This window comes from Rhinopithecus roxellana, chromosome 7, assembly GCF_007565055.1.
Source record: "Rhinopithecus roxellana isolate Shanxi Qingling chromosome 7, ASM756505v1, whole genome shotgun sequence".
In the NCBI taxonomy this organism is placed as follows: domain Eukaryota; kingdom Metazoa; phylum Chordata; class Mammalia; order Primates; family Cercopithecidae; genus Rhinopithecus; species Rhinopithecus roxellana.
This window is the reverse complement of record NC_044555.1, coordinates 60,316,724-60,388,092: the sequence shown is the minus strand read 5'-3', so window position 1 is coordinate 60,388,092 and position 71,369 is coordinate 60,316,724. Positions and strand designations below refer to the sequence as shown.

Genomic DNA, 71,369 nt, shown 5'->3' with positions numbered 1-71,369 from the left:
TACCTTCACATTTAACTTTTTACTTAAATATTTTATTCATTATTAACCCTGTATTGAATAAAAAGAGTAAGGTTTATTTTTTATGTATAAAGCACAAATATACATAGTTATTAAATAGATATCTACAGTATATCTCTGTAAATAAAACTACATGGGGAAGGACAATTAGGATAAAAATGTCTAAAAAGGCTTCTTAGAGTGTGATAATAAAAAAAAAAAAAAATAGGTAGAGAAGCTGCTGAGGGGGCTCTGCCCACCACTAGCCAAAGGGAAGATACATGATACAATCTAGAATAATTTGGAATTTGCTTAATAAAATACTGAAGAAAAAACTGAAAATTGTGGGAGTTCATTCGTCACAGTAATGGCCTCCAGGCTGATAAAGATGGCAAAAACATGAACAAGGGTCTGTCCTCATTTCCCCTGCCACTCCCTCTCCCTGCTCCAAACACTCCCCTACTTGCCTGGGACCAGACCTGCTCTCTCCTTCCCTGCCCCACCTGCCTTCAGTCCTGACACCTGAGGAACGGGGAGTGAGGAGTGAGGAAGAGCCAACCCCTTCTCCTGTCAAATTCTAGGCTTTGTGGGAAGGGAAGAAGAGGTGGGTGCTCTGCAAACCCGGTGTCCTGTGGAGGGAAGGCAAGAGGAAAGAACAGAGTTCTTCATGACTATGATTCACACTTACTCTATCAAACACTTGGAACTCATTAGCATCACAGTCCCTGAGTTCCTCACCACCCCATCATCCCCCATCCCTTCCATTTTCAGATGGACATCACCAGAGAATCTGAGAGGGCCCTAGACACAGTACCCACTGAGAGTCCTTCCTAGGAGGCCAAAGCTGCCTGTGACTTTGTCTACCTGTCCCAGGTAGTACCCAGGCCCTGAGGAGACCATATCCTAGTCTTCAATGGAAGAGCCTCTATTTCTAGTGAAGACTACTTCAGCAAGTCTCAATTCACAGCCACAGGCAAGGAGCTGTCTTGCTGCAGATGGGGCTGTTTCTCTTTTTAAAATTCTGTTCCCTAAGCAATAGATTGCTTATAGATTATTGCTTATAGATTCTACAGGAGGGGAGAGGTGGCCGTTACAGGGGCCTCATTGTCCACAAGATTGTCCCAGTGATTAGGAGCCCAGTAATGTGGGGATTGGAGATGGTGAGGGCTTCGTGGGGAGAAAGGTGGTCCAGGGCAGTACCCCTCAAAAACAGGGAGGTGGATCTCTAATAGCCTGAGGGCCCTGTCCCTTAGTGAACAGCGTAGCTGAGAGGACACCACCTTCAACATGTGGGCACTTTGGCACCTGGCTCATAATGCTCCCCTCTCTCCCACCTTCTGCCACCATCTGGGTGATTTCACTGTCCACATGGATAACCCAACCAGTACCCTAGCCTCCCAGACCACTGACTTCGCATCTGCAGGAAGCATCTCTACCCTTCGACTACCCATTCCTTGAACCTCACCATCACCCAGAGCTCTCTGTGCTGTGACTTCCTAAATACAATCATCCCACTGTCTGACTAGTCCCCCAGATCACACTTCTTATTCTCTCAATACCCCTTTCCAGATATCTGGAATGCTGCCAAACATATAGCAGGCACTCCTAATGAGGACTTCACTGAGACTTCTGCACTGTCAGATGCACATCACTCACAGAGATATCCACAGACTCCTGTACTGTCCCCCAATCTATCACACACTCTCCTCATCTCTCCTCCCCAAGCCTGCCTGGATCCCATGGTCCATTTCTTCCCCCACTCTGTGTACAACTACTACATGTCGGGTACCATGGACACAGTGGTGAAGGAACAGACTCATACAGTCACTGCCCTGGTCCTGTGTTTGTTCTTATTCCAGATCCAAACAACAGAACCCAAACCTTGGAATAAACCAACACTCATCTTCATGGTTCCCATACCAAGATTACTGAGCACCTTGCTACGTTTCCCCAAAAATCATGGGCTCCATCCTCTATCGGGGCCTCCCTACTGCTCAACATCCTCTCACAGTCCCCCTCCCTGAGTCCTATCTGAGTAGTCCCTTCTCCCAGGCCTTCCCACAACCCAACTCCTCTCACCTCCTCCAGGACTGGGCTGCAGAAGTCAATCTTCAACTTCTTCCTCTCCATTGACTCCTCCCTACTCAAGTCTCTCTCCTTCCCCAAGAAAATGTTCCCTTGTTCCTGTATCTCCATTTAGCTCTGTACCTCTCTCTCTCCTCATTCAAATTTCTCAAAAAGAGATTCTATATTTGATGTCCAGTCTCCTCTATTTATGCTTTCTCCTCCAGACTTGCCGACCTCAAGCCTCACCTTCAAAGTGTGTCCTCTGTAACTACAATCTCTTTAACTCCACCCCACTAAAATCCCACCACCCTGAAGGCTAGACGTGAGGCCCAATCTATCCCAGAAAGGTGTGTTAATCTCACTCCTGGGAATCCAACAATATCACCTCAAACTAAACACAGACTGAGGCGGAAACTTTCCCAACTCATTCATTTTTAAATGTGATACCAAAATGTGACAGCCCACCAAAAAAAGCAATAAACTCAGAAATGGCAAATAGATTTAATGCAGAGTGTCAACTTCAATTGATTGATAGTGGCTGCCTAGAGTGCTGTGTTGAGTAGGTTTCTGAGGATGCACCCTGGCTTGAAGAGAAAGACTGGCAGGATTAACAATATCTGAAAACACAAGTAAGAGAAAATAAAAGGGTCAATTGACATCCAGCAAACACGAAGGAATAAAATGCCAAAAGCAGTGTCTTGGCACACTCTCCACATCATTCTCCAGCTTGGGCCTTCCTAGAATCATCCAGCTCATCCCAGCCCCACAAGCCCCAGATGTCCCCACTGAAACCAAGGCAGATACCTGAAATCTCACTTGTAGGAGAAACCACAGGCACCAGAGCTGCCACTGGTGCTGGCACCAGCTCCACCAAGGCCAGCGAAGAGCCCAAATGTGAGAGTGGCGGTCAGGCTGGCACCAGCACTGAAGCCACCACTGGTGCTGGCACTGGCACTGGCACTGTTATTGGTACTGGTACTGGCACCAGTGCTGGCACTGCCACTCTCTTGGGCTTTGGCTTTAGCTTCTGCTCCCGCCTGGATCCGGGCTTTGGCCCAGGGTCCAATATCAGCTTCGTCCCAGTTGCAGGGCCCGGCAGCATTCTCCGAGCCAAGCCCAATGCCCATTCGAGCTCTAATCTCGGCCCTCGCCTTGGCTTCAGCTGCAGCCTCAGCTGCAGCCTTCAAATCCGCTTCCATCGCCTCTCGGTACTGAGCTGCCCATTCCTTGGGATCCTTCTTTTGTACCTGAAACAAAAATAACCATCAGAAGGAGCACAGAGGGATTAAGCCATAGTAATAATACAGTATTACTATGTAAATAACCATCAGAAGGAGCATAAGAGGATTAAGCATCTACTCTTTATGCTAGGCGCTATGCTACATGCTTAGTGTAAAAAGGTAAGAGTAATAATACAGTATTACCAGTAATTATGCACCTAATATTCCATCCCTGCTCTGACATTTACTAGCTCCATGACTTTGGACATGCCACCTACCAACCTCTCTGGGCCTCAGTTTTCTCATCTGTAACAGGGCAATGACATATCAGGTTTTAAAGCTGAAATGATTCAGATAAAGTACCTGTTACAGTGTTTTGACAATTAACAGAAGCACCAAAACATTCAGATTTGAACTTCAGACTGCTCTGCACACAGCCTGCCCCAGCCAGGGGCACCCCATGCTCTTGACTTGCCGAGCTCAGGCAGCTCTCCAATTACCTTGCAGGCAAACTTGAGGACTTTCATCTTGCTGGTCTCATAGTAAGAGCGCAGGCCCCAGAAGAACTCATATTCAGGGGGATTGCTATTGGGGACTCTGGCATAGTCCAGGTACCTTGGAAAGAGAGGTTTAAAGCCTTTATTTCTAAGACCATTCATGGCCTACCCATGCATAGACTGGACAGGCTCCAGATGGCAACATTATCCACTAATTACTGCAGTCTTTCTTCCAATATTGAGCCCTATCCCACTGGTCTTGACCAGAAGCCACACAGAGGTGTGGGGGGACATTTGTTCATAGGGAAGCCACAAGTTTGAGGCCCTCATCACAATGACCCCAGACTCCTGTCGGGTGTGTTGTAAACAGAGGAGCCATTCTTTGGGCCCCCTGCTCTGAGCACACCCCACTGCAAGTGTCTTGGCCTCAGACTGGCCAAGCCCGGAAAGGTCTACCACAGAAAATGACCAGAAAGACTACAGAGGAAGAATAGCCAATAGCAGCATGCTTCACAAATGTTGAATTCCTGACCCTTTGTGTGTGTGTGTATGTTTCTGTGTGCACATGCGTGTGGCTGTGTGAGTGCTCAAATGTCCTCCAAGGACCAAGGATAGGTAAGCCTTGACCAGAAATTCAAGAGGACTGGACTCCAGGCCCATACCAGTTGTGGGCCATGCTCAGATCTCCCCCTCAGAGCCCCAGGTCTCTCAACTGTAAAACGGGGAAGGGATGATAGCTGCAGGGTAATTATGAAAATGAAATGAGACGTACAAGTCAACTCCCCAGCATGGTACCTGGTTGCCTGAGGCTACCATTCTATGTCATTTCTTTATGGAAATTAATTTCTATGAAGCTCTAGTTAGCAGAGTAAAAAGAACTAAGGCTTTGGAGCCAAGTTCTAAACACAACTCTTCTACTTGCTACCTGTGTAACCCTGACCAAATGACTTCGCCTCTCTAAGCCTCAGTTTCTGCATACATACAGTGATGGTAATGATAATCCCTCCCTTGCAGAACTGGTCTCAAGACAAATGTTGAGGTACATGTAACAGATCAGGAAACATATGCTGCTTCTGTTTCCCATCACCACCCAAGGAATAATCTACCACCTGCATACATGCAAATATGCAAATACATACACACATAGACACATGCATGCAGGCACCATGGCTTTATCACTCAGTTCTGAAATAGGCCAAATGCATGGAACACATGAACACCAGAGAGATACTTACTTCTGCTTCACAAACTCATCAGTGATGAGTTTCTTCACGTCCCCAAAGAGTGAATGATGTATCCTGAGAGAAGAAAAAGAAAAATAAATAAACAAATACATTCATTCAAGGTTGTGACACTTCCCAGATGTGGGCAGAGGCATTTCCAAGATAGAAAAGAGGTTTCCAGCACAAGAGGGAAGCTCCATAGAAGCCCAAGGGACACTGATAGAGGGAGCAGAGAGTTCAGGACCATTTGCCCATCATCCACCCAGGTCAGAACCTTGGGCCCTCTACCCAGTCCAGCACCCCACCCGCTCCACCAGACCACCAGACTGATGCAATCCTAGGACCATCCTCTCTTGCCAAAGGACAACACGGACAGCAAGCGCTGAGAGAGCCCAATCATACCCAGGGCGCAGCCCCAACTTGCGCAGCACCTCCCAGATGACAGCTGCGAGGGGAGGCAAGAGGAGACAGGGACAGAAATTGAACACATGGAATCCAGACCATGGCCACCCATTCAGCTGCATGCCCAGCCACTCACCCTCACTGGACCGATTTCCATTCATGAAGATGATGCTAAGAAGCACCATGAGCAGACCCAGCTTGGGTGAGTCCTTAGTCCTAGAGAAATAACAGGAGAGGTTTATGTCCAGCAGCCACCATAGACACACCAGCCAGCTCACTAGGCTAGCCTCTCCCAGATTCCTCAGATACAGAATTCTGCCCAGTCTCTGCTTCCAGCTCTATGCCACCCTGGGCAAGGCACTTAGACTCGCAAGCCTCAGTTAACTATTCAATAAAATAGAAAAATCATATTCTCCCTTCCCTGGGTTTCCAAGAAGACAGAAGAATGGTAGTCAACCTGGTACAACACAAGCACTCAGTCAATGTGAATCCCTTCTTTCTCTCCCAGAACCTTCAGCCCCACTGACACTCCTGTGCTTCATGCATCCTGATATACCCACACCAGGAAGCCCTCCTTGAGAACCACTCTGCCAAGGCCAGGCCAGGCACCCAGTAGGAAGAGGCAAGCAACGACAGGCCTGCTTTCCTGGGAAGCTTCTACAGAAACAGCAAAGCTGACAGCAGGAATGTCCCACCCCAGGCTCCTACACCCTTCAGTCAATCATAATCAGGCATCACTACTGTGAGCAGGGCTCCAACTATGCATGGGAACTGGGATGGGGCTTTTGAGTCCCTGTCTTTCCTGCCTCTCTAAGAGGATGGGGGAAGTAGGACAAAGAAGGGGTAGCAGCACATGGCCAAAGCAGAAGCCCCCCACACCTCAGCCCTTTCCCAGCTTACGTTCCCAGTATGCCCGCATCAGTGGGCTCTAAGGTGCTGAGAAGAATGTACAAGTGATCATTCTTATCAATTTCCTTCAATTGAATCCCAAATACCTGTAGATGAGAAGAACAGCTTATGAGATGACAAAATTCAGCTTCCGGGGCATGCTGCAGCTCCCTATGTACCTAGGAGTTTTGCATGTGTGAGAAATCAGTGAGATAATGCACACAAAGTACATAGCTAAGTGCCTGGCACCCAGTAAACACGCAGCAAATGTACTATTGTCATCATCATCTTTGCGATGAGTGGGAATCTAGGGAGACAGAGAATGGGGAATGAAAGGGAGGGGTGAAATCTGAAATACATGGCATGAGCTGTGGACAGAAGCCAGGACTAAGTTGGGTGTCTTGGGTCCTAACTGTACTTTTACTATTGACTTGCTGTGTGACCCATCGCTCATCTACACCCCTCCCTAGGCCATTGTCTGCCCCTCAGCATAGTGATGGAGCTGGATTAGCAGGTCTCTTTGGTTCCCCTGAGAAGGGACTTGCACATTTTTGTTCAATTCAAGGCTTCCCCACTGTGCCCATCCCCCAGGGCTGCCCCTTCACCTTCTCCAAGGAATAGCCTGCTCGTTCAATGATTTCAGGGTACACATCAGTGTATTCTTTGATGATGTCCTTCAGCATGTCTGCAAGGGGAAAGTGGTGTAAGCACCTGACTGAAGAGATGCCAGGTGGCCCTGATGCCCAAGCTATAGACTCTTTGCCAACCACACCAAGAGTGGCATAACCAGGTTCTGCGCTTATCAACAGAGATGCTAGCACTGCCAAATTAGAACTTTGGGAGGACAGATATATAAGCATAAGAGCAGCGGATATCCCCAGCACCATGGTGCAAGGGCAATGGAGGGCAGAGCTCAGGGTAGAGGGAGGATTGGTAGGACTTTACCTGAGCGCTTGATGGGAATCTTCGTCTGGTCTTTAGCCAAAAGGTACTTCACCAAATCATTTGCCTGGCAGAGTAGAAAACGATGGAAAGACCAAAAAAGTTTGCTGAAAACTTGAGACGATGGCAAAGAAAAGGGCAGCCAAGGCAGTAGAAAAGGCAGAGTAAAAAGGAAAGAATTCTTACCCTCCCTTGCAAAAGGGCCACATCCCGAGGTGGTGGTGCTTCAGGCTCTTGGGATGACTGGAGCTTGGCAGCTCTACGGCGAGCCTTGCCCCTACGGGCTTTAGGTGATCTCAGGGAGAGCAAGGCTCTCCGGGCCCAAGCAGCCAACCGAGTCCTTGATGCCCTGCGGGCCCAAAAAGCTATGGGACCCCTTGAAGCCCTGCGGGCCATTGAGGCCATTAGGGCCTTTGAGACCCTTCGGCCACCTGTGGTTCCAGAAGCCTGACTCTGATCACTGCTGCCATCCTCTTCCCCATCCAGATGCTTCACCTGCATCAACAGAAGCTCAACATCACCAGATGAAACAAGTGGTCCTTTTCCTCTCCCTGTCTCTTCCAGGAAGCACCCGCCAATCCCATCCCTGTAGTAACAGCCTGACTCAATAGATGTTGGCCATGCTGAACCCTGGGTTTGTTTCTCACTGACTTCCAAGCAAGCGTTTCATCTGCCTAGCAGGCCAGGAGCAAACCAAGGGTGGGTGGAGGCTGAGTCTTCTTCTCTTTCTGTGCCCACTACAGGCTCTGCCTGAACCATCCTAGACAAACTGCTTCACCTCTCTGGAACTCAGCTTCCTTCTCTATAAAATTGGGGCTATGAGAATTACTTTCAGGATTTAATGAGATAACCTGCATAAATGTGCTTAGCTCAAGTCCTAACACAGGGCAGCTACTATGTAAATATAAACTGCATTATATTCAGATTGCAGTTATGTGTATTCCTGTCTCATCTCCCCATCAGTCTGCAAGCTCTCTGAAGACAGGAATTACATCACATTACTTTCAGTGGCCCCCACAGCCCTGATGAGCACAGGGATCTTTCTAAATGTTTGTAGAACAAATCAACCAACTGAGAGGAGAGGAGTAGAAAACGAAGGGTGGTGACTGAAGAGGCCTTACCTTTCGGGCTTTCTTGGCTTTGACCTTGGGCCGAGTATCCTGATTCTCCTGAGACTGGGCAGCTGCACTCTCAGGCTCAGGTTCATCTGCTGGGGCCTGAGAGGCAGCAGCCTCAGTCTCCTGGGCCTTGGTATTGACCTTCATATCAGCCACACGGCTGACCTTTTTGGTCTCGGTGGCAGGCATTGTCACAGCCTGCGGGTCAGCATTCTGTTTCTTGGTGTCAGCTGCTAGACTCTTGTTTTCAGCTGCCAGAACCTGGGTATCAGTCAGCTGAGTAGTAGATGAGGCCTGGGTGGCAGGTGCCTCCTGAGCCTCTGGGGTCTTTGAGACTTCTGTGGCCTTTGAGACCCCAGAGGCTTTTGAGACCTTCACATCCTCTGAGACCTCCGGTGCCTTTGAGGCCTTCGGTGTCTCTGGGACCTCCACATTCTGGGTCACTGTCAATAGAGTCTGCATCATCGAGCTACTGTCCTTTTCTGAAGCTTCAGCCTGCAAGAGGAAGCAGGGAAGTTCACAGACCTTCTCCCCACCCCCAACTAAGCAAATGGCTCCAAAATTCCGAGGCCACACTACTCTGACCTGTACTCCTACCTGCGGTGTGCTCTGACCACCTCAGCCCAACAAGGCCTCCCTTTCCTCTGAGCAAGTACTGAGGGCAGAAGAGGGGCCCGCCCACCTTCTCTCCCTCCCTCCACTGGGCAGGGGGACACCCAGGCAGGAAAGTAGGTGGAGAAGGACAAGGATGGGAGGGGAAGAGCCAAGGGACTTGGGGCAGCAACAAGGGTTGGAGAGGAAAAGCAGCTGGAAAAGGACAGAAAGAGGCCTTACCTGGAAGCTAGTTAGACCCGCACCACTCTCGCTTGTGTCAGACATGTCTCAATTTGGCCTGGCAAGAGCTGAGCCTGAAGAGGAGAAGGCCTGGGTCAAGTTGAAGCCCACTGAACGTCCTCTCCCCTGTTGTGCCTGGAGGCTGATCCTTACCTTCCGTAGGTCCCCAATTCCAACCCCCTCCACCACCCACAACGCCTCCGTTCTCAGATAAAGGAATCCAAAGCTTCTAAGTCTCAATTCTCTGCAGCCGCACCCTCCCCTTCTCCAGGAAGATGTGCCAGCGCGGCAGCTCTGAGGACCCCGCCCCTTTTCCCAGTGCACCCCCCACCCAGCCGCAGGTCGATAGAGCGCATGCGCGTCGGCTGCAGGGCCGTTCTCAGCCCCGCCCGCTTTCCTAGCACGAGCCCTTTCTTTGATGTCCACCGTGCACATGCGCATTCAGCAGCTGGCTCGTCTCAGTGCTGGCCCTTCTCAACACGCCCCTTTCTAGCGATACATAGTGCGCATGCGCAATGATCGTGGTCTCAGTCTGGCACTCTGCCCCGACACACGCCCCTCTCCAGGTCCGCAGTACCATTCGGTCCCGCCCCCTGCCCAACAAGCCTTCCTCCAAAATTGTCGCAGTGTCTGGTGGGCCCGGCCCCTCCCCTACTCACGCCCTACCGAGTCCAGTGTCTCTTGGCCTCGCCCTTCTTCCTAACACGCCCCCCTCCAAACAGGCGCATCTTGGTTCCGCCCCTTCCCTATTACACCCCCTCCTCAAATAAATATTGAGCTAGTGATTCCATCTTGGGCCCGGCCAAACCGGGTCCAGTCCCCTCCCTTCCCAGCCGGATGGATCCGGTACGATCCGATCCTTATGACAGGTTTTCTCCAGATCCCAGAGGGTGGGGCCGACCCCTAGCGGGGCTCTCATCCAAAAGCCGGCCCGGCTGCTCACCTCGTCCTCCTACAATTCCTGAGAGCGTCCACTCACTCCAAGCCCCTCTGAAACTCAGAGACTGCCCTCCCCTCTCTAGGCCGGAAGTGGTCCCGCCCCTTTCCGCCTCCCTAGGGGGCCTCCGTCCCAGCCTGTCTGCCCCTCCCCCGCTCCCTGCTCCTCATTCCTTATGCCCCCCTCCGTATTCCCTTAGCCCGGCTCCTTACTCCCTATTCCCACCTCACATTTTCTATTTACTCCAGAATTCCCTCTTCCCATTCCTTACATCCTCCTCCGTGTTACGATTGCACACCCTGCCCCTCAGTATTCCTTAACCCCTCTCTGCATCCCCGATTCTCTTCTCTGGATCTTCACTCCCCCTTAGTGTTCCCCTCCCTCCTTGTATTCCTCGTCCCCCTCCCAACATTCCCGGTTCCCCGTTTTCCTCCCCTCCTCCTCCGCTCGTCTCTGCTCCCAGTCTGTACAGCCTACTACTTTCTCAGTCGTCCTCATTGCCTACACACCACTCCAGGTCACCTCTGCTTCAGCTGCAGTGGTGCAGTAAGAATTGCTCATCTGCCTGGCTATGGGTTCGAGGGGTCTGGAACCACTGTATGACCTCCATAAAACCCCAATCTCAACGCACCTCACCTTGTCCTCCAGCGAGTTCGGGATGCGTCTGCCTTCTCTAAGTCCCTCTCGAAGTCTCAGCCTCCTGGACTAGAGCTGCAGACAGCCCAACCCAGCCCAGCCCCTTTCCGCAGCCCCCTGCCACCCCCCCTCGCCTTCCTCGGGGGTGGGGCAATGGGGCCCTGCTCAGGGCTGTCTGACGCCAAAGCCCATGTTTATGCCACTGTACCAGGCTCAGTCTGAAACTCTTCCAACCCAAACCGCCCCCGAAAGAAAGTCATTCATTGAATTTATTTTTATATCTTCATTTTTTCTTATTACAAAGGTAATATGTTGTTTTGTTGTTGTTGTTGTAAAACTTAAAACAATGCAGTAATATATAACATACCAATGAAAGGCCACTCTTATCTCCCAGAAATAACCACTATTAACATTTTGCTATCCAGATTTTTTTTCTATTCGTATACTAATTATTCAGGTTCTCTCTCCGACAAATGGTACACTATACATACCTTCTGTTCTGCGACCTGTTTTTTCCAGTTATATATAAAAAATCTTTCCGTTGGTGCACATTTTTCTAAACAGTTGCATGATATTTTCTTGTATAGATGTCCCATAATTTATTGAACCAGTCCAGTACACATGTACATTTAGATTGTTTGGGGCACTTTTTTTTTGTTTATGGTATTTTTTGCTAGCTCAAATGCTACAAAAAAAGTCTTCCATTTTGATAACAAAAGATACAAAATTTGTCAACTTACTCCTAAAAAGTACATGGAATAGCGTTCCCACTAGCAATGTCTCTCGTGTACGTGTCACATATTACAAATATTTTTCATGTTATTTATGATAATTTTTGCCAAACAAAAATGTTTAATTATTATGTAGTCAAATATATCCATTTTTCCTTCATCACAACTGGATCCTGCTGCTTGCTTAAAGATGCTTTTCATGTTCCTATAACAATCCCCAGGCCGGGCGCGGTGGCTCAAGCCTGTAATCCCAGCACTTTGGGAGGCCAAGACGGGCGGATCACGAGGTCAGGAGATCGAGACCATCCTGGCTAACACGGTGAAACCCCGTCTCTACTAAAAATACAAAAAACTAGCCGGGCGAGGTGGCGGCGCCTGTAGTCCCAGCTACTGGGGAGGCTGAGGCAGGAGAATGGCGTGAACCCGGGAGGCGGAGCTTGCAGTGAGCTGAGATCTGGCCACTGCACCCCAGCCTGGGTGACAGAGCGAGACTCCGTCTCAAAAAAAATGAAAATAAAAATAAAAATAAAAATAAAAATCCCCATTTTTTTTTGAAGCACTTTTGTGGCTTTATTATTTATATTAGATGTTTGATCATTTCAAAATTTATTTTCTATACGGATTCAGCTTGATTACTCTCCAAAATCATAGTCTCTTACCCCTACATCATGTGCAAACTAATCCATCTTTTCCCTCTCTGCTTTGAAATGGCACCTCTCTCACATAATAAATTCACATAAGCAATTGGATCTATTCAAGAGAACAAAATAAGATGTAAAATAATAGGAAGTAGACAAATCATCATTAATTACTGAATATATAAATGCAGACCTGGAAAACCCAAGAGCATCAACTAAAAAGTTATTAGAAACCATAATAAAATTCAGCACAACGGTTAGTTGCGGAAATAATATTCAATGCCTTTCCACATATAAATGTAATTCAAATGGACACAAGTCTCCTGCTTTATGTGGTCACCTTTTACTGTGTAAATAACATATCATGAATCCCTATGTTCTATGGATAATTCAAGATAGACACACACACAAATTTCTTGCATATTCAAGGCAGGCTTCTGTTTTCCTGTCTTTTCTCTTTCTCTGAATTATTGCTTTCTCCAAGTGTGTGATATCAGTTCACCATGTTCTTGCCTCCTAGATTTTCTCCCTTATCCACACTAGACATAGCGCCTCCTTTTCTTCTATTTCTGGCATCTCAAATTCCCCATCCCTTCCAAATCGTGGCAAGTTGGCAAGTTTCGAATGCCAAGATAAGGACTTTGGTCTTGATCCTGAGAGCACCCAGGAGTTATTAAAGGATTCTAGGCAAGGATACAGCATAGGTTTGTGTTTTAGAAAGAACACCTAGCTGCTATATGGAGTATGGAATAGGTGTTGTCTTGGAAACAGGGAGAGTACTTATGCCTTTTGTAGTCATCTAGGTAAGCAATGATTGTGCTTTGACCTAGAGTGGTGGCAGGTAGTGAGAAGTGATTGAATAAAGGAGATAGTAAAGAAGTAAAAAGTAATTGGACTTGAGTAACTGGATTGTGAAGAGAAGGGCAAGGAGGAGCGGAGTGTCAAAGGGAACTCTTGGCGATCTGATTAGAGAGATTGTGTGAATGGTAACTCCTCTCACTGAGATCAGGAATACTGAAGGAAGAGCGGGTTTGAGGAGCAGGTTAGAGGAGAACTGACCATTGCTTTTAAGGCACCTGTGGCATGTCCATGCGGAAATGTACCACAGGCAGTTGAATATACATGTCTGAAGCTCAGAGAAGTGGTCTAGGCTGAGGCTATAGTTCTAGGAGTCATCAGTACATAAATAGTTCTTTAATTCATGAGAAAGGGCAACAGCACCCCGGTGAATGCACAGTGCTAGAAGAGACATGGGCCCACGGAAGAGCCCTGCAGCCTAAAAGCATCTTTGGTATAGGTGGAGGAAAAGGAACTCATGAAAGAGGTTGATAAGGAGTGACCAAAGAGGCATAGAGGAAAAACAGGAGAGGGCCGGGCGTGGTGGCTCACACCTGTAATCCCAGCACTTCGGGAGGCCGAGGTGGGCAGATCACCTGAGGTCAGGAGTTCAAGACCAGCCTGGTCAACATGGTGAAACCCCATCTCTACTAAAAACACAAAAAATGAGCTGGGTGTCGGGGAGCACACCTGTAGTCTTAACTACTCGGGAAGCTGAGGCAGGAGAATCGCTTGAACCTGGGAGATAGAGGTTGCAGTGAGCCGAGATTGTGCCATTGCACTCCAGCCTGGGTGATAGAGCAAGACACCATAAAAAAAAAAAAAAAAAAAAAAAAAAAAAAAAAAAAAAAAAGGAGAAAGGAGTGTCACAAAAGTAAGGGAAGAGATTGTTTTGAAAGGAGGGGGGGTCAAGGTCAATAGTGATGAATGTTGCCAAGAATCAAGAAAAGTAAGACCTGAAAAAATGTCTGGGGACTTTGACGATCAAGTGGTGGTCTCTGGTGACCTTGGAAGGAATAGTTTCAGTGCACATGTTTGTGGCATAGATTGCTAATTGCTTACTCTGATATCCATGCTCCTCTTCTTCCTTAGTAATAAGCCATCTGATTTTTAGCTAGATACATAGCCTCCCAGAATAAAGGCCATGAGGACTAGGGTCACACTCTAAGGATACTGGATTAGTAAACTAAAAAGAATCTGGATCCATAACAATTTCATGAAGCCAACGTGAACTGCCTACCTCTGGGTTTCTTTTAGGCGAGGCAAATAGATATATGTCTTATTTAAGCCATTGTTATTTCAGAGTCTATTCCATGCAGCAGTCTCCTGATTACAGTGAGTTGAGATATGAATAGCAGGTGAGGTATTCATGACAATGGGTATGGAATGCTTCCCCAAGAAACGCCTGAGTTTGATTTCAAGGCTCTCCCAAAATCCAGCCCTGACTGAGTTTTCAGCCTTTTTCCTGCTGTTTTTCTGAAAGTACTAGATATAGTTGCCTATATTCCACCTAAACAGAACACTTCACTATTACCAGATATGCTCTGCCTTCTCTTGCCTAGGAGCCTTTGTTAAGCAATTTTGTCCCCATGGGGAAGACCCTCTGTTACAACTACACTTCTGGTATATCTACACTAGGTTACAACCTCCAACATTTTAAGTTTCACAATGTTTTCGGTCCCACTTGTGGTCTTTGGGATCCTGGGGTAACTTAAAGGAATACAGAGTCAGAACCTTAGGAGATACTATTGGATTCAGGAAGTCAGGAAAAATCTCATCCAAATCTATCAGAGAGGCATTCCCAAAGATTGTCAAACCCAAACTTCCCCAGACCCCTCTCAATTCCACCACCTTCATAACATAATATCATTAACACCCTTATCTTATGACCTGGGGATCAGAGGGCAGGAGGCAACCTCATCAGGGGAGAAAAGACAAATTAGTTCATAATCTTTACCCTTTGACCAGAGAGATTTCCTCCCACCTTCTCCTTGTGAACTCTTGGAATCTTGATCTTTATCATCCACCCATAAACTCTGAAGAACCTAGGTCACTGGGTCTCAGGCGCATTTCTAGCACCCATAGATCAGTATAGAAATATCTGAGATCATATAGATCCTACATATCAACTAAGAGGAAAGATGAAAGGCTGTTATCAGGCAGCTCTGTTCTGGAGATAAGGAAAGGCAGGCTAAGGATTGCTTAGTGCAGAATGTCGAGACGGAACTGTCTAATCCCACAGGCATCCAAGACTCCAGATCCCTAAGCTCAAATGGAAAGCCCAGAATATACCCACCACCAATCCTATCCTAGCACATTTACCTTCTCCCAAACTATACAGAATCCGTATCTCTGAATTTTGGAAAATTTGGGAGAGGGTAGCAAAGTTTTCCTTTTAAGGCTGCCCATCACTTCTTTAGTCATTTAAACCATGCAGCTCAGCATAGAAATCAACTTTAAATTGGACATCGAACTTTCTTGTTCTTCAGAGTTCCATAGCCATTCCTACCATTGGAAAAGGCCTAATAATTGTTACTTCTCCTAGGCCCTGTGCCCCACCCCTGTTGGACCCTTTCTGTCCTCCAACATGCTGGCAACTTCTCTCCTTTCCATTTCCAGGCTCCTATGTTCTCTCTCTCTCTCTCTTCCCCCCACCTCCCCCACGGTCTCACTCTGTCACCCTGGTTGAAGTGCAGTGGTATGATCCTGGCTCACTGCAACCTCCACCTCCTGGGCTCAAGTGATCCTCCCACCTCAGCCTCCAGAAGTGGCTGGGACTACAGGCACATGTCACCATGCCCTACTAATTTTTGGGTTTTTTGTTTGTTTGTATTTTTGGTAGAGACGGGGTTTCACCATGTTGCCCAGGCTGGTTACAAATTCTTAGGCTTAAGCGATTTGCCCGCCTCAGCCTCCCAAATTGTTGGGATTACAGGCATGAGCCACCGTACCTGGCCTATGCCTTCTTTCTTGAGCTGTTGGTGAAATCTCATTTTTTCCCCTTTTACATGCAGGGCAATTTAGTTAATTTCGTTTCACTCTAAGCCCTAAGGGCTACCTTTCCACAGCAAAAATGACATTTTGTTTAACAAAAGACAAATTTCCCATAGATGAGGAAACCTGCTACCTATTTTTGGACTAACCCTCATTCTCCCCTGTTCTCTGTATATTGAGTCCTTCCTCAGCACAAACTTGTGAGCTATGATTAGGCCATTCAACAGAAAATGAGCACCAACTATGTATTAGACACCACTACAGAGGTGGCCCTTGCTCTTAAGGGGTTTATTTTTATACTGTGTGAACATTAACCTCATTTCACAGATGGCAATATTAAAAGTGAGAGAGGTAACTTGCCCAAGGCAAGGCGACCAATGAGTGGCACAGAGAGGACTTGAACCCAAGTCAGTGGAATATCAAATACCAAAGCCTTAACTACACTATACTTTGTCCAATGATTTAAGTCCCAGAATACCCTTTCACAGACATATGCTAGGCACATTACAGTATGTTTTTCATCTGTGGAGGCACATCTCACTGAATATCCATATGCCCATTTAGATATTGTCATAAAGTGTCATAGGAAATATAATTATTTCATTGTTATGAGATCAACATGCAGTTTTTGACATTTGATTTCTATGAATTCCATGCTTGTACATGACAACAAATGAAATAGTACAGAAGATCATATGACAAAAACTAATAGTCCCCTGCCTCAACCCTCCCCATCTCCATCCCACCCCCTCAAAGCCAACTTTTAACAGTTTTTAGTTTTAGCTCTACTGTTGGTTCCCTTTACAACTCTAGATAATGTGTATGTAATGGTTCTTTAAAAAAAAAAAATTAGACAATATCCCAGAGATGGCAGTAAGGATTTTGTTTATGTACAGTGCCTCACTTTTCCCTCTACTCCCCTGCAATGGTTAACACTGATGTTCCTTTTTTGTTTTTGGTTAATTTTGTAACTTGAAAAAGATATACTCAGACCTCTATTTGTATTCCATCCATTTTTGACAGATAGTTTTGACTCCCCACTTTTTAAGACAAGGATATTATGGCTACAACCCTCCCCCTGCCCATTCAATGTCCCACATTGTCAGTTTTATCTTTCCTTTTACATTGCCCTGGCTATTAACATTTACATTCTGTTCTGCAGCCACAATCAGATCTTCCCTGCTTTGTCTCTCCAGGTTGACTCTATGACCTGAAACCCAATAAACAGCATTCACATTATCATGGCTATGTAAATATTTTTCAAAATCTAGCCAAGCAGTGAGCCTGGAATACACTTCCTTCTCTTCAAGTTCAAGGTCACAATCTTTGGGCCTCTCAGAGGAGAATGTTTCTAGCATCGAGGTCAAATGGAATCTTTCCTATACTCTTATCAGCTGCTCATAATCATATTACATTTTATTTTGCTTTGTATTTGGCCAAGACTTTCTTGAATAATCACACACACACACACACACACACACACACACACACACACACTTTCTAAAAGCCTTTCTCTTTTCCTTGAATTTTTTTGTATTCACTCCTTCAACAAGTATTTTTTGAGTGTCTACCATGTGCCAGGTACTGTTCTGGGAGATTAGGCTAGGGCAGTGAAGAAGACAGATAGCAATCCTTGGCCCCCATGGAGCTGATTCTAGTAAGGGAGAGAGAAAAGATAATAAGATAAATCAGTAAAATGTATTCAAATTAAAATGTGTTGTAAGTGCTATGGAGAAAAATATCAGTTTTAAGTAGGCTGGTCATAACAATGTGTTGTATATTTCAAAATAGCTAGAAAAGATAAGTTGAAATGTTCCCAACACATAGAAATGATAAATACTCAAGGCAACGGACACCCTAAATACCCTGACTTGATTATTACACATTCTATGCATGTAACGAAATATCAATGTATCCCATAAATTTGTACAAATATTATGCATCAATAACAAAAAAATTAAAAATAAGTAAATAGGTTGGTCAGGGAAATACTCACTGAAAAGGTAGCATGTGGGCAAAGACTTGCATAAGGTGAGAGAACTAACCAAGTGGATACTTGGTGAGAAAACATTCCAAGCACAAAGAATAGTCATTGCAAAGGCCATGGAACAGGATCATTCCTGGCATTCTTTTCCCCATGTCTGGCATTTTTGAAGAACATAATGGCCAGAGTTGCTAGAGTGATGGAGGAAGGCAGGAAGGGAAGTAATAGGAAATGGGGTCAAATGGGTAATGAGGGCTTGCCTCACTGACCCCTCTCACATAGGGCCATGTAAGCCACAGGTGGGATCCACAGGAGAGTTTTAAGCAGAAAGGGGACAGGATCTGACTTGGGTTTCAAAAGGATCCCTCTGGTTGTTGTAAAAATATACTGGTGGGAGGCAGAAAAGGGGAAGATGAAGGCTGAAGGAGGAGGACCAGTAAGGAGGCTGCTGCAGTCTTTGCTTGAATTGGATTCACTGTTTCCTGGATTTGCTGTTCTGGGCACCTGTGTGGAGCTCCTTCTTCAGGTGTAGGAAATTATTATAACTTCTAATATATCTATTTTTTGAGACAAGGTCTCACTCTGTCTCCCAAGCTGGAGTATAGTGGCACAACCATGGCTCACTGTAACCTTGAACTCCTGGGCTCAAGCAATCCTCCCACCTCTGCTTTCCAAGCAGCTGGGATTTACAGATGACAGCCATCATGACTGGCTATTTCTTTTCTTTTTTTTTGTAGAGTCAGAGTCTCACTATGTTAGCCAGGCTAATCTCAAACTCCTGGCCTCAAGCAATCCTCCCACCTCAACCTCCCAAAGTGCTGGGATTACAGATGTGAGCCACCACATCTGGCCTAATACATTTTCATTAAAGTTTCCTTCATTGTTTTGTTTTCTCTGTCTAGAAAACAAAATTACTCCTATTATTCAAATGTTTAATTTGCTAGATTAATCCATCTCTCTTAAATTTTCTCTCACATTTTCTGTTGCCTTGGCTTTTTTGCCCTACATTCTGGGAGATTTCCTCATTTCCTGGTCCTGGGAAATTTATTATTTCAGTAACTTACTTTTAATTTCTAAGGAATCTCTGTTTTCTCTGATTGTTCCTGTTTTATGGCATCTAGTTCTTGTTTTATGCATGTTGTATCTTCTTGAATCTTATTGAGAATAGTATCAATTTTTCCCCTGAAGTTCTCTTTTGTTTCCCAGATCCTCAAACTGCTCTAGGGTTAGCTGTTCTATTTGTTTCTTTTAGTATTTTGCTTTCATGCTACAGGCTTCCTTAATTTGCTTGAGGCTCCTTGGCTACTCATTCATATTTAAGAGAATAGGACTGGGCAGTTGATGGGAGTTTTCTCTGTTGCAGAGCTGTTCTCTAGCTAAGAGCTGTTCTCTAGCAGAGCTGTTCTCTAGCTAAGGCTCTCCCTCATGAGGAAATCCTGAGAAGAAACTTGGTGTGGACTTGTGGAAGGTGGCAACTGACAGGTTTGGAGACCCACAGGTGCCAGAATGAGAAGACTTTGTTGTGATGCCAAATGCCCTAGGACAAATCTGAGTGTTCCTGGGGTAGTTTGTAAAATGTCGTCAGAGATTTTGCCCCCGAGAGTAAGTACTGGAGCTGTCCATGCTCCCTGTGTGGATGGGTGGAGGCGGGAGGGCCAGGGTGGCAGGATTCTGACTGAGGCTGATAGTCCTTGTGTAGACCTTCAAGTCCTTTCCTTTTTCTCAGCCCCATTCCTCACCCCTACCCTCCACAGGACCTGCAGATCCTGAGTCCAGAGCACCTCAGTTCCTCCTTTCTCCCTCCACTCAGATCTCCAAGGACAGGGAGGTTTCCACACTTTTGATCTCTGTTATACCTCATCCTGCCCTCCTCCTAGCAGCTATTTAGTGATCACTTACCATGTGCCAAGCACTCTCAAAGTACAAACTCAATCTTCATAAGAACTTTATGAAGTAGATGCTATTACTATTCTTATTTTATAGATGAAGAAACTGAAGCTACAGTGAGGTTAAATAACATGCTCAATATTATACAGTCAGTAAGTGGCAGAACTGAGATTCAAACCCAGGTGGTCTGAGTCCAAAGCCTGTTTTGAAACCACTGTGTTATATTCTTTCTCAGCCCTGCTCCAGCTTGTCTTGGCCTCTGGCTATTCTAGAGATTGTAAGTCTTATTATGTCTGTGGGACCCCTAAATTGTTGTGGGATCCTGAGTAAGTCCCTCCAGGCACTAGGCTAAAGTCAATACCAGGGAAGACCAGTATTGGGGGCTTGCCTTGCCAATCCCTCTCTCATCGCCGCTACCTTTTTAAGATGATCAATGCTAAGTGACCTTTCTCTGGCCCCAGTTACTGGGCTCCTGTGGATGTTTATAGGAAAGAAAAACCCCACCCTGAGCCAACACAGCAAACAGACAGACCCAGCGCTCTGGTATGTTTAGTTTCCATTCATCTTACAGTTGGATGAGGGAAAAAAAGGAAGCATGGAACTGGCCCTTCTCCAGGCAAGATGCCAGCCCCAGCTCCTGGACAATCCTGGCTTGTGTGAGCCTCAATGCCACATTCAGAGCCTTCCCCACCCTTCAGGATGGTCCCTCCCTCTCAAGAGAAGGGATACCTGGAGGAAAGAGCAAGGGTTTGGAGATCGGGCTCAGATCTTCTGGATGTGAACAACAGATCTAGGCCAGAGGTGGCATCATGTCTGGGTGGAGGTACCTCATCTGTGTCAGCTTTTTGCTGATCATTCTTCTTGAACTGACATACCAGGGACACCCCGTCCCCACTTCATCAAGCACAAAGGTCAGTTCTGGGATGAGGGAACAAAGCTTGGGGATTCGTAATAAAATTAGCTTCTTGGGGGAAATTTGGGAAGGTTATTCAGTGTGTTTCTTCAGTCCTATGACTGAGAAGCTAGAGCCAGAGAAAAGAGGTACTATTTGCTAAGCACATGTCAGGTGCTGCACCAGGGATCCCAGAATTATTATTTCATTTAGTCTTCACAGCATCTCTGTGAGCTGGGCTATATTATTATCCCCGTTATAGAGAAGAGAAAACGGGTTCCAAAGTTAAGACACAGGAAGAGGCAGAACCAGAATTTGAACCTAGGTCCGTCTGATCTCAAGTTGTCCCCATTTCCCACTGTCCCATACTGGGAAGGAACTAGCTGTGCATCACGTGTAGGTAGATAGAGGGACCATTACCTCAAGAAAGGAGAGGAAGAAGATAGATATTGTACTTGCTGTGTGCCCTCATCATGGATGCCAGATACTTACCATGTTTGCAGTGCATGATTGTTCTTATAAGTGCGACTCTTTACACCTGAGATCCTAAAGAAGAAAAAAATCGATATTTATCAGTGCCTTGGACAGAGTAGGATTCAGTGAATGGCGGCTGCTCTGCTATATTCTAAAGCCTTGCTACTCAAAGTGAAATCTGTGGACTAGCATCAGCATCATCCTGTGGGAGCTTTTTAGAAAGATAAAAATCTCAGCCCTCACCCCAGTCTTGCTGAATCAGAATCTTCATTTTAACAAGATTTCCAGGAGATTCACGTGCACATCAAAGTTAGAGAAGTGCTTGTCCAGAGAGGTCCCTTGATCTCTAATCTTCTGTGAGTCTTGGGTTTCTGAGACTTGATAAAGCTTGCTGAAGCAATCAGGCAGATCCACCAAATGGATGACAGAGGCTGTTTTCCCTCTCTAGGCCTCAGTTTATCCACCTGTATACTTTGAGGCCTGTGTAGGAATCTTGGGTTCCCAAGTACTAGCCCATCTAGGCTGAGGACATAGTCTACCTAAAACACCTCCTCCTGTCTTCTCTCTCAGTTGTTAATGACAAGCTATTCCATGCACTCCACGGTGGTGTCTCGCTATGCCCACACCTTGGTCACTTCTGTCCTGTTTAATCCACATGCTGAAGCCCATGAAGCCATCTTTGACCTGGATCTGCCTCATCTCGCCTTTATCTCCAATTTCACTATGTAAGTCTGCTTCCAAAGTCACCACTTCATTCATTTGTGCATATATTTGTTCATTCTTGTGCTTATTCTGTCAGCAGAGTATAGTGATTAAAAGAATGCACTCTGAGATCAGACTTCTTGAGTCTGAATCCTCGCTCTGCCAGTTTGGGACCCAGGGCAAATTACTTCATTTCTGGGAGTCTCATTTTACACATCTACAAAATGGGGATAAAATTAGAATCCAGTTTCTTTTTTTCCTTTTTTTTTTTTTTTTGACACGGAGTCTCGCTCTATTGCCCAGGCTGGAGTGCAGTGGTGCAATCTTGGCTCACTGCAACCTCCGCCTCCCAGGTTCAAGTGATTCTCCTGCCTCAGCCTCCCAAGTAGCTGGGACTACAGGCGCATGCCACCATGCTCAGCTAATTTTTTGTACTTTTAGTAGGGACGGGTTTCATCGTGTTAGCCAGGATGGTCTGGATCTCTGACTTCGTGATCCACCCGCCTCGGCCTCCCAAAGTGCTGGGATTACCAACGTGAGCCACTGCACCCAGCCAGCACCCACTTTCAAGGATTAAATGAATTAATATACGTGGAAACGTATGCTAAAATTAGCTTCAGGCACATTTTAAGTAGTTGATAATATTAGCTTTATTGCTTTTTAAACAAACATTTCCTGGTGCTGACTGTGTGACTTACACTGTGCTGAGTCCAACAGAAAGAGGAAGGTGAACTGCATATAGTCCCCAGTCTCAAAGAGTTCACAGTTTAAGGGAGGATATAAAAAAAGGAAACCAGCCCAGCACAGTGACTCACACCTGTAATCCCAGAGCTTCGGGAGGCTGAAGTGGGAGGATTGCTTGAGGCCAGGAGTTCAAGACTACCCTGGGCAATATAGCGAGAACCCATCTCTAGAAAAAAAAAAAAATTAGCAGGGCATGGTGGCGCATGCCTATAGTCTCAGCTACTCAGAAGGCTGAGACAGGAGGATTGCTTGAACATGGGAGGTTGAGGCTGTAGTGCGCTTTCATATCTGCACTCCAGCCTGGGTGACAGAGTGAGACTGTCTCTAAAAAAGAGCGTTGGGTTGGGGAGCAGTGAGTAGATTGCTTTAATAAAGTATGCTGGGGAGAAAGAGAAGTCTGAATGTGGAATGGTTAGAATGGTGAGGTGGACCAGAAGACAATGGTGCGTTTCCTATTCCCAGGCTGGTGGAGAAAACCTCAGAGAGATAACACCTAAACTGAGGCTTGAAATAGGACATCTTCACCAGGCAACCAGGGTGAGGGCAGGACTGGAGGAATCCAGGAAAAAGGAATAAAGGCATAAATGTTCCCTTAATTAGGGAAACTGCAAGTACTTCCATGTCGCTGTACTGTCAGGGACAGACAAGAGATAGAAGAGTGGTTAAAAAAAAAAAAAAAATGAGATCGGCCGGGCGTGGTGGCTCAAGCCTGTAATCCCAGCACTTTGGGAGGCCGAGGCGGGCGGATCACAAGGTCAAGAGTTCGAGACCAGCCTGGCCAATATGGGGAAACTCTGTCTCTACTAAAAATACAAAAATTAGCCGGGAGTGGTGGCGGACGCCTGTAGTCCCAGCTGCTCGGGAGGCTGAGGCAGGAGAATTGCTTGAACCCGGGAGGCGGAGGTTGTAGCCAGCTGAGATTGGGCCACTGCACTCCAGCCTGGGTGACACAGCGAGACTCGTTCTCAAAAAAAAAAAAAAAAAAAAAAAAAAAATGAGACGTAAGAGGCAGAGAAAGACTAGGCTGTGGAGGACTTCCAATGTTAGAACACCTACTTGGGTCTCACTTAATGGTCTCCAAACCATCTTATGTGTTTGCACACCTATCAGGAAAAACTTGATCATATACTCCCAAAACATATATACTTATTCATTTATGCATTATATAAATATACTGCTGAGCAAATATATTAGGTATATTATGAAGCATATAAATATTAATCCCTAAAGGATGAGGAAAAAGCCCTAAAATAGAGTGTGAATATTATTTTCCCACTCCCTCTCGATTTGTCTCCAGCATCCCCTGGGACATGTGCACCCCTCTTTAGAAATAAGTGTGGGCCATAATAAGGAGACATGGCAAGGTTTTAAGCAAGGAGAGGTGATTGTGAAGTGGTAGTGGACTGGAGGGGCCAGCTAGGTGGCCAAGAGTTGAGTAGGTGAACAGGGGCAGAATCCACGTAGGGGATGCTGAAGGTGGGAGCAGGACAGTGGTGGTGGATGTGAGAGACCATCAAGGGAGAAACAACCTGACTGTAGTGGAGAGTAAGTAAATATAGATGGTGTTTACCTTTTTTCAGCTTATTAGACCTGGTAGATGATAGTACCCTATTGAGGTGATAAACAAGGGAGCTGGAGCAGATAAAGAGAAAGCTTAGTGGGGCCTCATTAACAAGTATCACACTTTAGTGTGAATTACAAAAAGGCCCCTGGATTTGGGTAGAGGGACTATCAGATTTACCAGATTAGTGAGCCCAGCACAAGCAGAATATCCGCCCTTGTTCAGCCCCGCTTGTCCCTGTTAGTCGGGAGGAGGTTCTTGTGCCATCAACAATCTGTACAACCTCAAATGCAGCCCTGGGGTGGGCCTAGGCTGTGCCATCAAGAACGTCCCGGCACTTCCCCTGGAGAAGGATTGGGTTAGAGGAGGGAACTGGTATGGAGTCAGAGTCAGGGAGTTTGGGGGAGAAGTGCTGAGGCAGTCAAGGAGGGCTCCCTGAAAGCAGGATTTCCATATGGGTAAGATTTCAAGGGACCAAGATCATTGCATGTTGGGACCCAGGCGAATCAAGGACCGAAAAGAGCAGGCATGGGTCTGGAGTATGGGGGGCTAACCAGAGAAGCTGGCAGTCAAATGATGTAACAGCCAAGTAGTCAGGCAGAATTTCGATTTTTGCTTCAATTGAAAAAAACACCAAAAGAATTTTTTTAAAAAATTAAGCAAAGCAGGCTGGAGGAAATGTTCTTGGGCAGACTCTGTGGAAAGTATGCTGGCTGGAGGCAGCACACACACAGAGGCCCCAGTGTCCTGCTGCCAGACCAGCTCCACCCTACCCCCCTCACACCCCAGGAGACCTTGGGAAGGTGCCAGCTCGGCCCACCCCCCACACTAGCCCAGCCACAGCAATACTCTGTTTCAGCTGCCTAGAAACACTTCTTCCCTGAGTGGTCTCTTCTGCCACCTGCCTATCCTCCCCCAGTGTTTCTGGAAGCTGCTGCCTCGGTCAAGCAACTTTCCTGATACCTGTGCCTCAGTTACTCCACTTATAAAATGGAAACCATTGTACTTGCCTCCTACAGAGTTGCACTAACTTTCTCTAGGACACCCAATTATCACTCCGCAAAGGCCAGCTCTGACCCATCTCTCCCCTTTTCAAGATTTGTCCAAGACTCTCCATTCTCCATGGCAAAAAGTCTTTGCTGCTGTATGAGCTCATTGAGTCTTGTGTTCAAAGCCCCCTATTCTCTAGGCCCACTCAACCACTCCAACTTTCTCTCCATACTTCCCTTTCCTGCCCCTCCACTCCAGTCAAATTTAGCTACTTGCTGTCCCCTGAAACACTTTCTGTGTTTTCTTGCTGTCTGTCCAGGATGTCCACTCCACAAATAATTGTTAAGCACCTCCTCTGCTCCAAGCCATATTCCAGGCACCAGGGGTACAGCAGCAAATAAAGTGGTAAGAAGTCAGTCAGACTGTGGATGTCTTCTAAAGATGGAGCTGAAAATCTCTGATGGATTGGATGTGGATTGTGAAACAAAGAGGAGAATCCAACATGACTCTAAGATTTTTAGCTGAGCAACTATGTCCTGAAACAAAGATACCAGAGGAGGAGCAGATTTTGGAGGGGAGAGTTATCAGGAGCTCAGTTTTGGATATGTTCAGCTTGAGGTGTCTATGGAACATTCTAGTGGAGATGTCAAGTAAGAAATTGCATGTATGGGTCTGGAGTTCAGGGCACAAGTCCACACTGGAGATACAGATTTGGGAGTCATCTGTATATAAATGGTATTTAAGGCCATGGTGCTAAATGACATCTCCTAGAGAGTCAGTGTAGAAAGAATGGAGGACAGAAGGGGAGAGGGAGGGAGGGGAGAGGATAAAAGGTTGCCAGCAGAGCCTTGGAGTGTTCCAAAGATTTAGAGGTTAGGAAGGGAATGAGCCAACAGAGGAAACTGAGAAGGCATGGCCAGTGAGGATTATTTATCCATATCCTCCCTGTCTTTCAGGCCTAGCTTCAAGGCCACCTTCTCTAGGACCCTTTCCTGAAGACTTGGGCAAAAATGTTCTCTCCCTTCTTTGAGCTTCTTTTCACTTTATTATCTTCTTTAGAGAAATGAGGAAAATGGGGGTAAGCAAGTCTGCTTGCAACTCATTAGTCTCTGAGCTCCCTGAGGACAAGTCCTCCTCCCTAGTCAGACCCAGAAGACTTTGCAACAATTTGCACACTTATTTCACAATTTTTACCACTTTTACCACCCATAGTATTTACTTAATATATTTTTATATTAATATGGCCATATTATTTACCCAGTATATTTTTTCAACAGATATACTTTCTGAGATGATCTGAGTTAGCCTTATTCCAAGCAACAATATCTATGAGATCATGGGTTTAATGTGCTAGTTGTATTTTAATAAACATTACTGTAAATACATAACAATTATAATAAAAATATTCGATTATATCATACCTAAAATTATGCTGTATGCCAAAAGGTAGAATTCATTCAACACTTTGGGAAACACAAAACTCTAATACCAGATCCACCATATGCTGTGTGGCCTCTATTTCCCCATCTGACAAATGGAGATAATAACTACTTCACTCTGTATCTCCCTCTCCTTTCCTCTTCTTCTCTTCTTGCCGCTCACACTGGGGCTTTATGGCACTGTGTTGTTCTTTCTCTTTCCCTATCTCTATCCTCCTCCTCTTTCTACCTCGTGTGTCTCTTTATCTGTCTCTGACCAACTCTATTTTCTCTGTCTCTGCTGTCCCTCCTCTTTCCTGCCCCATTAGGACCATCAACAATAAAGTCTACATTGCAGAAGTCAAAGAGAAGCACCAGGCAAAGAAAATCTATGAAGAAGCCCATCAGCAAGGAAAGACAGCTGCTCATGTAGGCATCAGGTAAGGCCCCATCCAGTCCAAAACATTACTTAATCATCTTAGCTGTGTGATCAGGGGAGATGCGCGTTCTCTCTGGTCCTCAGTCTCCATCTCTGCAGAGTGGGGACATGACCTCTACTTCATAGGATCATGTGAAGAATATGTGAGTTAATGAATACCAAAGCCTGTAACCGGGTGGGTGTTCAATAAATGGAAATTTATTTCCCCATTTCCACTTTTCTACTGTCAGGAGATTGTGGCTTATTTAAGAATTGGCGCCTTCCGGGAAGGTTATATGCAAGTGAGATTTTTCTAAATTGAATTTTGTTTCCTGAGTTCCATTCAGCGGGCAGAAATGTATTGTCTTCCTTCAGTGTTTCCTCCCAGCTTCCAAGAGAGTTTCACGGAGCGAAAACTTTAGCTTTGGCTCCAGCAAACTGAGTTACTGCCATATAAACAAGCTCCTTCAAAAGCACAGGGGAGGGGATAGTGGGAGGGTCTATTTGAAGGGGACGAGGCATTGTATGTAAATTGAAAACTCTTTTGCAAAATGAATCATTAGACCCTAGTTGGTCTGTTCTATATTCAGATCTTCATGGACTAAGTTCCCTTGAGGGTGGACCACCTGTGAGATAATTTAGCAAGCAGAATATTTAGGAGGCTGAATGAGGGAGGGAGAGAGAGATTGATAAGTGGATGCATGGATGACGGACCATGGCCAGTGACTCAGTTGAACCAGAAGCCTAGTCAGGTCTGCTGGGACCAGGGTTGGGGGGAGCAAATCTAGGTCATCTAACAGTCCCTGTACTCCTCAGAAGATCCCTTTCTCTTCCCACCCTCTTCCTTTTCCTGCCTAGGGACCGGGAATCAGAGAAGTTCCACATCTCCACCAGCCTGGCAGCAGGCACAGAGGTGACTTTTTCCCTGGCCTATGAGGAACTGCTTCAGCGTCACCAGGGCCACTACCAGCTGGTGGTGAGCCTGAGGCCCGGCCAGTTGGTGAAGAGGCTGAGCGTAGAGGTTACAGTGTCAGAAAGGACAGGCATCTCCTATGTGCACATACCACCCCTGAGGACCAGCCGCCTGCGCACCAATGCCCATGCAAGTATGTGGGCAGCACTATAGGTCACCCATCAGACTGGCCTTCACTGAATGAAAACCTTCCCGATTCCACTGGGTTTCCCTCTACTGCCACTTCTGCTCTGTACTCACTGCCAAGTTCTTTCCTGATTCAGTGAGAAGAGGGCATGTTTGAAGGTGAAAATATTTGGAATTTAACCTTGGCCTGGTCCTTACAAGCTGTATGACCTGGCACATTACAAACTTCCCAGACTCCTGATTTCCCTAAAAAAAAAAAAAAAATCAGTGATAAGGGAGGGTTTGCTGGGGGGGCTAATGAAATTAAATCGTGTGTTAACCATGCTGAAGGCTGTAAAAGCCACACTGGCCAAATCATGCTTTTCCCTGGATCCCCACTGAGAATGGCAGGACATTGAGCGCACAGCAACTACAGGCTCCCTGGAGGACACCATCTCAGGCCCTGGAGGGAAGAGAAGCATCTTGCCTCAGAGGCTTGCTTCAAATATCACCTAGAGGTTTTGGAAGGCCAGACTGGCTACATCAGAATCACAACATGGGCGCCTAGAAATGCAGATTCCTGGAGCCCAACCTTTAGGGTCTGGTTCAGTAGCATGGGGGTGGGGCCCAGGAAGCTGTGTCATCAACCAGTCTCAGGCGACCTTGATGTCCAGTCAGGTTGGAGAATCACGGAGCTTGCCTGCTCACCTCATCTGAGATGAGAGGACAGACGCAGAGAAATCCCTACCTCATGTGGCCGCCCCTCCAAAGCTGCTTAGCACAGGAGGTCCCAACTCATTCAACTGTTGACCCAGAGAGGCACTGGGGTGGACAGTGGATGTAGCAGACACAGACAGACACACAGACTGGATCCAAATCCCAGAGTTGACACTCCCTTGATGTGGGACCATCAAAGCCAGTCACTCCATTGCTCCACTTCACTTTTCCCATCTGTAAAATGGACGAGATGCCATCTACAGCCCAGGACCATTGTGAGACTTTGAGAGAATTCCTCCCTCCCAATTACATGGTGCAGAGAAGATTGCATGATCATTGTACCCGTTAGGACTAGGTGGCACTCACTGAGATGCACGTATGGCTGCAAACGCTTTACATGAATGACCTCATTTATTTTCCACAAGCACTGCCTATGAAGTAGGAGCTGTGGTCATGCCTGTGCTGTAGATGAGGAGCCAGAGGCTTAGAGAGAATGAGTCGCTTGTCCAGGGACACACAGCAGCAGCAGGGAGCTGGGCCCACAGGCCATTTGAGTTCCTGCAGCCTGCATTCTTCAGCCCTAAGCTATAAATGGCAGGTCCCTCCCCCATTCTCCTTAAAGGTTAAAACAGAGGGTAGAACCAATCCTGTGGGGGAGAAAACAGAACAAAGAGCTCTGAGAGGAAGGAAGCCAAGGGAATGTATGTGAGCAGGCGCCTCAGAGAGTATGGGGCTCAGTGTGCCCCTGAGCTTCCTGACAGCTGTAGCAGGAAGGAGGGGGGGCAGAATTCCCAAGTTTCCATTTTCTGGAAAAAAAAAAAGGAGGCACAGAGACATTTCTAAATGGACATTTGTCTTGGATTCCAGAGGACTTGCTCTTGTGGCCAGCTCAGCAAACATCCGGGACTAGAGACTCATCTGTTATTTCATGAGACTCTAAAAGGCTTTTTCACACACATGATGCCCAAAGTCAGAAGGAAGAGAGGGAAGAAGAAATATTAAATCAGATCCAGAGGACAACCTTGCTAGGCTGCTGTTTCCCACAGCAGTAGGGGGATGGGAGGAGACCTAGACCTTGTCTGTGTGTCTGTCTGTCTCCTGGACACACTCTCACTGCACTGCCTCTCTGGGAGGAGATGTGGGCTGCTGGTCTCCGGACATGCCATGCCTCCAAAGACTTGGCCCCAGGTTGCATGGAAAATGAGGCAGGGTGAGGTTGCCAGTGAGGGCCACATTGCCAGGGCCTGGGAGCTGAGGGCCAGGCTGGGTCTGTCCGGCTGGGCTCGATAGAGGAGGCAGAGAGGAGCTGGCTGTGGGACTGGGAGAGGAGCCTGGGGCAGGTGGAAAGATGTTGTAGGCAGGAGGCACCAGAGATTTTGGGAGGAATTAGACTTCTCACCCTCCCCAGATAACGCCCCTTGTGCTGCCCTTTCACTGGTTCTTCTGTCTAGCGAGTCCTTCGTACCATGCTGCCCCAATCCTCTCCACCCATACAGGTGAGGTGGATTCACCTCCATCCACCAGGATCGAGAGGGGAGAGACCTGTGTCCGAATCACCTACTGCCCGACATTGCAAGACCAGTCGGCCATCTCTGGCTCAGGCATCATGGCTGACTTCCTGGTTCAGTACGATGTGGTCATGGAAGACATCATTGGAGATGTGCAGGTGAGGGGGCCTGGGAAAGGGGAGAGAGGATGGGCTCTGGAGTCAGACAGGCCTGAGCAATGCTCGGGCCTCTCCAGCTGTTCACTCCAGTTTCCCTAGGGATAAGCGAGAGCTAGCAAACAAGGATAGGCTGACGTGAAAAGACACATGGCTTCAACCTTGAGAGGCACATCGAATCCCCCAAAGGGTTGGAGACCTGGAACTGTCTCCAGTGAATCTAGTGCCCAAAGGACCCATCCCTGACTAAATCAAGTCATAGCCTACTCGAAAACAGTCCTTCTGCAAAGTAAACCCTTGGCCACTAATTGGGCATCCATGTTCATGGGCTCTCATGCGTTCTGCAGCTCCTATACTCTTCTGTGTTCTCTTGGGCTTCCTTGCTCTCTGTCGCCTTTTAACAATCCTTATTGCTTCAGTGAAGCCATCTGCCTAAACAGGGAGTCCTTCAATTGTGAGCCTCCACATTCATGAAGAAAGAGCAGAGGTCCCACATTCATGAAGAAAGAGCAGAGGTCCCGCTCTTTCAGATGGGAAAGCACAGAGCACTGATCCCAGGGCGCCAGCGTGAGCACAAAGATGGTGGGGCAGCCTGAGACATCTGGTGCCCCGCTGCCTCTCCCACCACAGAACCCTCAACCCCAGCACGCAAACCACCCTCCAGCTGCCCCACACCACACCACACCTTTCTCCAAAACACCCGAGCCTGCCTCTCATCTGTGTGAGCATTTGCTCATGGTGGCCGCTGCCTTGTGAATGACTTCTTCCTCCCTGCTCCACTGCTCAGCATCCTCGTGTTCCTGAAACACTGCCGAAACACCTCCTCCTTGATGACTCCATTCCACCAACAATTCATTTGTCTGCCCTGGACTAAAAGTGTCCTATAGTTAAACCTCTTCTCGTGCAACATTCATTCATTCATATGTTGAATGAATATGTGGACTAGGCCAGTCCTGTACTCATTGACTCTAACAACTCACAAGTGAGTCGGACACAGCCACTCATCTCCCTCTGCCATCACCCCATCCTGAAGCACCCAGATACACAGAGCCTTGACAGTCATCAAATGTTCTAGGTGTGTGTGTAAATGTGTCATGAGTTATGTGGGGGTGCCAGTGGAGGAGGGTTTCAGGACCATCATCCTAAAGGAGTTGGAGTTTAAGTAAGCATGGGAAACATGAATTGGATGTATCTGCAAGTCGGTCAATAAGGTGAAGGGAAAGGCATGCAGAGAGAAGGAACAGCATGTGCAGAGGCAGAGAGGTGTGGCTCAGTGTGTTGTGTAGGGGGAATAAAAGTTATTCTCCTGCCAGGATAGGAGCTGAGGGTACCTTGCCAGCAGGTGGCAGCAGGGGCTTTAACCTGGTGTTTTGTCATGTGGGTGTGTTTAGTTCTTGGAGGTATCCCTCTGCTGGCTCATGCTTTACCATCACCACAGCTGCCTGCAGTTGAAATATAGATGGAAGGCATTAACCAGTACAACCAGGAACTTCCATACACTGTGAGCTCTTAGCCCTCCTGACACCTGCCAGGAACACTCAGTTCATCTCCCACTTCCTATTTGAGTGTGCCCTTTGTTCAAAGCCCAGCACATCATCAGATCATCCACCCCGCTGGGGCTCACTGGGCACCTAACCTGTGTCATACCTTGTGTTGGCCGACATTGGGAACGCAGAAGGGTATCACACACACAGCCTGCTTATCGTTTCTGAGTGAGACACAAAAACCCAATACTGACACTAAGGTAGACTTGCCCTTCCCATGACACACAAGGTAGGATAGAAGCCATAATGAAGAGGAAAGGCAGTTCCAGGATAGAAGCCATAATGAAGAGGAAAGGCAGTTCCAGGTTCCCTGAAGGTGACTAAGGCTGACCTGTGTGTTACGGAATGAATAAAAGTGGGCCATGGGACAGGGCCCGTGGGAGCGAAAGGCATTCCAGCAAATTGGGGGCGGCACAAGAAAAGAAACAGGCTGAAACTCACCAAACCTGTGTAGGGAATTGCAAATAGCTTGGCGATCTGGAGCAGAAATTTGAGATGAAAAACCCAAAGAGCCACATAGAAGGCTGGAGAGTCCTGCAGGGCAACAAAAGGAACATGGGATTTGTCCTGTAGGTGACCAGGGAGCCATGAGAGAAAATAACATTGTGAGATCGTGTTTACAGGGTCTCAGCCACTGCCTCCAAGCAGCATGGATGGGAGAGGTTGCAGTAGAAGAGGGAAACCTGAGAGAAATGAGACCTGAGCTTGGGCTTTGTCAGTTAGGGATGAAGACCAGGGTGGCCTGGAGAAGTATCCAGCAGAGAAAAGCAACAGGAGGTTGATTGGCTGCAGGGAATGGGGGCCACCCGAGGACTGAAGGCAACACTCAGATTTGTCTCCAGAGTGATCATGTGGATGATGGTGCCCCTGACCAGGAAGGCATAAAAGGGCCACGTTGGGGCAGGACAACGAATTCATTGCTTGGGCAGGATGCATCAGAGGTTTCTTGAAACATCCTGGGGCACAGGTCCAACAGTGAGTGTGCACCCACTGGTAAGGGGCAACTGTGGGAGCCCTAGACGGGAGAAGCGATGTGGATTGATTGGTAGGGGTCTTGTGGTGGAAGCCAAGTGACAGAGGGAGGTCACCCAGGGAGCATGTGTGGAGCCAAAAGGGAAAATCTCTGAAGGCACAGCTAAGGTGAAGCGGCCCAATCCAGCAGCTATGGATACCCTCATCAACTGCACACAGCCTGCCCAGAGCCCCAGTACCCAGCAGTTCACTCCATTGAGCTGCACCAGCATAATCATTTTCTTTTCATGCTTCGACCTGACAAATATTGGGAAGCACTGCAAAGGGAGTGGGCAGACAGAGGCGGTAGGAGAATAAGGAGGGTTCACTGTCACAGATCGCAGGGAAAACTACTTTTGAAGATAGCAGAAGTCATCCATGTTCAACTGTGACGTTCATGGGTGGGGAAGGCAGTCCCAAGAGACTCAAAATACAGACATTGGGTTTGTTTTTTAGTAAAGTTGTTACTTTGAATTTTTGAGGGTACACAGTAGATGTATATATTTATGGGGTAAGTGAGATGTTTTGGTACAGGCATGGAATCCATAATAATCGCATCACAGGGTACCCATTCCCTCGAGCATTTGTCCCTGTGTTACAGACAATCCATTCATACTCTTTTACTTATTTTTAAATGTACAATTAAATTATTATTGACTATAGTCACCCTGTCGTGCTATCAAATACTAAGTCTTATCCATTATTTCTTACTTTTCTTTGTACCCATTAACCATCCCTGCCTTCCCACCATCTCCCCACTACCCCATTACCCCCAGTCTCTGGTAACCACTCTTCTACTCTCTGTCTCCATGAGTTCAACTCTTTCATTTTTTAGATCCCACTAATGAGTGACAACATGGGAGATTTGTCTTTCTGTGCCTGACTTATTTCATGTAACATAATGATCTCCATTTCCATTCATGTTGTTGCAAATGACAGAATTTCATTCTTTTTTATAGCTAAATAGTACTCCATTGTGTATATATACCACCTTTTCTTTATCCTCTCATCTGTTGATGGGCACTTAGGTTGCTTCCAAGTCTTGGGTACTGTGAATGGCACTGTAACAAAGAGGGTATAGCTATCTCTTGGATATACTGATTTTCTTTCTTTTGGGTACATACCCAGAAGTGGAATGGCTGGATTGTATGACGAAGCTCTAATGTTTAGTTTATTGAGGAGCCTCCAAACTGTTCTCCATGTGGTTAAACTAATTGACGTTCCCACCAACAATGTATGGGGGTCCCTTTTCTACACATCCTCGCCAGCATTTCTTATGGCCTGTCTCCGGGATAGAAGCCATTTTAGCTGGGGTGAAATGATATCTCATTGTAGTTTTTGATTTTCACTTCTCTAATGATCAGTGATGTTGAGCACCTTTTCATATATCTGTTAGCCATTTGTATGTCTTCTTTTGAGAAATATCTGTTCAAATCTTTTGCGCTTTTTTGATTAGATTTTTAGACTTTTTTCCTATGGAGTTGTTTGAGCTCCTTATGTATTCTGGTTATTAATCCCTCATGAAATTGGTAGTTTGCAAATATTTTGTCCCATTCTGTGGGTTGTCTCTTCACTTTGTTGATCATTTCCCTTGCAATGTGGAAGCTTTTTAACTTGATGTGATCTCATTTGTCCACTTTTACTACGGTTGCTTGTGCTTACTGGGCATTATTCAAGAAATTTTCGCCCAAACCAATGCCCTGGAGCTTTTCCCAAGGTTTTCTTGTAGTATCAATAGTATCATAGTTTGAGGTCTGAGATTTAAGTCTTTAATCAATTTTGATTTGATTTTTGTATATGGTGAGAGAGAGGTCTAGTTTCATTATTCTGCATATGGATATCCAGTTTTCCCAGCACCATTTATTGAAGAGACTGTTCTGTCCCCAATGTATGTTATTGGCTCCTGTGTTGAAAATCAGTTCACTATAGGTTAGTGTATTTGTTTCTGGGGTCTCTATTGTTTTCCCTCGGTCTATGTGTCTGTTTCTATCCCAGTACCAGTCTGTTTTTGTTGCTATAGCTCTCCAGTATAATTTGAGGTCAGATAATGTGATTCCTCCAGTTTTGTTCTTCTGGCTTAGGATAGCTTTGGTTATTCTGGGTGTTTTCTGGTTCCATTTAGATTTTAGGATTGTTTTTTCAATGTCTGTGAAGAATCTCTTTGCGATTTTGATAGGGATTGCTTTGAATCTGTAGATTGCTTTGGGTAGTATGGACATTTTAGCAATATTGATTCTTCCAATCCATGAACATGGAATATCTTTCCATTTTTTAGTGTCCTCTTCGATTTTCTCTAACAGTGTTTTATACTTTTCATTATAGAGATGTTCCACTTCTTTGGTCAAGTTAATTCCTAGTATTTAATTTTGTTTGTGGCTATTGTAAATGGGGTTTCTTTTTAGTTTTCTTTTTCAGATTGTTCACTGTTGGCATATAGAAATGCTACTGATTTTGTTTTGTTGATTTTGTATCCCACAACTTTCCTGCATTTGTTTATCAGTTCTAATATATTTTGTGGGATGTTTAGGGTTTTCCAAGTATAAGATCAGATCATCTGCAAACAAGGATAATTTGACTTCTTCCTTTCCAATTCAGATGCCCTTTATTTCTTTCTCTTGTCTGATTGGTCTAGGTAGGACTTCCAGTACTTTGTTGAATAACAGTGGTGAAAGTGAGCATCCATGTCATGCTCCAGCCCTTAGGGGAAAGGCTTTCAGTTTCTCCCCACTCAGTATAATACTAGCCATGGGTCTGTCATATATGGCTTTTATTATGTTGAGGTATGTTCCTTCTATCCCCAGTGTTTTGAAGGTTTTTGTCATGAAGAAATGTTGAGTTTTATTAAATGCTTTTTCAGCATCAGTTGAAATGATCGCATGGTTTCTGTCCTTCATTCAGTTGATATAATGTATCACATTGATTGCTTTGCATATGTTGACCCATCCTTGCATCCCAGGGATAAATCCCACTTGGTCACTTGGTCATGATGATCTTTTGAATGTGTTATTGAGTTCAGTTTGCTAGTATTTTGTTGAGGGCACTCACATCCATATTCATCAGAGTCATTGGCCTATAGTTTTCAATTTTTGATGTGTCTTTGGTTTTGGTATCTGGGCAATACCGACCATGTAGAATGAGTTTGGAAGTATTCCATCTTCCTCTATTTTTTGTAATAATTTGAGTAGGATTTGTATTGGTTCTTCTTTAACTGTTTGGTAGAATTCAGCGGTGAAGTCATCAGGTCCTGGTCCTTTCTTTACTGGGAGATTTTTTTTTTTTTATCATGGCTCTGATCTTGTTGCATGTTATTGTTCTGTTCATGTTCGAATTTCTTCATGCTTCAGCCATGGTTAGGTTGTATGTGTCTAGGAATTTGTCCATTTCTTCTCGATTTTCTTTTTGTTAATTTAACTTTTAAGTTCAGGGGTAGATATACAGGTTTGTTATATAGGTAAATATGGGTCATGGGGGTTTGTTGTACAGATTATTTTGTCACCCCAGCATTAAGCCTAGTACCCATTAGTTATTTTTATTTTATTTTTATTATTATCATTATTATTATTTTGAGACAGAGTTTCACTCTTGTTGCCCAGGCTGGAGTGCAATGGCACAATCTCGGCTCACCACAACCTCGGTCTCCTGCTTTCAAGCAATCCGCCTGCCTCAGCCTCTTGAGTAGCTGGGATTACAGGCGTGTGCCACCACGCCCAGATAATTTTGTATTTTTAGTGGAGATGGGGTTTCTCCGTGTTGGTCAGGCTGATTTCGAACTCCCGACCTCAGGTGATCTGCCCGCCTCCGGTTTTGAAAGTGCTGGGATTACAGACATGAGCCACTGCGCCCAAACCCATTAGTTATTTTTCCTGATTCTCACTCTCCTACCACACTCCACCCTCTGACAGGCCCCACTATGTGTTGTTCCCCTCTATGCGTCCATGTGTTCTCATTATTTAGTTCCCACTCATAATTGAGGACATGCAGTATTTGGTTTTCTGTTCCTGTGTTAGTTTGCTAAGGATAATGGCCTCCAGCTTCTTCTCTGTTCCTGTTAAAAACATAATCTCATTGTTTTTAATGGTTGCATACTATTTCATGGTGTATATGTACCATATGTTCTTATCCAGTCTATCACTGATGGACATTTAGGTTGATTCCATGTCTTTGCTATTGTATATAGTGCTGCAATGGACATATGTATGCATGTGTCTTTATAATAAAACTTACACTCCTTTGATTATATACCCAGTAATGGGATTGCTGGGTCAAATGCTATTTCCGATTTTAGGTTTTTGAGGAATTGCCACACTGTCTTCCATAGTGGTTGAACTAATTTATGCTCTCACCAACAGAGTTTAAGCATTCCCTTTTCTCTGCAACCTTGCCTGCATCTGTTGCTTTTGGACTTTTTAATAGTAGCCATTCTGACTGGTTGTGAGATGGTATCTCATTGTGGTTTTGATTTGTGTTTCTATAATGATCAACGATGTTGAGCTTTTTTTTCATATGATTGTTAGCCGCATGTATGTCTTCTTTTGAGAAGTGTCTGTTCATGCCTTTACTTACTTTTTAATGTGACTGCTTGTTTTTTTTCTTGTAAATTTGTTTAAGTTCCTTATAGATGCTGCATATTAGACCTTTGTCAGATGCATGGTTTGCAAACATTTTCTTATGTCTGTTCACTCTGTTGATGGTTTTCCTTGCTATGTAGAAGCTGTTTAGTTTAATTGGATCCCACTTGTCCATTTTTGCTTTTGTTGCAACTGCTTTTGGCGTCTTCATCATGAAATCTTTGCCCGTTCCTATGTCCAGAATGGTATTGCCTAGGTTGTCTTCCAGGGTTTTTATAGTTTGGGACTTTACATTTAAGTTTTTAAACATCTTGAGTTAATTTTTGTATATGGTATGAGGAAGGGGTCCAGTTTCACTTTTCTGCAAAAGGTTTGCCTGTTATCCCACCACCATTTACTGAATAGGAAACCCTTTCCTCATTGCTTGTTTTTGTCAGGTTTGTTGAAGATCAGATAGTTGTAGATGTGTGGCCTTATTTCTGGGTTCTCTGGCCTCTTTTAGATTTTCTAACTTATTGGCATATAATTGCTCATAGTAGGTATTAATGATCCTTTGAATTTCTGCAGTATCACTTTGTAATGTCTACTTTTCATCTCTGATTTTATTTATTTGGATCTTCCCTTTTTTTAACTAGTCTGGGTAAAGGTTTGCCAATTTTGTTAAACTTTAAACAAAAGAAATCCTTTTTGTTTCCTTGATCTTTTATATTGTTTTCTTCGTTTCAGTTTCTTTATTTGTATTCTCAACTTTATTATTTGTTTCCTTCTACTAATTTAGGGTTTGGTTTGCTCTTGCTTTTCTGGTTCCTTAAGATGCATTGTTATGTTGCTTACATTTTTCTTCTTATTTGATGCAGGCACTTATAGCTATAAAGTTCCCTCTGAGAACTGCTTTTGCTGTATCCCATAGGTTTTGTTATGTTGTCTTTACATTGTCATCTGTTTCGAGAAATTTTTCAATTTCTTTCTGAATTTCTTCATTGACCCACTGTTCATTTAGGAGCATGTTGTTTAATTTCTGTGTATTTCTATGTCTTCCAAAGTTCCTTTTGTTATTGATTTCTAGTGTTATTCCATTGTGGTCAGAGAAGATGCTTGATGGTATTTGAATTGTTTTAAATTTTCAGTCTTGCTTTGTGACCTGATATATGGTCTATCTTTGAGAATGAACCATGTGCTGAAGAAAAGAATGCATATTCTGCAGCCATTGGATGAAATGTTCTGTAAATATCTATTAGGTTTCTGAACTATAGTGCAGATGAAGTCCAATGTTTCCTTGTTGATTTTCTGTCTGGAAGATGTCCAGTACTGAATGTGGGGTCTTGAGGACTCTAGTGATTGTCATGTTGGAGTCCATCTCTCCCTTTAGCTCTAATAATATTTACTTTATATATCTTGGTTCTCCAGTGTTGGGTACATATATTTTCACAATTGTTATATCCTCTTGCTAAATCGACCCCTTTATCATTATATTGTTACCTTCTTTGTCTCTTCTTGTAGATTTTGTCTCTGTATGGCTCCTTCTTATCTTTTTTGTTTGTTTGTTTCCATTGGCATGGAATACCATCTTCCATCCCTTTATTTGTAGTCTATGTGTGTCTTTATAGATGAAATGTTTTTCTTATAGGCAACAGATCAGTGAGTCTTATTTTTTTAATCCATTCAGCCATTCTACGTCTTTTGATTGGAGAGGTAAGCCCATTTACATTTGATGTTATTATTGACAAGTAAGAATTTACTCTTGCCATTTTGTTATTGGTTTTCCTTTTTTTTTTTTTTTTTTTTGTTTTGTTTTGTGGTCTGTTCGTCCTTCTTTTTTCCCTTCCTGTCTTCCTTTTAGCAAGATTATTTTCTTTGGTAATATGATTTAGTTTCCTACTATTTTATTTTCTATGTATCCTTTGTATGTTTTTTGTTTTGAGGTTACCATGAGGCCTGTAAATACTATCTTATTAACCATTATTTTAAGCTGATAACGACTTAACACTGTTTGCACTAACAAACAAAAAGAAAACTAATAAAAACTCTATGCCTTAACTTCATCCTCTTGCTTTTTATTTCTTTGTTGTTTCTATTTGTAATTTCTTGTACTGTGTCTTGAAAAGTTGTTTACTTAGTACTTTTGATTAGGTTATCATTTAATCTTTCTACTTAGCATGAGAGTGGTTTATATGCCACTGTAACATTGTTATAATATTTTGTGTTTTCTGTGTACTTACTATTACCAGTGAGTTTTGTACCTTCAGGTGATTATTTATTGCTCAGTAATGTCCTTTCCTTTCTGATTCAAGTACTCCCTTTAGCATGTCTTGTAGGACAGGTCTGGCAACGATGAAATCCCTCAGCTCTTTTTTGTCTGGGAAATTCTTTATTTCTCTTTCACGTTTGAGGGATATTTTCTCCAGATGTACTATTCTAGGTAACAGTAGTTTATTCCTTCAGTGTTTTAAATATGTAGTGACACTCTCTCAGCCTTAAAGATTTCCACTGAAAAGTCTGCTGACAGGAATATTGGAGATGTGTTGCCTGTTATTTGTTTCTCTTCTCTTGCTGCTTTTAGGATCCTTTCTTTATCCTTGACCTTTGGGAGTTTGATTATTAAATTCCTCAAAGTAGTCTTTTTTGGGTAAAATCTGCTTGGTGTTCTGTCACCTTCTTGTATCTGGATATTGATATCTTTCTCTTGGTTTGGAAAGTTCTCTGTTATTATCCCTCTGAATAAACTTTCTACCCCTATCTCTTTCTCTATCTCCTCATTAGGGCCACTAACTCTTAGATTTGCCCGTCTGTGGCTATTTTCTAGATCCTGTAGGCATGCTTCATTGCTTCTTATTCTTTTTTCTTTTGTCTCCTCTGACTGTTTATTTTCAAATAGCCTATCTTGTAATTCACTCATTGTTTTTTCTGCTTGAACAATTTTGCTTTTAAAAAACTCAGGTACAGTCCGGGTGCAGTGGCTCACACCTTTAATCCCAGCACTTTGGGATGCTGAGACAGGTGGATCACTTGAGGTCAGGACTTTGAGACCAGCCTGGACAACATAGTGAAACCTTGTCTCTACTAAAAATACAAAAATTAGCTGGGCATGGTGGCACATGCCTGTAATCCCAGCTACTCAGGAGGCTGAGGTGGGAGAATCGCTTGAACCCAGGAGGCAGAGGTTGCAGTGAGCCAACATCATGCCACTGCACTCCAGCCTGGGTGACAGAGGGAGACTCTGTCTCAAAAAAAAAAAAAAGACTCTGGTGCATTTTTCAGTATGTCAATTGCATTTTCCAGAATTTCTGCTTGATTATTTTAAATTATTGCAATCTCATTGCAATCTCTTTGTTACTTTCATCTGATAGAATTCTGAATGCCTTCTCTGTGTTATCTCAAATTTCTTGGAGTTTCCTCAACACAGCTATTTTGAATTCTCTGTCTGAAAGGTCACATATCTCTATTTCTTCAGAATTGGTCCCTGGTGACTTATTTAGTTTATTTGGTAATGTCATATATTTTCCTGGATTGTCTTGATACTTTTAGATGTTCTTCTGTGTCTGGGCATTGAAGAGTTAAGTATTTATTACAGTCTTCACAGTCTGGGCTTGCTCATACCTGTCCTTCTTGGGAAGGCTTTCCAGATATTCGAATGTATGTATATGTTGTGATCTAAGCTGTATCTGCTTTAGGGGCACCCCAAGCCTCGTGATGCTGTGGTTCTTGCAGACTCATGGAAGTATTGCCTTCATGGTCTTGGACAATATCTGGGAGAATTCTTTCCATTACCAGGCAGACTAATTCGCTTTCCTTACTTTCTCCCAAAGTCTTTCTCTCTCTCTCTCTCTCTCTCTCTCTCTCTCTCTCTGTTGTGAGCTACATGAAGCTGGGGGTGGATTGACACAAACACTCCTGTGGCCACCACCTGTGACTGCGTTGGGTCAGACTTGAAGCCAGCGCAGTACTGGGTCTCACCCAGGCCTGCTGTAACACGTCCTGGCTTCTGCCTCTGTTCACTCAAGACCCTGGGGCTGTACAATCAGAAAGTGTCCAGAAAGTGTCAAAAACAACCAGGCCTGTGTCCTTCACTTTGGGATAGTGAGTTCCCTCAGACCCTAGGTGGATCCAGAGGTGCCATCCAGGAGCCAGAGACTAGAGTCAAACACCTTAGAATTCTACCTGGTTTTCTATTGTCCTGCTGGCAAACTGGCAGTCAAACCACAAAATACACTTCTTCTCACTCTTCCTTCCCCTTTTCAAAGGCAGAAGAGCCTCACCTCATGGCCACTGCCACCACAACTCACAAGGAATACTGACAGACAACCACCGATGTTCCCTTAAGGCCCCAAGGTTCTTCAGTCAGCTTGTGGTATATGCTGCCTATCCTTAGCCTCACCTTTCAGGGCAGTAGGCTCTTCTATGGCCTAGGGGAGGACCGGAAGTTGGATTCTAGGCCATCCAAGAGCCAATGCCTAGAATCTAGGACCTTAAGAGCCTGCTTGGTGCTCTACACCCTTGTGGCCAAACTGGTACTTAAGCTTCAAGACAATGTCCAATTTACTTTATCCTCTGCTTTTGTAAAACATAAGCACTCTCTCCTAATAGCCACCACAGCTTGGAATGTGCATCACCTAAAGCCAGCAAGTCTCAGAGTCTCACCCAAGGCCCTCAATGTAGTACCTGGGCATTATTGTTGGTTATTCAGGGCCCAAGGGCTCTTCATTTAGCAGGTGAAGTATGCAGCCAGAACTGGGTCCTTCCCTTCAAGGCAGCAGGTTTCCTTCTAGCCCAGAGTGTGTCTAGAAATGTGTTTTGGGAGTTAGGGCCTGGAAAAGGAGCCTCACGACTCTTACTGGTGCTCTATCCTTCTGCGGCTGAGCTGGTATACAAGATGCAAGACAAAGTCTTTTCCACTCTTCCCTCTCCTGTCTTCAAGTAGAATGAAGGGGTCTCTTTTGGAGCCACAAGCTGTGGAGCCTGGGGTGAGAGGAGGGGTGATGCTAGCACTCACTTAACTGCCCCAGCTGGTGTCTCAGTAGGTTGTGTGCCCCCTAAGTCCACTGTCTCTGGGCCCAGTTCAGCACTAGGCCCCTACTAGGAGTTGCAGTCCTTGTGTCTAGGCTGTCTTTCAAGTTTATTTAGAGCCCTAAAGCACTTTAGTCCATGGTGGCGAGGCTTGCAGGAGCTCAAGTGCCAACTGCTGACATGCTGACATGGGTAATTCATGTGTAGTTAGGGCTGTTTTGAATGCTTCCTCCATATGCAGGCATCAGCCGAGTTTGGTTCAGTTTTTTGTTTGTTTGTTTGTTTGTTTGTTTTAGTACTCTAAGAGGGCAACACTGAGGTCAATGCCTCACAATAGCTGCACTCTCCCTCCCCTAACACAAAGAAATGCTCTTGCACACCTTGCCTCCTCTGCTGGGGGCAGACTTGGAGGGTGGAGTAGGGGTGGTGTCGGCAATTCAAGACTGTTCTTTCAGTGCCTCTTTCATTGATATGAACTTAAAACCAGGTACAGCGCTTTTGGTTCTTTTGAAGGTGCTTATTTGTGTGTAGATGGCTGTTAAATCGGTGTCCTTCCTAGGGGTACGATTGGTGGAGCTTTTTATTCCACCATCTTGCTTCACCCCTCTTCCAGCCACTGAGTTTGGAGGCAAGCTAGTCACGGTTGCCTTTAGTGAGGGAAGTGTCTATGCGGGGTGGGCACGGTAGCCAGTCTGTGGTGGTCCCTGGGAGTGATCTTCATTTGAGCCCATTGAGGGTGCCCACTTTCTCAGCCTGTGATGCTCCAGGGAAAAAAGAGGCTAGAGAGAAGTTTGGGAGTGGACGGGGGACAAGAGCTAGTCTTAGTGCATGGAAAAGACAAAACAATTCTATATTTCAAGGAAGACCCAGTGGGGTACATATTAAAGGGAGTTGGAGAGAGCGGAACTGAGGAGTACTGGAGGGACTGGGCACTTGGAGTGCATGGGGTCCAAGGCAGGACCACCTTTCCTTAGGCTGAAGGAGGAGGTGTATGGGGATGTGGACCCTGTAGAAGGGTGGGGTGGGCAGTCAAAGTGTCCCTGGCTCTGTGCTCTTAATTCTCTCCTTGAGTCAGGTGGGTAGGATGGAATGACTGCTGAGGTGACTGGGAGAGGTTGGTGAGCAAGGTCCTGCCCGTGGGTTATGTGATAGGAAGTGGGGGCCCCGGTGGGCATGGGATCAGGGAAAGGTAGGCATGAATTTCCCAGGAGCTCTCACCAGCCCAGGTGTGGGAGGTGTGCAGAAGCCACTGGGTTCTGCTCTTGGATTGGGCAGTTGCAGTGTGGGTGACACAGGCCTTTTTGAACTGTACCAGAGTGTCAGGATTAGTGGAGACAGAGAATGCAATTGCACATGTAAATTAATTCAAAGGCTGGGATGGAGGGGAAGAACAGGATGTCCTCCCATCTTCTCTTTCCCCCTGAGAGGGAAGAGGCAATGTCCAGCCTTGTGGTCAGAGAGTGCCTGAAGGGCAGAGAGGAGCAAAAGCCTGTGACCCTGGGCAGAGCCTGCTTCAGCTTCAGGGGAGCACAGACCCTCAGCCAGCGCAGACATCACTGAGCTGAGCTGAGCTGAGCTGAGACTGGTCCTGAGGGGCCCTCCTAGCCTCCCTCCCCTTCCCTCAGCTGTCCCAGCCCGGAGGCTCAGCAGAGGGAAGAATGGAGTGGGGGAGGGGAGTCAGCAGCCAATCACATCCAGGACAGCCCAAGGCATCTGTACCTGGTGTAACCAATCCCCTCTGAATAAACAGCTCACTCTGCTTAGGCTCCCTCCTCCTCTCCCTGCTCTGCCCAGCAACAGCAGAAAGGAGGTTTTAGGAGGAGAGGGAGGCCCTGCAACTCCCAGCCCCTGGCAGCAAAGAGCTGGGCCCCAGGCTCACTCTATACAGGGAGGTTAAAACAATACTTGAAGTTCCTGCAGCCCAGGCAAAATATCCCTAGGGACCCTTAAGGCTGTGCAAGCCCAACTCTCTCACAGACAGGAATTCACATATTAGAGAGATCCTGATCCTTGGAGTGCTGGGCTACAAGCCTGTCTCATTCCCTCCACAGCTCTGGGGCAGGCCCCGGGATGAAGGTCTGAATGGCAGAGATGTGGTTCTGGTGAAGGAGATGGACAGTGAGCAAACAGTTACACACATGCCTGTTTAGAAACAGTGAGAAGTCCTGGAGTCCTGGGAAACAAAGCACAGTGTTATGAAGGAAAATAAGAGGGGACCTGATTTAGATTGGCTTTCACAGTCCTTCTTGGTTTTACTTTTTTTTTTTTTTTTTTGGTCCAGATTTACGATGGCTATTTCATTCACTACTTTGCCCCCAGAGGCCTTCCACCTATGGAGAAGAATGTGGTTTTTGTTATTGATGTAAGCGGCTCCATGTTTGGTACCAAGATGGAACAGGTAACAAGGATCCTGGAAGCCTTTCTTAGTCCTAGTATCAGAAGACCCAGAAAGCAGAGAGCGTGGTAACAATGGGACCCTGCGAGGAGAGATTCCACCATCCCATGACCCTTGAGTCTTACAGGCTTGGGCCTACCCTAGGGTCCTGGTATCTTACCTAACAGGAGCCTGTGGACCTACAGCCACAGAGTCCTAAGAACATTGACATATTGGTCAATGTGAAACCATTGAGACCCTCAACCACAAAAGCCCAGGGTCATATAGGACCCTCAAGCTAGAGCACCCTGGGATCCTAGAATCCAGAAGCAAGAAAACCTTAGGTCACAGAGACTGTGAGTCTTCCTGAGGCCACAAGGTTTTGGGTCTTTGATTTTTTTTTTTTTTTTTTTTTTTTTTTTTTTTACTTTAAAGGCCTAATAGTATAGAGTACTGGTATTATAGAGTTAGAAACCATAGAGTCAGAAGCAATATCAATTTTAATCTTGTTGCACTTCTACCACTGTGCCCATGGGTCAGAGTTCTGAGGCCGTAGACCAAGCACGCTTTGACTTTAGCCCTTGAATCCATAAAGTTCTGCAAGCAGCATTTCATACCATAATACCCTGGAGCTTTTTGTTCTGGTGTCTTGCAATTATATAACTTTTGCTCCTTAATCTTTCAATCACATAGCCCTTGGGACCTAAGGCTGAGTTTGTTTTACCAGAGTCGAGCAACCTGGGGAAAAATGGGTAGTACCCCAAGCCAGCTCCCCAGCCCCAGTGTAGGGGGAGGGATCTCCCCAAATCCAGCCCTTTCTAGCCTTTTTGTCTCAATCAGGAGGGGTAAAATCTCAGAAGCACTTGTAAAGTTTCTATATCAGGGACATCAATTCACTAAAAGACTGAGACCTCCTCATAAGAGTATAGAATGCTTCCTCTCACTCCACACATTATCACCACATCAACTGGGCTCCTCGACAATAATGGAAAGTTACAGCTGATAGAACTACAAGCCCAAACCCTATTTAAGAAAATGTTACTAGGGAAAACCAAAGACAACAGAAGCAACAAAAATACGGACACTAGAAGTAATTTTGGCCAGGCACGGTGGCTCCTGCTTGTAATCCTAGCACTTTGGGAAGCGGAGGTAGGCGGATCACTTGAGCCCAGGAGTTTGAGACCAGCCTGGGCAACATGGCAAAACCCTGTCTCTACTAAAAATACAAAAATTAACAAGGTGTGGTGGTGCACACCTGTAGTCCCAGCTACTCAGGAGACTACATTTGGAAAATGGTTTGAGCCCAGTGAGTGGAGCTTGCAGTGAGCCAAGATCGCACCACTGCTCTCAGGCTGGGGCAACAGAGCAAGACCCTGCCAAAAAAAAAAAAAAAAAAGTAGTAATTTTAGCCTCTGACACCTAAAACTGCTCCAAACAGGAAACATTACCTAACTCATAGCCAGATAAACTTAAAATCCCACATTAAATGCCATTTAGTTTATTTCCTTTTACCTGATACATCATGTCTGGCTTTCAACCTAAAATGAGAAGGCATGCTAAAAGGAAAAAAAACACTGTCTGAAGAGAGTAAACAAACATCACAGCCAGACTTCAATATGTTAGAGATGTTGAAATTATCAAACAATTTTATTTTTTATTGAAATATTTTTTTCCAACTTTTATTTTAGGTTCAGTGGATACGTGCAGGTTTGTTACATGGGTAAATTGACTATTGCAGGTGTTTGGTGTACAGATTATTTTGTCACCCAGGTAATAAGCACAGTATGTAATATATCATTTTTCAATCTTCACCCTTCTCTGACCTTCCACCCTCAAGGAGGCCCCAGTGTCTGTTGTCCCCTTCTTTGTGTACATGTGTATTCAATGTTTAGCTCCCACTGATAAGTCAGAACATGTAGCATTGGTTTTCTGCTCCTGCATTAACTCACTTAGGATGATTGCCTCCAGTTCCCATCCCTGTTCCCTCAAAGGACAGGATTTCATTCTTTTTTATGGCTGCATAGTATTTCATGGTGTATATGTACCATATTTTCTTTATCAAGTCCACTATTGATGGGCATTTAGGTTGATTCCATGTCTCTGCTATTGTGAATTGTGCTGCAGTGAACATACATATGCATGTATCTTTATGGTAGAACGACTTATATTCCTTTGGGTATATACCCAGTAATGGGATTGCTGGGTCAAATGGTATTTCTGTTTTTAGATCTTTGAGGAATCGCCACACTATCTTCCACAATGGTTGAACTAATTTACCCTCCCACCAACAGTATATAAGCATTCCCTTTACTCCACAACCTTGCCAGCATCTGTTGTTGTTGTTTTTTAACTATTTAATAGCCATTCTGACTGGTGTGAGATGGTATCTCATTGTGGTTTTGATTTCCATTTCTCTAATGATCAGTGATGTTAAGCATTTTTTTCATATGATTGTTGTACACATGTATGTCTTCTTTTCAGAAGTATCTGTTCATATCCTTTGCCAATTTTTTAATGGGTCAAACCAAGAATTTTTAAACCCATGATTAATATGCTGTGGAAACTAATGATAGAGTGCACCACAAATAAGGACAACACATGGTAATGTAAGCAGAGACATGAAAACCCTAGGAAAATAAAAAGGAAATACTGGATATCAGAAATACTGTAACAGGAATGAAGAATCCCTTTGATTCACTCATCAGTAGACTGGACATGGTTGGGTAAAGAATCAATGAGCTTGAAGATACATTCATAGAAATTCCTGAAGCTAAAAAACAAAAATAAAAAAGAATTTTAAGAAACACCCTAGAATATTCAAGAATTGTGGAACAATTTTAAAAGTGTTACATATGCATCATGGAAATAATAGAAGGAGAAGAAAGACAGAAAGGAACAGAAGAAATACTTGAAGTAATAATAGATACAAATTTTCCAAAATGAATTATGCACACCAACCTCAGGTCCAAGAAGCTTAGGAGAACACAAAGCAGGATAAATACTAAACAATCTACACCTAGGCATATCATATTCAGACAGCAGAAAAATCTTTTTAAAAGCCAGAGGAAAAAGTACCTTACCTATAGAAGAGCAAGGATATGAACTATATCAGACTTTTCTTCAGAAACCATGGGAGCAAGAAGAAAGTGGAGTGAAATACTACAAGTGTTGAAGGGAAAAACCCACCAGCCTAGAATTCTGTATACATCAAAATTATTCTTCCAAAGTAAAGAAAAATAAAGACTTTCTCAAACAAACAAAAATTTTGGGAATTGTCACCAATAAACTTGCTTTGCAAGAAATGTTAAAAGAAGTTCTACATAGAGGAAGAAAATGATATATCTCAGATACTTGGATCTACATAAAGAAAGGAAAAGTGTTAGAGAAAGAATACAGGAAGGTAAAATAAAATACTTTAGTTTTCTTATTAGCTGACCTAACAGATAATATTTTTTCAAAATAATAATAAACAACAATGTATTTAGTGAATATAGCTTATAAATAAGTGAAATTATTAATGAGAGTAATATTGTATAGGATGGGAGGGAATAATTGGGAATACTCTGTTACAAGGTAGTTGCACTATGCATAAAGCTGTGTAGTGTTATTTGAAAGTGGATTTGGATTGGTTGTAAATGTATACTGTAAACTCTACGGGAACTGCTAAAATGTTTGAAGTCTAATGCATATTCTAAGAGATAAGATAAAACAGGATCATGTAAAATGCCCAATTAAAACTAGAGAAGCCAGAGAATAAGTGGAAGACATGAGAATAAAGAATTTTAAAAGAAGAGAAAACATTTACAACTATGGCAAATATTAAACCAACTATGTCAGTAACGACTGTAATCATAAATGGTTTAAATATACCAATTAAGAGGGGGCGGAGCAAGATGGCCGAATAGGAACAGCTCCAGTCTCCAACTCCCAGCGCCAGCAACACAGAAGACCGGTGATTTCTGCATTTTCAACTGAGGTACTGGGGTCATCTCACTAGGGAGTGCCGGACAATCGGTGCTGGTCAGCTGCTGCAGCCCGACCAGCGAGAGCTGAAGCAGGGCGAGGCATCGCCTCACCTGGGAAGCACAAGGGGGAAGGGAATCCCTTTTCCTAGCCAGGGGAACTGAGACACACAGCACCTGGAAAATCGGGTAACTCCCACCCCAATACTGAGCTTCAAGCAAACGGGCACACCAAGAGATTATATCCCACACCTTGCCAGGAAGGTCCCACAGCCTCGGAGCCTCCCTCATTGCGAGCACAGCAGTCTGCAATCTAACCACAAGGCAGCAGCGAGGCTGGGGGAGGGGCGCCCGCCATTGCTGAGGCTTAGGTAGGTAAACAAAGCCGCTGGGAAGCTCAAACTGGGTGGAGCTCACAGCAGCTCAAGGAAACCTGCCTGTCTCTGTAGACTCCACCTCTGGGGACAGGGCACAGCTAAACAACAACAACAAAAAAGGAGCAGAAACCTGTGCAGACGCAAACGACTCTGTCTGACAGCTTTGAAGAGAGCAGTGGATCTCCCCACACGGAGGTTGAGATCTGAGAACGGACAGACTGCCTACTCAAGTGGGTCCCTGACCCCTGAGTAGCCTAACTGGGAGACGTCCCCCACTAGGGGCAGTCTGACACCCCACACCTCACAGGGTGGAGTACACCCCTGAGAGGAAGCTTCCAAAGTAAGAATCAGACAGGTACACTCGCTGTTCAGCAATATTCTATCTTCTGCAACCTCTGCTGCTGATACCCAGGCAAACAGGGTCTGGAGTGGACCTCAAGCAATCTCCAACAGACCTACAGCTGAGGGTCCTGACTGTTAGAAGAAAAACTCTCAAACAGGAAGGACACCTATACCAAAACCCCATCAGTACGTCACCATCATCAAAGACCAGAGACAGATAAAACCACGAAGATGGGGAAGAAGCAGGGCAGAAAAGCTGGAAATTCAAAAAATAAGAGCGCATCTCCCCCTCCAAAGGAACGCAGCTCATCGCCAGCAACGGATCGAAGCTGGTCAGAGAATGACTTTGACGAGATGAGAGAAGAAGGCTTCAGTCCATCAAACTTCTCAGAGCTAAAGGAGGAATTGCGTACCCAGCGCAAAGAAACTAAAAATCTTGAAAAAAGAGTGGAAGAATTGATACCTAGAATAATTAATGCAGAGAAGGTCATAAACGAAATGACAGAGATGAAAACCATGACACGAGAAATACGTGACAAATGCACAAGCTTCAGTAACCGACTCGATCAACTGGAAGAAAGAGTATCAGCGATTGAGGATCAAATGAATGAAATGAAGCGAGAAGAGAAACCAAAAGAAAAAAGAAGAAAAAGAAATGAACAAAGCCTGCAAGAAGTATGGGATTATGTAAAAAGACCAAATCTACGTCTGATTGGGGTGCCTGAAAATGAAGGGGAAAATGGAACCAAGTTGGAAAACACTCTTCAGGATATCATCCAGGAGAACTTCCCCAACATAGTAGGGCAGGCCAACATTCAAATTCAGGAAATACAGAGAATACCACAAAGATACTCCTTGAGAAGAGCAACTCCAAGACACATAATTGCCAGATTCACCAAAGTTGAAATGAAGGAAAAAATCTTAAGGGCAGCCAGAGAGAAAGGTCGGGTTACCCACAAAGGGAAGCCCATCAGACTAACAGCAGATCTCTCGGCAGAAACTCTACAAGCCAGAAGAGAGTGGGAGCCAATATTCAACGATTTTAAAGAAAAGAATTTTCAACCCAGAATTTCATATCCAGCCAAACTAAGTTTCATAAGTGAAGGACAAATAAAATCCTTTACAGATAAGCAAATGCTTAGAGATTTTGTCACCACCAGGCCTGCCTTACAAGAGACCCTGAAGGAAGCCCTAAACATGGAAAGGAACAACCGGTACCACCCATTGCAAAAACGTGCCAAAATGTAAAGAACATCGAGGCTAGGAAGAAACTGCATCAACTAACGAGCAAAATAACCAGTTAATATCATAATGGCAGGATCAAGTTCACACATAACAATATTAACCTTAAATGTCAATGGACTAAATGCTCCAATTAAAAGACACAGACTGGCAAACTGGATAAAGAGTCAAGACCCATCAGTCTGCTGTATTCAGGAGACCCATCTCACATGCAGAGACATACATAGGCTCAAAATAAAAGGATGGAGGAATCTACCAAGCAAATGGAGAACAAAAAAAAAGCAGGGGTTGCAATCCTAGTCTCTGATAAAACAGACTTTAAACCAACAAAGATCAAAAGAGACAAAGAAGACCATTACATAATGGTAAAGGGATCAATTCAACAGGAAGAGCTAACTCTCCTAAATATATATGCACCCAATACAGGAGCACCCAGATTCATAAGCAAGTCCTTAGAGACTTACAAAGAGACTTAGACTCCCATACAATAATAATGGGAGACTTCAACACTCCGCTGTCAACATTAGACAGATCAACGAGACAGAAAGTTAACAAGGATATCCAGGAATTGAAAACATCTCTGCACCAAGCGGACCTAATAGACATCTATAGAACTCTCCACCCCAAATCAACAGAATATACATTCTTCTCAGCACCACATCGCACTTATTCCAAAATTGACCACATAATTGGAAGTAAAGCACTCCTCAGCAAATGTAAAAGAACAGAAATTATAACAAACTGCCTCTCAGACCACAGTGCAATCAAACTAGAACTCAGGACTAAGAAACTCAATCAAAACCGCTCAACTACATGGAAACTGAATAACCTGCTCCTGAATGACTACTGGGTACATAACGAAATGAAAGCAGAAATAAAGATGTTCTTTGAAACCAATGAGAACAAAGATACAACTTACCAGAATTTCTGGGACACATTTAAAGCAGTGTGTAGAGGGAAACTTATAGCACTAAATGCCCACAAGAGAAAGCAGGAAAGATCTAAAATTGACAGTCTAACATCACAATTAAAAGAACTAGAGAGGCAAGAGCAAACACATTCAAAAGCTAGCAGAAGGCAAGAAATAACTAAGATCAGAGCAGAGCTGAAGGAGATAGAGACACAAAAAACCCTCCAAAAAATCAATGAATCCAGGAGTTGGTTTTTTGAAAAGATCAACAAAATTGATAGACCACTAGCAAGACTAATAAAGAAGAAGAGAGAGAAGAATCCAATAGACGCAATAAAAAATGATAAAGGGGATATCACCACCGACCCCACAGAAATACAAACTACCATCAGAGAATACGATAAACACCTCTACGCAAATCAACTAGAAAATCTAGAAGAAATGGATAATTTCCTGGACACTTACACTCTTCCAAGACTAAACCAGGAAGAAGTTGAATCCCTAAATAGACCAATAGCAGGCTCTGAAATTGAGGCAATAATTAATAGCCTACCAACCAAAAAAAGTCCAGGACCAGATGGATTCACAGCTGAATTCTACCAGAGGTACAAGGAGGAGCTGGTACCATTCCTTCTGAAACTATTCCAATCAATAGAAAAAGAGGGAATCCTCCCTAACTCATTTTATGAGGCCAACATCATCCTGATACCAAAGCCTGGCAGAGACACAACAAAAAAAGAGAATTGTAGACCAATATCCCTGATGAACATCGATGCAAAAATCCTCAATAAAATACTGGCAAACCGGATTCAGCAGCACATCCAAAAGCTTATCCACCATGATCAAGTGGGCTTCATCCCTGGGATGCAAGGCTGGTTCAACATTCGCAAATCAGTAAACGTAATCCAGCATATAAACAGAACCAAAGACAAGAACCACATGATTATCTCAATAGATGCAGAAAAGGCTTTTGACAAAATTCAACAGCCCTTCATGCTAAAAACGCTCAATAAATTCGGTATTGATGGAACGTATCTCAAAATAATAAGAGCTATTTATGACAAACCCACAGCTAATATCATACTGAATGGGCAGAAACTGGAAAAATTCCCTTTGAAAACTGGCACAAGAGAGGGATGCCCTCTCTCACCACTCCTATTCAACATAGTGTTGGAAGTTCTGGCTAGGGCAATCAGGCAAGAGAAAGAAATCAAGGGTATTCAGTTAGGAAAAGAAGAAGTCAAATTGTCCCTGTTTGCAGATGACATGATTGTATATTTAGAAAACCCCACTGTCTCAGCCCAGAATCTCCTTAAGCTGATAAGCAACTTCAGCAAAGTCTCAGGATACAAAATTAATGTGCAAACATCACAAGCATTCTTATACACCAGTAACAGACAAACAGAGAGCCAAATCATGAATGAACTTCCATTCACAATTGCTTCAAAGAGAATAAAATACCTAGGAATCCAACTTACAAGGGATATCAAGGACCTCTTCAAGGAGAACTACAAACCACTGCTCAATGAAATAAAAGAGGACACAAACAAATGGAAGAACATACCATGCTCATGGATAGGAAGAATCAATATTGTGAAAATGGCCATACTGCCCAAGGTTATTTATAGATTCAATGCCATCCCCATCAAGCTACCAATGAGTTTCTTCACAGAATTGGAAAAAACTGCTTTAGAGTTCATATGGAACCAAAAAAGAGCCCGCATTGCCAAGACAATCCTAAGTCAAAAGAACAAAGCTGGAGGCATCATGCTACCTGACTTCAAACTATACCACAAGGCTACAGTAACCAAAACAGCATGGTACTGGTACCAAAACAAACATATAGACCAATGGAACAGAACAGAGTCCTCAGAAATAATACCGCACATCTACAGCCATCTGATCTTTGACAAACCTGAGAGAAACAAGAAATGGGGAAAGGATTCCCTATTTAATAAATGGTGCTGGGAAAATTGGCTAGCTGTAAGTAGAAAGCTGAAACTGGATCCTTTTCTTACTCCTTATATGCTAATTAATTCAAGATGGATTAGAGACTTAAATGTTAGACCTAAAACCATAAAAACCCTAGAAGAAAACCTAGGTAGTACCCTTCAGGACATAGGCATGGGCAAGTACTTCATGTCTAAAACACCAAACGCAACGGCAGCAAAAGCCAAAATTGACAAATGGGATCTAATTAAACTAAAGAGCTTCTGCACAGCAAAAGAAACTACCATCAGAGTGAACAGGCAACTTACAGAATGTGAGAAAATTTTTGCAATCTACTCATCTGACAAAGGGCTAATATCCAGAACCTACAAAGAACTCAAACAAATTTACAAGAAAAAAACAAACAACCCCATCAAAACTGGGCAAAGGATATGAACAGACATCTCTCAAAAAAAGACATTCATACAGCCAACAGACACATGAAAAAATGCTCATCATCACTCGCCATCAGAGAAATGCAAATCAAAACCCCAATGAGATACCATCTCACACCAGTTAGAATGGCAATCATTAAAAAGTCAGGAAACAACAGGTGCTGGAGAGGATGTGGAGAAATAGGAACACTTTTACACTGTTGGTGGGATTGTAAACTAGTTCAACCATTATGGAAAACAGTATGGCAATTCCTCAAGGATCTAGAACTAGATGTACCATATGACCCAGCCATCCCACTACTGGGTATATACCCAAAGGATTATAAATCATGCTGCTATAAAGACACATGCACACGTATGTTTATTGCGGCACTATTCACAATAGCAAAGACTTGGAATCAACCCAAATGTCCATCTGTGACAGACTGGATTAAGAAAATGTGGCACATATACACCATGGAATACTATGCAGCCATAAAAGGGATGAGTTTGCGTCCTTTGTAGGGACATGGATGCAGCTGGAAACCATCATTCTTAGCAATCTATCACAAGAACAGAAAACCAAACACGGCATGTTCTCACTCATAGGTGGGAACTGGACAATGAGATCACTTGGACTTGGGAAGGGGAACATCACACACTGGGGCCTATCATTGGGAGGGGGGAGGGGGGAGGGATTGCATTGGGAGTTATACCTGATATAAATGACGAATAGATGGGTGCTGATGAGTTGATGGGTGAAGCACACCAACATGGCACAAGTATACATATGAAACAAACCTGCAATTATGCACATGTACCGTAGAACTTAAAGTATAATAATAATAATAATAATAATAAATAAATATACCAATTAAAAGACAGAGACTCTCAGTGTGTATAATAAAATAAGACCAAATTGTAGTTTGTTTATAAGAAAACCACTTTAAATATAAAGACACAGATAAATCAAAAGCAAAGGGATAGAGAAAGATATACCATGCTAACACAAATTAAAGAAAGCTGGCTGGGGTAGCTGTATTAGTTTTGGACAAAATAGACTTCAAAGCAAGGAAATTTTCAGCAATAAACAGTTGTATTATATGATATAACAATAAAACAAATATAATGATAAAGGGGAAATTCTCCAAGAAGACAAACAATCCTTAATGTGCATCCAGTGAACAACAACATACCAAAATATATGAAGTAAAGACTGATGAAACTGGAAGGTAAAAATATATGAATCCACTATTATAATTAGAGACTTCATCATCCCTTTATCAGTGATTGACAGATTCAGCAGGCAGAGAATCAGTAAGGACATAGTTGAACTGAACAGCACCATCAATTAACTGGATTGAATTGACATTTCTAGAATACTTTATTCAACAACAGCAGATTACACATTCATCTCAAGCTCACATGGAGCATTTACCAAGACAGACCATATCCTTGGCCTTAAAACGTACCTTAACAAATTTAAAATAATATAAATCATACCAAGTATGCTTTCAAATCAAATGAAATTAATCTAGAAGTCAACTACAGAAAGATAGCTGGGAAATCTCAAAGTAATTGGAGATTAAACAGCACACTTCTACAAACAATCTATTCCTGGTCAACAAGAGATTCTGACTTCTAGGACCTCATAGGCTCTCACTTTTCTACTGCTCTTCTCAGGAAAAGCCATCCTATTAAGTCTCTTCCCTCTCAATGGAAACAAGAGTATGGTGCTTAGCTCCCTGTCCCAGAATGTATGACTTATCCCCAGAGGTCTCCCTATGGCAGAAAAGACTCTAATCCACTTAGAAGCATTCAAGACATTTCCTATCAGTTTAAGGTGTAGAGAAAGGTGGTTCTCAAGTGTCCTTCCCGTGGTCTCTGAAATCCATACCTATATAAAGGATTGAAAGCATAATATCATAATATTGTGCTTAGGGTCACTGGACTTAAAAGCTCCCAAATGTGGATTTGAATCCCTTGTCCATCAATGACTAGCTGTGTGACCTTAAGCAAGTCACCACCTCTCTGAGTCTCAGTGTCATCACCTGTAAAATGAGGATAATATTAGTACCTTCTTCATTGTGTTGCTGTGATAATTAAATGAGCTGATGCATCTAAAGGATTTAGCACAGTGCCTGGAGCATAGCAAGTGTCCTGTAAATGATACCTAATAGTAGATCCTATATACTGTATTCCCTGAACCTCCTATGGGCCTAGCCCTATGTTAGTGTTGCCATAGAGGGGGGAGACAAGAAAAAGAAGCATTATAAACCCTTCTCTCAAAGAGTTCAATATTTGGATAGAAAGTAAAAATATTTCATGTAAAACAGTCAGTGAACAGTCTGGGACAGGGAATATCTAAGTGAGAAGGGCACGGGTCAGGGTTGGCAACTTAAGGAAGAACTTTCCAGAGAAGGAGCAACTGAAAGAACAGTAAAGATGTGAATAAATAAAGGGAAGTTGGAGAGGAGTATGCTATCTAAAGAGCACAAAAGAGCAAGGTTTATGGAGTTAAACTGGAATCTGAGTTTTCTAGGGGCTGGTGAGACTAGCCTGGAAGAAATGGAGGGTGAGGCAGAAGAGCAGATTACAGCAGAACCAAAGCATGCAAAGTCATTGAAAGGCAGCTCTAAAGACCTGGGATCATAAAGGTCCTAAACATTAGAATCCTGGAATCATTGAATCCTGGGTCATGGAGCCCAGGAACCATATAGCAAATGAATTCTAGAGCTCTAAAAACATGGAGCTTGAACCTTTTAGACCATCAGCATCCAATATGACTTTCGTGATAACAGAAATGACCTAAAATTCTGTGCTATCTCATATAGTAGCCACTGGCAACATGTGGCTATTGAACACTTGAAATGTGGCTACTGCAAGTAAAGAATTAAATGTTTAAATTTTTCTTTAATTTTAGCTAGTTTATATTCAAATATAAGTAGCTACATGTGACTATTATTAGCTACCATATTAAACAGTGCAGTTCAATGCCTTGGAACCTATATTTTCACCTGAGAATCCTAGATTCACAGAGTCCTGCAGTAAGAGGGTCTCGAAACCATATAACACTTAGATTTTAATGCCTTGTGTAGAAAAAGCCTTTCAATCTCATAGACCTCAAGTCTTGTCCCATTCCCTTCATTTCATCCATATCCCACAGACTAAAAAGGCCATGAATGTGATCCTCAGTGACCTTCGAGCCAATGACTACTTCAACATCATATCCTTTTCTGACACAATTAATGTCTGGAAAGCTGGAGGCTCTATCCAGGCCACCATCCAGAATGTCCACGGTGCCAAGGACTACCTGCATCGCATGGAAGCCGATGGTTGTAAGTGTTAAATCTACCCACCCAAATGGGCAGGCTGTGGTGAAACCTCTCTTCATTCCCCCATCCTCCTCAACTCTCACAGTGCCTGAAATATCAAGACTACATTTCACACAAATATGGTCCTTTGTCCTCTGTGTTCTCCCATCACCCTTTCCTTGTAGAAAGAGCACGGCTGATTCTCCATGTGTCTTAGGACACATTTCTTTTTGGCCTCAGTTTCCTCCTCTTTAAAGCAAACACTTGAAAGAATTTGCTAAACTTTCTTCAAATCAATAATCTAGATATTTATTTCCAAGCATTTGAGAAAGCTGCTGCCCTGATTCTAGCTTTTGAGCAATCATCTCCAACAACTACTGAATTCTCCTCTATCCACTGCCTCCTGTCAACTCTGTCCTTTCTTCCCCTGTAGCAAGAAGAAGGCGGGGAGGGGGGTGGTGGTGCTATCCTTGAGAACCTGCCAGTCTCGCTGGGAAATGAGACATCTCCCCCCTCGACCCTGCACCACCAAGGAAACAGACAAAGAACAGTGTGAGACAGAGAGTGATAAAAGCCAAGGACATGTGGGCCTCAATGTCAGATCTCAGCAAGTCTGGGTGGGAGTGGAGAAGTTGGGAAGGAGAAACAGTGGATACTGCCTGAGCAAAGATAAGGAGCTGCGAGCCTGGGAGGTTGGTGAGGTGCCCAGTTTGTCTGCAATGGGGGTAGAAGTGACCAGAGAAGATGGTCTCACAATATATTCCCCAATTAGGGACCGACATCAACTCAGCTCTGCTGGCAGCTGCTTCAGTGCTGAACCATAGCAACCAGGAGCCTGGGAGGGGCCCCAGTGTGGGGATGATCCCTCTTATCATCTTCCTGACAGATGGGGAGCCCACGGCTGGCGTGACGACCCCCAGTGTGATCCTCTCCAATGTCCGTCAGGCAGTAGGCCACAGGGTATCCCTTTTCAGCTTGGCCTTTGGGGATGATGCTGACTTTACACTGCTGCGCCGCCTGTCCCTGGAAAACCGGGGAATAGCCCGGCGCATATATGAGGACACTGATGCGGCCCTACAGCTGGAGGGCCTCTATGAGGAGATCTCCATGCCTCTGCTGGCAGATGTGCGTCTGAACTACCTGGGCGGCTTGGTTGGGGCCTCCCCTTGGGCCGTTTTCCCCAATTACTTTGGTGGCTCAGAGCTGGTGGTGGCAGGACAGGTACAGCCAGGCAAACAGGAACTGGGCATCCACCTGGCAGCCCGTGGCCCCAAGGATCAGCTTCTTGTGGCCCGCCACAGTGAAGGGGCCACCAACAACAGCCAGAAGACCTTTGGTTGCCCAGGGGAGCCAGCCCCCAATGTGGCCCACTTCATCCGCCGCCTCTGGGCCTACGTCACCATTGGAGAGTTGCTGGACGCACGCTTCCAAGCTCGTGACACCACCATTCGCCACCTACTGGCTGCCAAAGTCCTCAACCTGTCCCTTGAATACAACTTTGTCACACCTCTGACTTCGCTGGTCATGGTGCAACCCAAGGAGGCCAGTGAGGAGACCAGGAGACACACCTCCACCTCTGCTGGGCCAGGCACCATAATGCCCTCATCCAGCAGCAGGCATGGCCTAGGGATAAGCACAGCTCAGCCAGCCTTGGTGCCCAAGGTCATCTCCCCCAAATCAAGGCCTGTGAAACCAAAGTTCTACTTATCCTCAACTACTACTGCCTCCACCAAGAAGATGCTAAGTTCCAAAGAGTTGGAGCCATTGGAAGAGAGCCCTCACACCCTATCAACGCCTACATACCCAAAGGCCAAAACTCCAGCACAACAGGATTCTGGCACCTTGGCCCAGGCAACTCTCAGGACAAAACCTACCGTTCTTGTGCCCTCAAATTCTGGTACTCTGTTGCCTCTGAAGCTCAGCACTCTATTACACCAGAATCCTGATATATTACCCATGAACTCCAAGACACAAGTCCCACCTCTGAAACCTGGCATCCCAGCCTTGCCCAAAGCTGACACTGTGAAACATGTTACTCCACTGCATTCCAGACCTGGTGCTCCATCACACCCCCAACTTGGGGCACTCACATCACAGTCACCTAAAGGCCTGCCACAGTCAAGACGTGGAGTCTCTACACTTCAGATTCCCAAGTACCCACCACACAGCAGACTTAGGGTTCCTGCTCCCAAGACCCGAAACAACATGCCACACCCCAGGCCTGGAATCCTCTTGTCCAAGACCCCTAAAGTCTCATTATCTCTTAAACCAAGTGCCCCACCACACCAAATTTCCACAAGCATATCAATTTCCAAGCCTGAGGCCCCAAATCACCATATGCCCCAAACCCCACTACCTCCTAGACCTGACAGACCAAGGCCCCCACTTCCCGAGAGCCTAAGCACATTTCCAAATACAATCTCAAGTTCCACAGGTCCCAGTAGTACCACAACCACCTCTGTCCTTGGAGAACCCCTCCCCATGCCTTTTACTCCCACTCTGCCCCCTGGAAGGTTCTGGCATCAGCATGATCTGCTCCCGGGTCTCCAGAGGACCGGACAAGTTCTGGGACCATCTAGGCCAGGAGTTCCAACAATGAGCCTACTCAACAGCTCCAGGCCTACATCAGAAGGCAGCCCTCCAAACCTGCCAATCTTGCTGCCTTCTAGCGTCCTCCCTGAGGCCATCAGTCTGCTCCTTCTCCCCGAGGAGCTACAGCTGCTGTCTGAATCAATGGTGGAATCCAAGTTCGTGGAGTCCTTGAACCCACCAGTTTTCTATACCTTCCTCACTCCTGATGAAGATGGTGAGTGCCATGGGTGAGAGGTCGAGCCATGAGGGTGAGGTATGAATGGACAGTACTAGGAGCTAGGAATCTACAAGGCTTATGTAGACTCCAGTGATGGGACAGCTGCTTCCTTGCTTGATTGCTTGCTTGCTTTGGGACTTTGGACCAGTTACTTAACTTATCTGGGCCTCAGTATACATGCACGGAATTAGAGGCCTTGGGAGAGGAGGAGTGTTGAGACTGGGAAGGCTGAACAGAAACAAATTGGCCAAGGGTTAGCTTTGACATTTGCTTTGTTCGACAAGAGAATTGCTGATGCTTCCCAAGCAGGGGAGGAATGCATCATCGGACAAGGCGGGTCTTATTGGTTTTTCTGTGCTCTGTGAATAGTCCTGCTTAATGACAGGGGGAAAGAATTGGGGAAGATAATTAAAATTATCTTTAATTTCCAAAAAAATATGAAATAATAAGTTAACATTTGTCAGCTCTTCCTATGCACAAGTACTGCTCTGCATATTGTACTTGTCCCTCATTTAATCCTCACAAGAAACGGTTGACATCTTCATTTTACACGTGAGGAGAATGAAGCACAGAGAGGTAAAATAAGTTTCTCAATGTCACACAGCTAGTCAGAGAGTTGAACTCATACAATCTGGTCACAGAATGAATGTGATTCACCACTCCAGTATCCTGCCTTCCTAAGAGAAGGAGTGACATTTCCTAGGTGACCTTATAGGGCAGGATTAGAACACATTGAGGGTGCCTAAATCACAGGGATGCAAATTTGGGTATGATATCCTCTACATGCCTCTCTCCTCAGACACCCCTCCAATATCCTATCCACCCTCAGTTATTGACAATGCTACCTCTAATATATTTACCAAATCCTTCCACTTCCCACCACCCCAAATGTCACTGTGCTACAGCAAACCACCATTGTGTCTCACCTAGAAAACTGTTCCAGCCTCCTCACTGGTTTCCCCGCTTCCTCTCCTGTCCTGCTACAGGCCAATCTCTCCCAGCAGCCAAAGGGATCCTTTAAAGACACAAATCACTTCATGCCCCTTCCCTACTTAAAGTCCCTCAAGGGTTTCCCATCACACTTAGAATGAAGTTAAAAGTCCTCTTCATGGCCAAGAGGCTCTGTGTGATCTGCTCCCTACCCCCATTCCTCTATGACCTCACCCTCTCCCACCCATTCTCTGAACTCCAGCCCCACTGGTCTCTACTTTGCTTCTCCAATGAACACCCTACCCCATCTTCACCCAGAGACTTTTTTCAAGCTACTCTCTCTGCTTCATAATCACCTGACCCGCTTTGTCCTACCCCTTCCTGCTGCCTTCATCCCTTCCATTACCCTTCAAACTCCAGCTCATGCCTTAGATCTCAGCTCAGATCTCCTTACCCACCCTCCCCCAAGCAGGCTACTTCAGGTCTCTGTTTAACTCCTTCGGTCACCCCATTATTTTTTTCTAATAACATTTATTACCATTTGTGATAAATTATGATTTCATTCATGTCTGCCACCCCCTGCTAAACTATGAGCTTCACCAGGTCAGAAACTATGTCTCTAGTTTTCAACATCATATACCTGATACCTAAGCAATGCCTGAATGAATGAATGGACAAATGAATGTATAAATGCTATAAGGAAGAACTTTGAACATATCTGAGCTTGAAAGATTAAGAGGCTGTGGAGAGCATAAGGTCCCAGTCCTGGAGATGGGCAGGTCAGCCTGCAGAGCCAGTGAGGGCTCTCCTTGTCAGAGGATTGTGAGCTTTTGCCCTGGGAATTTGAAGGGTTTTCTTATTTCTTTTGTGCTTGGCAGGAAGTCCAAACTGGGATGGCGATTCTGAGGAGATCCTGGGAGGAGCTGGAGGCAGCATGGAATCTCAAGGAAGTTCTGTGGGGTTAGCAAAAGGTGAGCAAGGAGCTCCCCTGACAAAGATCCCCTGAGCCTTCATTTCCATTCCACTAGAATTCTTATTGACATTGTGGGAGCCCAGAGGGAGGTAATGTATTAGTTTTCTATTGTTGTGTAACATTTACCACAAATTTAGTGGCTTAAAACAACACCAATTAATAATCTCACAGTTCTGTAAGTCAGTAGTCTAGAAATAGCTTAGTTAGATTCTCTGCTCAGGGTCTCACAAGACTGAAATCAAGGTGTCTGTCACACTGAGCTCTCATCCTCTTCCACACTCATTCACATTGTTAGCAGAATTTAGTTATTTTTGTTGCTGGGACTGAGGTCCCTGTTTACTTGCTGGCTGTTGGCTGGAGGATCGCTGTCAGCTGCTAGAGTTTACCTGGGGCCACTCTCAGTACCTAGAAATCTCCTGCATTCCTTGCCATGTAGTTCCCCTCCATCTTCAAAGGCAGCCATGGAGCATTCCCCTAATGCCAAACCATTCTCACATTTTAAATTTCTCTGACACCTCTATCTCTGACCTCTAGATGCAAATTTTAAGGGCTTACATGAATAGGTCAGCCCCACCTGGATAATATACTCTTCATAAGGTCAATAGGGTCACATGAAATAACCTATTTCTGGGAGGATATTTCATGATATTCACAGCTCTGGGGATTTTACAGAGTGTGTACACCAAGGGATCCTGGGGGCCATCTTAGAATTCTATCTACCACAGGCAGAGAGCAAGAGAAAATAGCATTTGGGCTGGCCTTGAAGGATAACTAGAAATTCATCCCTGGTAGTTAAGGGAAAGGAAAACATTCCAGGTGGCAGGAAAAACAAGAGTAAAGGGTCCCTAGGAAGAGAAGGTAGGACACTCATAACAATAGTTTGGTTGGGCTAGAGCCTAAAGACTGGAGAGCTAGGCAGGGACTAGATTTCAGAAAAGCCTTAAATGCTGAACACAGGAATTTGGCCTTTATCTGGGAGGAGGTCCCAGAATTCCTAGGGATGTGATAGATTAGTCCCTTCCCAACACAGTCTCTCTCTCCTTTGCAGGCACATTACCTAGCATCTTCACCTTCTCCTCCTCAGGTAAGCCAGTCACCCCCATGACTTCCCTCTTTGAGTACAGGGCAGCTTGTGCACTGGGACTGGGGCTGGGGAAATAGACATAACCTCTTCCCTTTCTCTCCTCTCTCTTCCCCTCTCCCTTCCATTTATTCCTTCAACTTTAGACTTGTATCTTCTGCCTTGCAGTGGACGGGGACCCCCACTTTGTGATCCAAATCCCACACTCAGAAGAGAAGATCTGCTTCACACTGAATGGGCACCCTGGGGACTTGCTGCAGCTCATAGAGGACCCAAAGGCAGGTACGAGCCCTAAGAACTCCATCCCCATACACCACAGCTGGATATATCCATGTCAATACCCCTAGACATTTGTGGGCTAATACCCCAGGCACATAGAAATGCACCTCACTAACACATGGTAACACACAAGAACACACCAAGACACACATGAAAACACACGTGAATACACTCAAACACCAAGATACTCACAGATAAACACACAAAAGGGCATAGAGTAAACTCACACAAATATGATGGAACTTCAAAAAGGTTGTGGTAAAATGGAATTAAACGATAAAAAATTAAAAACATAAACATTATTTATCAACACAAGCTCCATCAAATACAAGATAAGCAAGGATAGCAGTCATTTAGTCCATCCATAAAGAACTGAGGGTCCTGGGAATTAAACCATGTTAATGCAGTGTTTTATACATTATTTTAAAATGAAGAAAACTGGGTGCCCTTTAAAGATTGTTTAAGATCAGGAAGCAAAAATAAGTCAGAAGGAGCCAAATCAGGACTGTAAGGTCGATGCCTAATGATTTCCCATCAAAACTCTTGAAAAATTGCCCTTGTTTGATGAGAGAAATGAGCAGAAGGATTGTCATGGTGGAGAAGAATTCTCCAGTGAGGCTTTCCCAGGCATTTTTCTACTAAAGTTTTGGCTAACTTTCTCAAAGCATTCTCATAATAAGCAGATATTATCATGCTTTGGCCCTCCAGAATGTCAACTAGTAAAATGTCTTAAGCATCTCCAAAAACCAGTTGCCATGACCTTTGCTCTTGACAAGTCTGCTTTTGCTTTGACTGAACCACTTCTACCTCTTGTTAGCCATTGCTTTGATTGTGTTTTTGTCTTCAGGATGATACCAATCATACTGATAAAGCCATGTTTCATTTTCTGTTATACTTCTTTGAGGGAATGCTTTAGGATCTTGATCCCACTTGTTTAAAGTTTTCATTGAAAGCTCTGCTCTTGTCTGCAGGTGATCTGGGTGCATCTGGTGATGGTTGTGGCACCTGTCGAGTTGAAAGTTTACTCAACTTTAATTTTTCAGTCAGAATTGTGTAAGCTGAACCAACTGAGATGTCTATGGTGTTGGCTACTGTTTCCATTGTTAATTGCCAGTTCTCTTCAATTAGAGCATGAACAAGATGATTTTTTCCTCGCAAATTGATGTAGATGGTCTGCAGCTGCAGGCTTCTTCATCTTCAACATTGTCTCATCCCTTCTTAAAACGAGTTATCCATTTGTAAAGTGCTGCTTTCTTTAGGACATTGTCCTTATAAACTTTTCATAAAACACCAATAATTTTACCATTCTTGCACCCAAGCTTCACCATAAATTGTTCTTCCTTCAATTTTAGCAGAGTTCATGCTGCTCTGATAGGCGCTCTTTTCAAACTGATGTCTTGTCCTTCTCAATGCTTCAAACTAGATCTGGTTCATCCGTGTTGTAACAAATTAGTTTATTTTGGTGCAAAAAATTTTGAAATCCATGCATAGTTTTTCATAAAATGCATTTTCCATGAACTTTTTGAAGACTCCTCATACACACTGTGGTGTACATATTTTGACACTCCTTCCACCCACAAATATGCAAATATGCACCTAGACACATGGTGACACACAATGCATGCCCAGATATACACAATGACATGCACATCAACACACTTGGGCATACAAGCACTGAATACCCCCAGGTTAATTCCAATTTCCAGGAATTCAACACATATAGGCAGCAAACATACTCTGTTACTTTAGTTATATGAAAAACACTGATGCATGGAAATACCCACCAAACAAAACAATGACACAAATCCAGATGCACACACACTGACACTCCAGATACACATCAGTACACACCAACACATAACCAGGTACACACAACATACACTATTGCACAAAGACATATAACACCAACATATCCAGAGGCACATACATAAACATATAAACAAATATATGCACTCTAACATACCATCTTCTCCAAACATGCAGATGTACTGATATGCCCAGAGTTACTCATATGAACATAACCAAACAACACATTACACACTCAGAGGCAAACACACATATATATGCAAACAACCACACTGGGGTAAGCATGTGCACACATACTACATGCCCCCACCCCACACTGCTCAGGAAGCAGCAGCCAGGTGGACCATGGTAAAAGTAGTTCTATCAGGAGCTGGCCCTCTAGCAACAAATCTGCACTACTTCATCTGCCCATGCTGTGGGTGACCATGTAAACGACCATGCAAAAGCCCCCACTCCAGGCCCACACTCCCCTCCTTCCAGGGCTGCACGTGAGTGGGAAGCTGCTAGGCGCACCACCAAGGCCGGGCCACAAGGACCAGACTCGCACCTACTTCCAGATCATCACAGTCACTACAGACAAACCCCGGGCCTACACTATCACCATCAGCCGCAGTTCTATATCTTTGCGAGGTGAGGGTACCTTGCGCCTGTCCTGGGACCGACCTGCCCTACTGAAGAGGCCCCATCTGGAGCTCTATGTGGCTGCTGCAGCCCGCCTTACCCTCCGCCTTGGGCCCTACCTTGAGTTCCTAGTCCTCCGGCACCGCTACAGACATCCCAGTACCCTGCAACTACCCCACCTGGGGTTCTATGTGGCCAATGGCTCAGGCCTCAGCCCCTCAGCCCGTGGCCTGATAGGTAAGTGCAGCTGAGGCTGAGAGGGGCCAGGGAGCACCAGCCCCCAAAAAGACTGTGTCAGGGTGAAAGGTACCTATACCCCCAACCAGGAAGAGGAATCAGAGACAGGCTTTTCCCTCGGGGAGCTCCTCATCTTGACAGAGGACAGACCCAGATATGGATACTGAACACAGGAGGGGATCATTGCTGGACAGAAAGCTGCCCAGGGAGCTAGAGAAAACCAGAGTGGGGGAACTTGCCCAGCCTCAGAGCTCAAGAGAGAAAGACCTCCTAGAGGAGGTAGACACACCCACACTGAGTCTGAAAGGCTAAACAAGAGTGGAGGAAAGGAACAGAAGTTGGAGGAAATGGAGTTGAGTTGACAGAGTTGAATGCTAGGATGAGGAATTGTGCTTTATCCTGAAAGCAATGAGGAGCCATGAAGGGTTATAAGCAGAAGAGAGACACAGTCATATCTGGGTGTTACAAAGATCCCTCTGGAGACTGCTATGAAGGGAGGTTGCAGAATGCCAGGCTGTAGGTCAGGAGACACTGGCAGAACCTGAGGCAGAGACTCACATCAAAGAGTGACAGTGGGTTGAACAGATATTTTTACCTCCTCTGGGTCTCCTCCCTCCTCTTGTCTCCTTCTTTCTAATCTTCCCTGTCTTCTCCTCCAAGCCTGGTTGTCCCCCTTTCTCTGCCATCTCATCCACTTTGGCTCCCTACTTCCATATTACACTCCAGCCCCATCTGGCTCCTGCACAGTTCCCACAATGCCCAGCCTCTTCCCTCCTCTGGTCCTTTGCTGCCCCTCCTTATTCCTCCTTTAAATCCCTCTGGATTTCCTGCTGAGCTTCCTTGCAGATCTCTAAGCAGGGACTCAGGCCACCTCCCTGACTAGCACTGCATCTCTCTCCCTCAGGGCAGTTCCAGCACGCAGACATCCGACTGGTGACAGGACCTATGGGGCCATGCTTACAAAGGCACCATGGCCCAGATGTGCCTGTGATTCTAGGCAAGAGGCTGCTGAAGGACTCACCAAGGCTGCTGCCCCGCTGGGCTTCCTGCTGGCTGGTGAAGCGCTCTCATGTAGAGCTGCTTCTGGGCCACCCCTACCTCACCTATGTCCTGTGACAGCTTCTGAATTCCAGAGCCAGGAGACCTGAATTTGGGAGATCTGGAAACCAGGGCATGGGGTGAGCCAGGGACAGAGACCCAAGGACATGAAAGCACACACAGGGACACACAGACTCATGCATGTTCTAAGGAACACATATACCAGCGTATAAAAATACATAGGCATGCAGAGACATAGAGTCAGGGACTCCTGAATCTTCATTGTCCTTTCCCTGACTCCTATGGCATATCTGAGGTTCTCAGAGTTTCCCTAACAAACCGTGCTCACTCCTACCACTGGACCATTGCATGTGTTTTTCCTTCTGCATGAGACATTCTTCCTTTGTTCCTGTAGGTGAATGTAATTCATCCTTCAAGTCCTTGTTGTTACCTCTTCTAGGAGGCCTTTCCTGATGCCTGCCCTAGATTGAGTTTGGTCCTGTCCTCTGGGTTCTTATAGCCCACCCCCATCCCTCCACGCTCACAGCACTTATACTGTGTAGTAATCATCTGCTTACTTGTCTGGATCCCTGACTTAGACTGTGAGCTCTTTGAGGGCAAGGACCTTTTCTGAATCATCTATGTAACCCCAGTGCCTCTCACATAATAGGTGCTTAGTAAATATTTGTTAAAAGAATGAATTAATTAATTAACAAAAAAGGATCCTATAACATAGCAATAGACAGACATATATACATACTCACAACCAAAGACACAGGATCACACCCAGAAAAACTGTGACAAGGACACAGATATGGATGGAGAATAGAGGGACAGACAAACTTACGGAAACACAGGAATCACAAAACAAACATGGACATAGGGGTATAGAGACATAAAAAGATGGGGAGAGGGAGCCAGAGTGGCAGCATCAGGGACATAAACTCAGAGAAAAAGGAACAGATGTTCTCTGGCTGCATCTCTGTGTCTTCATGGTTTTCAGTTACTGTCCCTGTTACAAAGAGGCAAAGAGTAAAAAAGGTCACTTAGGTACAGACACAAAATGAGTAATGTAAAGACAATGATATATAACTATATACAAAGAGATAGATAAACACAGAGATTCAGACACAGAAGCAGAGGTATCAAAACACACAGAGACATGGGGACATAGGTAACCAGGGAGACACAGACCAGGACCACAGTCCAAGACACCAAGGTCAGAGGGGTAGAAACTCAGAGATACACTGACATACTGATTTGCAGACATGAGGCAGAGAATAGGAGAACAACACAGAAACACAGGGCCAGAGACATATAAAGATGTAGAAACAAAGACGTTACACAGACCCAGGCTTGGTGACAAAGATAGGGATATAGGCAAAGGGATACACTAAGAGTGAGACAGGAACACAGACTCATATGTTCACAGATCCACAGATAAAGACATGGAGACTCAGACACTTGAACAGTTACAAGAAAAGAGATAAGGTTCGGGACAGAGACATAAGGACAGGCAAGATGCAGACCCAGGTAAAATGGCGACATTGTGACATAGTGAGACGGACATTGGGAATTCAGAGACAGAGAACCCAGAACAAGTAGACATAGGGATGTGAGCCCACAAATACAGTCATATAGACACAGGCTAGACACAGACAGAAACACAGGGACATGTCTAGTAAGATAGAAACAGGAACAAGGAAACCTAAACACATAGATCAGACACACAGAATATAAGCAAATGAGCATAAACATGTGACAAAGAAGTATATCCAGAGAAGCAAGGATGCAAAGTCACAGAACCAAAATGCACCTGGCAACACCAGAAAAAGTTACACACAAGTCAACAACCACAGCCACAACAGAAAGCATGGGAACAGGGAATCAGACCCAGGTACACAGAGACAGTGGCTTAAAGATAAAAAGATGTGGAACCAGACACCAGATGCAAACAGAGAGGCAGGAACACAGAGGAGGTGAGCCAGACCAAAACAAAACCAGGGGCAGAGTGACACAGAAAGAGAAACAGATGCAGAAAGACACGCTGACAAACAGACTCATAGAAATGTCAACAGCCATGGGAACCCAGAGAAAAAGACACAGGAACTGAAAAAGAGAGGGATTGAATCACAGGACAACTTAAAACACAACCACAGTAACATAAAGAAACAATAATACAGAGATATTGACAAAAGCTGGGGGAAATAGATGGAGAAGAGGATACAGAAATACAGAGACACAGACATGGAAAGCAAAGTTCCAGAAATGCACAGACGGGGACTCACTAACACAGGGCATATGGAAAGAGGCATATGCAGATTTATGAATACACAGACCCTGGAATACAGAGCCTCAGAGACACCCAGACAAGAACACAGAGGGAGACAGTGTAAGATGGCAGAATAGAAGGCTCCACCTATCATTCCCCGCCTTCCCTGCAAGGACACCAATTAAACAACTATCTACACACACAAAAAAAGCAGCTTCATAAGAACAAAAAATCAGGTGAGCACTCACAGTACCTGGTCTTAACCTCATATCACTGAAAGAGGCACTGAAGAGATAGGAAAAACAGTCTTGACCCACTGACACCACCTCCCCATCCCCTAGCAGTGGCTGAGGGGTGTGGAGAGAGAATCTGACTACATGGGAGAGGGAAAGCACAGCAATTGAAGTGAGGCATTGAACTCAGTGCTGCCCTGTCAGCAGAAAGCAAAATAACGAACTCAGCTGATGCCTGCATGCAGAGGGAACATTTAAACCAGCCTTAGCCGGAGGGGAATTGCCCATCCCAGCAGTTGAAATTTGAATTCCCACAAGACACACCACCTTGGGCCAAAGTGTTTTTGGGGCCCCAAATAAACAGGAAAGGAAGTCTAGGACACAAAGACTGCAACTCCTAAGCAAGTCCTAGTGCTAAACTGGGCTCTGAGACAGTGGACTGAGGAGGGGAGGGCACTCAACCAACAGAGACATTAGGCAGGGTGGCAAAAGGAGTACTGGCACAACACTTCCCCTAACCCCAGGCTGCACAGCTGACAGCTCCAAAAGGGACTTCTTCCTTCCACTTGAGGAGAGAAGAGGGAAGAGTGGGGAGGACTTTGTCTTGCATCTTGGATACCACCTAAGCTACAATGGGACAGGGTACTGGTCAGAGTTGTGAGGCCCCCTTTCTAGGCCCCAGTTCCCAGACAACATTTCTAGACACACCCTGGGCTAGAAGGGAATCTGCTGCATTGAAGGGAAGGACCCAGTTGTGGCAGGAATCCTTGCCTGCTAACTGAAGAGCCCTTGGTCCCTGAATAACTAACAGTGATATCCAGGTACCACATCAAGAGCCTTGGGTGAGACTCTGAGACTTGCTGGCTTCAGATGAGACTCAACACATTCCCAGCTGTGGTGGCTATGGGGCAAGACTCCTTCCACTAAAGTGGAAGGAAAAGTAAAGGGGACTTTGTCTTGCACCTTAGGGGTACCAGCTCAACCTTGCAGAGTAGAGCATGAAGAGGTCTCTTAGGGTTACCAATTCCAGGTATTGGATCTTGGATGGCAATTCTGGACCTGCCTTAGACCAGAGGGGAACCCACTGACCCAAATGGTGAGTCCTAGGCCAGGCAATATCCAACACAAGCTGACTGAAGAGCCCTTGATTCTTAAGGGAACATCAGTGGTAGCCTGGCAGTACTCCCTGTGAGCCTGTGGTGGCAGTGGGCATGGGGTGAGGCTCCTCTGCCTTTAGAAAAGTGAGGGAAGATTGGGAAGGACTGTGTCTTATGGATTGAGGATCATCTTAGCTATAGTACAATAGAAAGCCAGGTAGATTTCTAAGGTTTTTGACTTCAGGACCTGGGTGACATCTCTGGACCTGCTCAGGGCCTGAGGGAACTCACTGCCCTGAAGGGAAGGACATAAGCCTGACTGACTTTGCCACCAGCTGATTATAGAGCCCCAGGGTCTTGAGCAAACATAGGTGGTAGCCAGAGAGTGGTTATGCCAAGACTTGGGTAAGGCCCAGTGCTGTGCTGGCTTCACGTCTGACACAGTGCAGTTTTAATAGTGGTGGCCACAGAGGTGCTTGTTTCACTCCACCCA

General features: G+C 44.9%; 2 protein-coding genes and 1 non-coding gene across 6 annotated transcripts; 1 reads left to right on the top strand and 2 right to left on the bottom strand.

Moving 5' to 3' along the window:
* Positions 1 to 2,546: 2,546 nt before the first annotated feature.
* MAGED2 (MAGE family member D2) lies at positions 2,547 to 10,965 on the bottom strand. Of its 4 annotated transcripts, none has more exons than XM_010388758.1 (13): positions 10,762 to 10,965; positions 9,189 to 9,262; positions 8,358 to 8,849; positions 7,423 to 7,731; positions 7,240 to 7,303; positions 6,900 to 6,979; positions 6,307 to 6,401; positions 5,543 to 5,622; positions 5,407 to 5,449; positions 5,017 to 5,079; positions 3,785 to 3,899; positions 2,869 to 3,311; positions 2,547 to 2,681 (listed from the first exon to the last, which is right to left on the bottom strand). In XM_010388758.1, exons 2-12 carry the CDS (start codon positions 9,231 to 9,233, stop codon positions 2,877 to 2,879), a joined length of 1,821 nt encoding a protein of 606 aa, XP_010387060.1. In that variant the 5' UTR covers positions 9,234 to 9,262; positions 10,762 to 10,965; the 3' UTR covers positions 2,547 to 2,681; positions 2,869 to 2,876. The 4 variants fall into 4 exon arrangements, with proteins under 4 accessions (XP_010387060.1, XP_030789466.1, XP_010387061.1 ...); XM_030933606.1 differs by having other exon boundaries at positions 10,757 to 10,870; XM_010388759.2 differs by lacking the exon at positions 10,762 to 10,965 and adding an exon at positions 10,132 to 10,225.
* On the bottom strand, positions 4,063 to 4,190 carry LOC115898911. Its single transcript, XR_004058562.1, has one exon. It is a non-coding gene; the product is annotated as a small nucleolar RNA SNORA11 (small nucleolar RNA).
* Positions 10,966 to 20,641: 9,676 nt separating the features above from the next.
* ITIH6 (inter-alpha-trypsin inhibitor heavy chain family member 6) lies at positions 20,642 to 67,352 on the top strand. The gene is made up of 13 exons (XM_010388757.2): positions 20,642 to 20,743; positions 21,769 to 21,923; positions 26,943 to 27,053; positions 27,890 to 28,137; positions 30,323 to 30,492; positions 44,898 to 45,014; positions 57,353 to 57,524; positions 58,273 to 60,306; positions 62,118 to 62,210; positions 63,261 to 63,296; positions 63,462 to 63,575; positions 65,859 to 66,236; positions 67,141 to 67,352. The coding sequence occupies exons 1-13, from the start codon at positions 20,642 to 20,644 to the stop codon at positions 67,350 to 67,352; spliced, it is 3,942 nt and encodes a 1,313-aa protein (XP_010387059.1).
* The last annotated feature ends 4,017 nt before the right edge of the window (positions 67,353 to 71,369 follow it).

Bases quoted from the DNA above. Each gene is read 5' to 3' on its own strand.
- MAGED2 (XM_010388758.1), bottom strand. From the start codon at position 9,233: ATGTCTGACACAAGCGAGAGTGGTGCGGGTCTAACTAGCTTCCAG. The intron at 8,850-9,188 runs GTAAGGCCTCTT...TTCCTCTTGCAG, and splicing joins CGGGTCTAACTAGCTTCCAG to GCTGAAGCTTCAGAAAAGGA. The intron at 5,450-5,542 runs GTGAGTGGCTGG...CTCCCCTCGCAG, and splicing joins TGGAAATCGGTCCAGTGAGG to CTGTCATCTGGGAGGTGCTG.
- ITIH6 (XM_010388757.2), top strand. From the start codon at position 20,642: ATGTCTGGGTGGAGGTACCTCATCTGTGTCAGCTTTTTGCTGATCATT. The intron at 30,493-44,897 runs GTGAGGGGGCCT...TTTTTGGTCCAG, and splicing joins ACATCATTGGAGATGTGCAG to ATTTACGATGGCTATTTCAT. The intron at 60,307-62,117 runs GTGAGTGCCATG...TGTGCTTGGCAG, and splicing joins CCTCACTCCTGATGAAGATG to GAAGTCCAAACTGGGATGGC.